The 71,593-nt window shown below is 45.1% G+C and overlaps 1 protein-coding gene and 1 long non-coding RNA gene across 2 annotated transcripts; both read right to left on the bottom strand.

Annotated features, from left to right (window-relative positions):
* Positions 1-14,537: 14,537 nt before the first annotated feature.
* Positions 14,538-17,017, bottom strand: LOC106559582. Its single transcript, XR_005367379.1, has 4 exons — positions 16,883-17,017; positions 15,655-15,788; positions 15,269-15,532; positions 14,538-14,878 (listed from the first exon to the last, which is right to left on the bottom strand). It is a non-coding gene; the product is annotated as an uncharacterized LOC106559582 (long non-coding RNA).
* A 23,010-nt stretch (positions 17,018-40,027) lies between these two features.
* LOC609023 (natural cytotoxicity triggering receptor 2) lies at positions 40,028-47,568 on the bottom strand. The gene is made up of 5 exons (XM_038554009.1): positions 47,025-47,568; positions 46,543-46,884; positions 41,031-41,136; positions 40,822-40,926; positions 40,028-40,188 (listed from the first exon to the last, which is right to left on the bottom strand). Coding segments are annotated over exons 1-5 (849 nt in total). The 5' UTR covers positions 47,320-47,568; the 3' UTR covers positions 40,028-40,187.
* Positions 47,569-71,593: the final 24,025 nt, after the last annotated feature.

The following is a 71,593-nucleotide window of genomic DNA, read 5'->3' as shown; positions in this document are numbered from 1 at the left end:
GGCCTGATAACTGGTCTCTCAGTTTCCATTTTTACCTCCTTATAGTCCAAAGAGCCATCTTTAAAAGACAGACCACTCTTGTTCAAATCTTTTCACACTTAAAAGATAGTACAAATCCTCCCCCAGGCTCACAAAGCTTCTGTGGTGTGAGTTTTGCTTACTTTCTGACCTCATCACACCCATCATCCAATCCACACCCCCACTGGCCTAGTTGCTATTCATTCCTGTTCTATCTGGAAAATTGTTCTCCCAGGAAACTGCACCCTTTCCCTTGATGCAGATACCTACTGAAATGTTACCTTCTCAGAGGAACTTCATTGATAGCTCCATCTAAAACAGTACCTCTTAGGGCACCTGGGTGGCTTAGTTAAGCATATGCCTTCAGCTCAGGTCATGATCTTAGGGTCCTGGGATGGAGCCCCTCATGGAGGGGGGGGGCGGTCCCTGCTCAGCAGGGAGTCTGCTTCTCCCTCTGGCCCTCCCTCTCTCCCTCTCATGCTCTCTCTCTCTTCTCAAATAAATAAATAAAATCTAAAAAAATAAAATAAGGGCGGCCCCAGTGGCATAGCGGTTTAGCTCCACCTGCAGTCCGGAGTGTGATCCTGGAGACCCGGGATCGAGTCCCACGGGCTTCCTGCATGGATCCTGCTTCTCCCTCTGCCTGTGTCTATGCATCTCTCTCTCTCTCTCTCTGTCCCTCATGAATAAATAAATAAAATCTTTAAAAAAATAAAATAATGAAATAAAACAGTACCTATCATCATTCTCTATTCCCTTACCTGGCTTTATCTATTCATATAATTATCTATTCATGTAATTGGCCACACATATCATTTGCGAATTTGTTAATTAATTAATTTGTCTTTTCCAGTAGAACATAAGCCTCATAAAGGTAGGAGTTTCGCCTTACTCACTAAGTATTTGTTGAATACAAACATATTTTTTGAGTCGATATGTTTCAAGAAATATGCAGTAATCCTCACCACTGGGTAAGAAACACAAGGCAACTTAATCTCAACAGAGGTGTGTTTGGATTCAAAGAAGCTTTGGGTGACTATGGGACGGCAGGAGGAAAGAAAGGGAAATCTGGCAGTGTCTTCCTCTGTGGGGTTGGAGTCATCTCTGATATTCTAAGGGGCTGGTTTAGGTGTCTCCCTCTCTAGGACTCAAGAAAGTAGTCACCTATGCATAGATCATATGTGGTTTACCTGTCCCTTTTCCTATTAGGAACACATACAGAGTAGAGACTATTTCTTATTTATCCTTATTTTCCTAGAGTCTAGGAGGATATTTGGCACATAGAAGTACTCAATAAATGCAAATTGATAATGAATGAATAAAGCAATTCCAAAACCACAAATGGCACCAAGAGCAGAAGAAACCTGTGAGGGGGAGGTTAAAAACTTGTTTAGAATTCTCTTTTGAAAAAAAAAATAATTCTCTTATGGATAGGGCTGAGTGACATGACTCTGTGAGTCCCTTCAACATTCAACATGACAGCAGAAACAGTCTAGATCCTTGTGTTTATAAATTCATATTGTCAGTTGGTGGCAGACAGTGCAATGAGAAGGGAGGTAGAAGATGAGGTCAGAGGCTCCTGTAGTTGGTAACAATGGGTGGTAGCTTGGATTAGGATGGTAGGGGTGGAGGTCATGAGAAGTGATTGAACTTTTGAAATAGTTTTAAATTAGAACCAGCGTAATTTGCTGATGAATTTCATCTGGGGTATAGAGAAAGAGAGGAACTAAGGATACCTCCAGAGTTTTTGGGTTGGGTAACTGGTTGCCAAGTAGTGCCATATACAGAGAAAGAGGAAACCCAAGGGTGTGGAGCAAGAGTTCATTCAGAAAACAGTAGGTCCTAAGTGATGGTTAGGCATGTTCGTTGAAGGGTGGAGAGGGCAGGAGATACAACACAGGAAAATAGAAACCAAGTGTGGGTTGGAATATGCACTAGGGAGTCGGTAATGTGTAGATCATATTCAAAACTATGAGACCATATGAGACCATTGTACTGGATTGAATAACATCCTTTTAAAATTTATGTTAATTATGAACTATAGATGTGACTTTATTTGGAAATAGGGTTTTTGCAGGTTTAATCAACTTAAGATCAGATCATTTTGCATTAGGATGGGCCCTAATCCAATGACTGGTATCCTTTTAGGAAGAAGAAGGTTTGGATACAGATACGCACAGAGGAAGATGGCCGTGTGAACATGGAGGCAGAGATAGAAGTTACACTGCTCAAATCAAGGATGGCAGGCAATCACCTGAGGCTAGGAGAAGCAAGGAAAGATTCTTTTCTCAAACCTTTGGTGGGATCATGCACCCTGACTTCAGGCTTCTGGCCTCCAGAACTGCTAAAAAATACTACATTTCTGTTGTTTGAAGCTCCCCCCTCCCAGTTTGTGGTACTCTGTCACAATAGTTCCGGGAAACTACTACAATCACCAAGGGTGTGAACGTAGATAGTGGGCAGAGGCATCCCCAAGGATGGAGCCTTGGGAAATTGACTCTAAAATAAGTCAAGAAGAGGAAGAAGATCCTGCAAGAGATACTAGAATGGCATGGCCAAGGAGGTAGGAGAAAGACCAGGAGAGTGAGAGGTCCCAGAGCTAACTTGAAGGGAGTATTTCAAGAAGATTGAAATCCTGAGGTGTTCCAGATAAGGTGCTCCAGATAATGAAGACTGAGAACTGGTCATTGGGCTTGGCTATGTGGAGGTCACTCTTGACCTTAACTGGCCTCATTTTGGTGGAATGATTGATTTAAAATTAGAGAATGGGAGATGAGGAGGTGCAGACAGCAAGTGGACAATAACTCCCATTGTCCTTGATTTTATCGTTGGCAATGAGAATTATCTCATCTCATCCTTACAGCGATGTCTATGAGGGCATCATTATTTACAGGAAGGAAAACTGAGGCTCAGAGGTATTTGAGAATTTGTCTAAGTCCCCTGACAGAAAAGAAGAGTCAGAAACAAAAGTTGAGGGCTTCCTAGGAAATATTTCCATTTAAAGAAGCCCTTTCACCAGGCCTTCCCCTGACCCATACTCTCACCTGGCCGTTCCCAATGTTTAGGGACTCATTGCCCTTCCCTGCTGCCCCAGATGATTCTGCCCTATGTTGGGTGAGGGGATGCACAGGGCTGGGGAACTTCATCCTAAAGGCTAGCTTGTTTTCTTTCCCCACTCTATGTCTTCAAATAGAGGTGGAACACTCAAGTGCCTCCAGGAGCTGGGCAGGTAATAGACATGAGTTAAGTATGTCCTGAATGGAACAATGGGAGATGAATGAGGCTGAGGGCAAAGCTGAGCATGAAGGCCCTGCCTAAAAGTGTTCAAATTCAAGTTTCAAAAACTGTGAGTCTACTAACAAATGTGACTGTGATGAAATTTGATCCCAGGCCAGTGTGTAGACTCAGATGTTTTCAGTCACTCCACTATGCCTCCTTTCCCAGGGGCTGGGGCCCATACCCCTGAGACTCCCTGTTTTGACACAAAAAGGTGCCTGGGTAGCTCAGTCTGTTAAACTTCTGCCTTCAGCTCAGGTCATGATCCCAGGGTTCTGGGATCAAGTCCCGAATTGGGCTCCCTGCTCAGTGGGGAGTCTGCTTCTCCCTCTGCCCTGATTGTGATCTCTTTCTCTCTCTCTTTCTTAAAAAAAAAAAAAAAGTTAAAACAAACAAAGACAAATGGGTACCTAAAGCTCAACCACATGACTGATGTCTAAGGAAGACCAGAGGTGAGGGCTAAGGAGACATTGTCAACCCACAGTCCCGGTCCAGACCTTTAACCCTTCCTGGGTCTTTACCTGCTTCTTCTCAATGTGGCTTGCCAACTGTCAACCCCTTGCTGGCATTATTTCACATATTGGCCATCTTCCACCTGCCTCTCCAGACTTTGCTTGAAAGGAGAATTTTTGCACATGTAACTAGTCAAGATGAGGGCATATTGATTTGGGGTAGCCCTAACTCCACTGACTGGTGTCTTTTTTTTTTTTAAGATTTTATTTATTTATTTATTCATGAGAGGCACACACACACAGAGAAAGAGAGAGAGAGAGAGAGAGAGAGAGAGAGAGAGGCAGAGACACAGGCAGAGGGAGAAGCAGGCTCCATGCAGGGAACCCAACTGGGACTTGATCCTGGGACTCCAGGATCACACCCTGGGCCAAAGGCAAGCGCTAAACCACTGAGCTACCCAGGGATCCCTACTGGTGTCCTTATAAGAAGGCCATGTGAAGATACACAAGGAAGAAGGCCATATGGAGATGGAGGCAGAGATTGGAACAATTCGACTACAAGCCAGGGAGCATCAAGGATTGTAGGCAACCACCAGAAGCTAGGAGGGAGACATGGGACAGTTTTCTCTCAAAGCTTCCAGAAGGAACTAACCTTGTCAACACCTTGATTTCAGACTTCTGTCTTGCAGAACTGGGAGAGAAGTAAATTTGTGGTAATTTGTTACAGAAGCCCTAGGAAACTTAATCCGCCATCAAATTTTCTTTCAATTCTTCAAACTTGTGTGTGCCATCTGTTTCCTGTGGGGACCCTGGCCTATAATTCTCTAGCTCATCCCCAGGGGCTTTCCATTGCCCTCAGTAAGCCCTAAATCCTTACCTTGTAACCTAAGATCCTCCCACTAGGGTTCCACATTGCTCTTCTGGCCCTCTTTTTGCCTGGTTCCCACAAGTGTGAATGCCTTGCCCCAGCCAACCTGGACACTTGTCCCCTGATTCTGCTTTGCATTTGTTCCAGCTGCTCATTTCTGGTTCCTCTACCCAAATCCCATCCATTCTTAAACTCAATTCTGCCCTTCTTCCCCCAGCAGAAAGCTTTCTGGATACCCCAGCCTGCAGATATCGACCTTGGTGTCAACACACTCAATCCAGTGGGGGATTTATACACCAGTGGTATTCACACCATGTCCTGTGTATGCTTCTCCCCAACTAGACTGCAAGCTCCATGAGATCAGGAAAAGTGCCATGTTCCCCATGTCAGGTCCCACAGTGCTGGGCACATGGGAATGAGAGTGAAGAAAAGTCTGACATATTTCTGGAACTGTTGCTGTTAGTGTACTACCAGGGAAAGAGACAGAACCTTCTAGGTTCCAAGAAGAACCTGGGGTCCACAGCTCAGTGACTCAACATCAGGGTCTTTGGAACTGACTAGCTGCAACCATCGGTGACATTGTAGTTGGGACAGAGGCCTTCAGTCCACTGGAATCCCATGGATTCAAAGAGACACTGCAAGAGGTGGAAAAGAGAATTCCTCCTTCTCTTTCGATTACATCTTTCCCTCATCCCCTCTCACATCTCAGTTTCCAGCCCCAACTGTGTAAAAGAATGAGTCTGACTGATTTCCCTACTAGAGGTGTGTGTTGGGAGAGAGGGTGTGTGGGAGGTTCTGATCCTCCAGCCTGAAGGAATCAGACTTCCTCTTGTCCTTCACCCTTCTCTCCCCTGAAAACTCTGACTCACTGATATTTCTAGTCACCAGTTCCTTCCTGCCCCAGCTTTTATTTTCTCTGTTCCTCTTCTTTATTAGAGAAAATGAAGAGATACTGTAGAATCCTTCTCTAAGTCCTCACTCCTGGAGGAAGACAACTGCCTTCGGAAAGAGGCAGAGCGAGTATTGTCCGGACAGGGAGGCTCTGTTTTTGCGTTTTCTTATTTCTCTTTTCAATTGATCTGAATTTCCCCCTTCTAGGAAAGCCAGGGATCAGGATGGGAAGCAGAGGGAAGCCTAAGTCCTCTCACTCATTGGGGAATAAGCTCTGCTTCTCTGTGGCCCATGTTCCTGAGCCCTGTCTCTGTGGGTGTAGCCTGGGAACCAAAGCAGTGCTGCACCCTCGACCCCCTCCAGTTTCTCACCCAGCCTTTCAGATGCTTCCTAACTTGTCAGCAGGGAGGAAGCAGCTGTCTCCTCCAGTGATTATCTTCAGGGCTCAATTCTCTCAGAGTTCTCCAAAGCCCAAGGCCAAGGCCAAGTCCCAGCTGCTGTCACGATAGGTTAAAAACTTCCTGCAATGTCTTGCCACTATGCAAGCTGGTACCCAAGGGAGTGTGACCTCAGGGACTTCTTGATCCACTCCCCTAGTTCTTGCCGGAGGAATTACTGCACACTATATTTCATTGGGAGGGAGCCATCTCCCCAGCCATGGAGCCATATCCCCAGTGATATTACTTGTGGAGGGTGACAAACTCCAGTCCTCTCTCCAATTCTTGTTTAAATAAAAATGTGTTTAGTCAATTATGGTATTTCTCTCATATCTACTGAAAGCATGGTAATTGTTGAACTGAGAATATAGTTTATCTTCTCATTCTACTCCCAATTGGATTTTCCAGGGTCCTGATCTTATAATTGAGGGTGTTAATGGTTTTTCAGTTATGGCTGCCTGGTACCTTGTGTATAGGGGATATTGTGATCCTCAGATTTTTTTCTGTAGTGTCCAGTTCCAATGGGCCATGGAGTCAGAACTATCTGAGCTCATTTTCCATAAATCCATAAACCTGGTGGAATTTTGACTGCAATTGTGTTGAGTCTATGTATCAGTCTGGTGAGAACTGACATCATTAAAATAGGAGCCTCTCCATTCCTGAACATGGTATATCACTCCATTTATTTAGGTCCTTAAATTCTTTCAGTAATATCTTGTAGTTTAAGTGTAGAGGTATTGCACATTTTTCATTACGTTTGTTCCTGGGCATTGGATGAGTTTTGCTGCTGCTGTAAATTGTATTTATAAGGATTTTTTCTAAGTACTGGTGACAGGTGTGTAGGAAGGAGAACTTCTGCAATACCTACCTTCATCTTTTTTTCTAAAAGAACAGCTTTATTGAGATATAATTCACATACCGTACAAGTCACCCATTTAGAGTATACAATTCAATGGTGGTTGGTATATTCACAGATACATGTGATTATCATCACAATCAATTTTAGAGCATTTTATCACCTTAAAAAGAAATCACATACCTTTTAGATATTACCCACCTATTTTTTCATTGCTTTTCATAATTTTATTTTCTAATTTTTGTTGCTCGTATAAAGAAATATAATTTATCTGGGTTTATCACTTGCATTCAGTGACTTGGCTAGACACACCTATTAATTCTAGTAGTTTGTAGATTGTTTTGGGTTTATGAGGTACAACTTCATGTCATGTATGAATAATAATTTTTTGACTTTGCCCTTCCCAATATTTAAGCCTTTTATTTCTTTTTCTTGTCTCATTGCCTTGGCTAGGATGTCTAATGCAATGTTGAATTGAAATGTTGAAGTGGACATCCATTATCTTATCCTGATCTAAAGGAGGAAACTCATTATTTCATCATTAAATATAATGATTGCTTTAGGGTTTTGTTTTACCTGTAAAAAGGCTTTATCAGGTTCAGGAAGTTTACTAAGTGTTTTTTTTTTTTTTTTTTTTTTATCATGAATTAGCCACCTGAGTTCAAATCTTGAATCTTCCACTTAATAGTCATTCTACTTTGGGGAAGTTGTTTACCTCCTTTGAGCCTGTTTATCCAAGCTTTGAGCCTCTAATCTTAAATTGGAGAAAGGAATTTCTATCTTAAAGTTTCTTATGAAATTGAGGATATTTATTTTATTTTATTATTATTTTTTTTATTTTTTTAGAGAGAGAGAGAGAGAGAGGCAGAGACACAGGCAGAGGGAGAAGCAGGCTCCATGCACCGGGAGCCCGACGTGGGATTCGATCCGGGGTCTCCAGGATCGCGCCCTGGGCCAAAGGCAGGCGCTAAACCGCTGCGCCACCCAGGGATCCTGAGGATATTTATAAGTAACAACCCCATAGTAGATGCTCAATTAAATGTCTGGTGTTACATTATATTCTTTCTATTTATCATTCTCCTCCCATTGTGTATATGCCCCATGAGGGTTTGCTTTGTCTCTGTTCCATGCTGTGTCCTTAGTGTTTAGAATAGTGCCTGGAATAGAGAAATTGCTTCAGGCAAGAACTTTTTTTGATCAATCAATGTCAATTTCCTCTTTTCTTGAACCCTATGACTATGAATCATGGTTCTGGGGCCTGGAATTATACTTGCCACTAGAGAATCACATAGTTCTCTTAGGCACTTCCAAAGTTCAGTGCCAACTTCCCTTTTGACTTTTAAAAAGTGTCATGTTTTCCCTTCTAGGTTGTTTATCAATATCTGCAATTCTTTCTTCCCTGACTTGCTGTATGTTAATGACAGAGCTCTAGGGTCTAGTCCCAGCCTTCCCAGATGCATTCCATGGCAATGGACAAACCCCTCCCCATGAGTCCCTTAGGCCTTAGAGATTTCCTCCAATTGTGGTTGCAGTGCAGATGTGATGCTTATGGCCTTGCAAATCTTGAAGGAATCTGCTTTGCTTTATTGAAGTCTCTCCTGAGAGCAGCAAAGAAACCAGGTCCAGGATGAGCCTTCTAAACCCCCAGCAAGTTCTGAAATCAGCGAGGTAAAGGAGGAACTTGAAGCCTGAGGGATGAACACCAGAACATGGACACCTCTGGGCACTCCCCAATGCCACCTCCCCTCAGTTCATATAGGTCTTCCAGAATACACCCTTCTCCCTCCTGAAATGCCTTTCTTTTGCCACCAAATCCTCTTTATCCTCTAGATCAAGAATTCTCAACCTTGGCATCACTGACATTTTGCACCAGATACTTCTTTCTTGTGGGGGTTACCCTGTGCATTGTAGGATGTTCAGCAGCATCCCTGACCTCTAGCTACTAGATGCTCATAGCACCACTGCACTCTGAGTTATGATAACCAAAAATGTCTTCAGACAATGCTAAATGGCCCCCAGAGGGCAAGATTGTTCCTGGTTGAGAACCACTGCTCCAGATGATCTTTCTAAGGCCCTCTTTTCATCAACCTCTCCCCAGCTCAAGTTGTTTGTTCCTCAGCCAGCCTTTCCTCTCCAACTTATACTCAATCCCTCTCTTCTGAACTCTGAGTCAGTGTGAGCCAGAGCTGCCACCATGACAGGTAACAATTGTGCCCAACATTCACAGAGCACCTACCCCATGCTGTTGCACAAATTATCTGACGGAATCCTTACAACAGCCTTGTGAGTAAGTAGATGTATGGTCCTCTCCATATTTCAAATACTACCCAGAGAGTTGAAATCACTTGTCTAAGGTCACACAGTTGGTAAGTGGTAGATTGAGAATTCAAAACTAGGCTGTCTGGCTCACAGGATCATAAACTACCCACTCTGTCCCACTGGATATCTCCTCAATTGTTTCCCTTATGTTCATCTACTTGCAGACCAAAAACACTCTGAGGGCATTTGTGGATGCTCCACAGTGCTGAGCACAGGGCAGGAGGGTCCAGTATGACATTAGTGACTGACATCCTGCTATTGTGGGCTTTGAGGCATTAGAACAGGAGTGTGTGTGGGTGAAACTAATGATTGAAGGGAAGAAAAATCTCACTTTGAGGCTTAAACATATATTCACAAAATGCATTTAGCATAGGTGCATATCTCAATGAACTTTCACAAACTGAACACACCTGTATAACCTGATCAAGAATCAGGTCACCAAGAGGGCCTGGGTGGCTCAGTCAGTTAAATGTCTGCCTTCAGTTCAGATCATGATCCCAGGATCATGATCAAGCCCCACATCTCATCAGGCTCCCTGCTCAGCGGAGAGTCTGTTTCTCCCCCTCTCTGTGTTTTCTCACTCTCTCTCAAAATAAATAAAATAAAATAAAATAAAATAAAATAAAATAAAATAAAATAAAATAAAATAAAATAAAATAAAATAAAATAAAAAATCAGATCACCATTAGCCCAGAAGCTTCCCTCATACTCCCTTCCCCTCATCCTCTCTTAAAGTAACTACCATCTTTCCTTCTGATAGCATAGATTCCTTCTGCCTCTTCTTGAACTCTTAATAAATGGAAACGTGGAATATGTACTCCTTTGTGTCTAGTTTCTTTTGTCTGATATTGTCTGTGAGAATCATCCATGTTGTTGCACATAACAATAATTTGTTCTTTTTCTTTTCTCTGTAATATTCTGTTGTGTGCTAGCTGACTTCCTCATTCTATTGATAATGGACTTGGTAGTTTCCAGTTTGGAGCTATGGTGAAGAGTACTGCTGTAAACATTATTGTGTATGTCCCTTGGTGAACACAGTATGCATTTCTGTTGGGACAATACCCACCTATGGGGCAATGTCTACCTATGGCTCATAGGTATGCATGCTTCAGCTTTAGTAGACACTGAGATTTTCCCAAAGTTTTTGTATTTGGAGACTTTTAGAGCCATAGTGGACTCCCCTCACGTCCCCCGGCTGCTTTTCTGAAAAGATGAGAGGAGAGGAGTGGCATAGCCTCTCTAGAATCTTCTAGATGGCCACTGTACCAAGAACTGTCTTTATAGGAAAGTAATGTCAAAGATGAAGGGGACCATCCATACAGATCCCAAGTATAAGACTTTCCTATGCACAGGGAGAGACTGAGGCTCAGAAATAGGGGTTACCTTGTCCAAGGTGGGATGGTTCTAGCCTAGTCTAGAAGCCAGGTTTCTGGACTCTGGATCTCATTTTGCCTTTTGAGTACCTGAAAAGAGATGCTCATCTGGAAGATGATGAGTGGAACTAGATGCACGATAGGACCCACCAGGATTGTATGTGAAGCATGAGAGTATGTGTATGTGGGGGAGGCGGGACTGGTGAGCTGTCTTGCTCCTTACATTTTCTTTGAGCCTGGGCTGAAGCCAAGGAAAACAGAAGCCTGGCTGCTTCTCCCACCAGGGGAAGTCAAAGTGAGGGGCTTTACAATTAGAGTCTGGAAAATCTTCCACCTCACAGCCTCCTCCCCACCCCCAATCCCCCCTACCCCCCCCAGTCCAGGGAGAGGATTGGGGGGAAGGCTCTGCTGGCAGTAGGGACGGGGTTCCAGAGTCTGGAAACAAGATGGGCTCCCCCCTCGAGGGGCTCACAATCTTCGGTAAAACCAGACAGACCTTGGGCGTAGAGCAAAACCCATTTTTACAGACTGAAATTCCATCCACCAGGAACCTGGCAGGAGCCCTGAGCCAACCTGAGCGGAAACAGCTAAGCCCTTACTACTGCCAGCTCCAGTCTCCATCCTTACCTGGTGCCCCAGACCCACCCGTATTCTCGCAGCCCTCAAACTTACTTAGCCTGGCCCCTGCCCACCCGAAATTCACGGTCCATTTTCAAAGAAGCGGTTTAAGCAATCCGGAAGGGGGAGAAGACATACCCCACCTTGCGCCCACTTCCCCTTACCTCCCACTCCCTCCCCAGACCTACTGGTCCCCATCGGAGAGTGGAGACAAAAGGGAAGGATGAAAGAGAGGTTGCTTCTCTTTGCAAACTCTTCTCGTCCCACCGCCCCCCCCCCCCCTCACTTCCCTCCCCAACCATCTGCCTTCCCGCCCCGGCTCCCGCGCCGGGCTGGGGCGCCAACTAAATCTGATCAAAATGCAATTGCCAAGTGGTTAAGGTATTTGAATTTAAAAAAAAAAAAAAAAAAAAAACAACTCCCGAGAAAGAAAGTATTTGATGGCTAATAATCTCATTTCAATATAATGGGACCTTCTTCTGCAGAGAGCAAGACAGGTTAAGAGATATAATTATGACTTTGCAAACTCTCTCCCAAGCGCGGGAGACGCGCTGACAGGTCTGCGCGCGGCTGCGCCCGACTCCGCTCGCTCCGAGGGGAGACGCTTTGTCTGCAGGGCCCGTTAAAGAGACACGGTCCCTTTTCCCCCCCTCGGCCTACATTGCAATTTAACTGTCAGCCGCGTCTTCGCCCCTGGATCCGTGTCGGAATCCCACGCGAGGGTTTGGGTAGGGTGGGAGAGGGGGACCGGCCTGAGAGGAGGGGGAAAGGAGGAGAGAGCAGGGGGGCTGACCTGTCAAACGTTTTCCCAGGAACCGGGTGTTGGGCTTTCAAACCCGCTCCCTGGGGGCTCTTGAAGTCAGCGTCTGCACTGCAGGGGCCGGGAGGAGCGAGGGTTGCGGGTGCGGAGGGATTCAGGCAGCGCAGATAGACCGCCCATCCCCAAAGGGAGCCTTTTTGAAGGACCCCAAATAAACGGATTCCTTGCTGGAAGAGTCGCTCGGTTTCAGCTGGTGGAAAGGGACCGAACTAGGGGAGAGATGGAGGTGGTGAGGTTCATGTCCACTTTAGCTCCCCTGCCCCAAGCAAACTTTTCCCCTCTCTTCACTACAATGGGAGAAAAATAGCCATTAGGAGACCGGATAGGAAATCGTCAAGGAAAGGGGACTTGATTTAAGTCTCCTTCCTTCAAGAAAGTTCGAGAAAGGAAATCTGATGCGGGGTATCCATGTGTGTTTGGGGAGGCGGGTGGAGGATGCACGCGAGCGGTCCCACACTCTTTTAAAGAGTGCCGATTGCCGTTCGGGTCGAGAGATTTGGGGTAAAGTCAAGGCCAGGAGCTCCGGAGGGGTTTGAGCCCCGGCAGCCACGGAGCTGCGGGCGCAGCAGCGAGAGGGACCCAGGGCGCCTACTGGCAAGTGTGGCAAGTGAGTGCGCACGTGCGTGAGTACAGCTCCCAGGAGAGCGCTCGGCTGCAAAGGCAGTCGGTAGTCGGAGCTGAATAGCCGAGGCAGGGAAACACTAAAGACAGACGGACAGACCAACATGCCTGTCCCGAGAAAAGGAGCCGGGGCTAAACGGGGCCTCAGGGTATTGGGGTCCCGGTCCTCGCCTTGTCCCCGACTCTCGCGAAGCTGGTGAGAGCTTGACTGGGGGCCTTCCCGGCAGCTCCCTGCACCGCCCAGCTTTGCAGTGAAGGAATTCGGAGGAAGCGGGTGTGCCACGGCTCCTCCCCTACACTCCAGGCGCCAAGCTCCAGGCCCCTGGAACGGTGGCCAGCCAGCGGTGAGGCCCGGGTGATCCCTGGCCGCTCTGACCCGCGGGGTCGCCAGGCCACCGGACGTAGCGACTCCTTCTCAAGTTGATAAGGGCTACAGAGCCGGGGTCCCGGGATTTCCTCCGATCTCGGTCCCGGGGGCAGGGGGCTGTTTGCACGCACATGCAGCCGCCGCGACTCCCCAGAGTCATCCGCGCAGCAGTGGAAACGAGGTTGGCGCTGTCGCGTCCTGCGCGTACTGCACACTCACGCTCGGCTGCGTAACCTAGAAGTGGGGTTTGGACGCGAACCGGGTCATCCGCACTCGCCCGTCGGCTCCCCCTGGTGGCCCGGGACGCAGGTTTTCTCGGCCACAGAAGACCTGGGGAGGACGAGGCCTCTGGAGAGAAGCGGTGCTCACCTGGCTGGGCCGGCACCCCAGCACACTACCCTTGGGCTTCGTGGGGCCCGCGGTGGCCGCACCGCGCTGCGGCGCCCCTAGCTTCCCCGGCCGCGCACCGCAGGACGCAAGGGGACCATCTGGAAGCAGCACCGCCCCCACCCCCACCCCCACCCCCACCCCGGGCCCGGGCCCCCATCCACATCCACTCACTGGGCAGGAGTCTGCCAGGCGGGTTCCTGACACCCCTTGCCATTTTGTCTCGGTGTTTAATGATCCCAAGACTGAGGCCTGGCGCGCGGCAGCCGCAGGGGAGCGCAGCCCATAGGAGCCATGTGGCCGCGAGGGCTCGGAATGGGACGGGGCTCCCCGGGGGGCGCTCTGGGGCTGCGGGGCGGGGGGAGCTGGCCCGGTGGGGGGCGCCGGGGAAGGCGGACGCGGGCCCGGCGCGCCGCCGGCGGGGTCAGGGGCGAAGGGGCAGGCGGAGGGCAGCGCGCGGGGAGCCGGCGCGGCGGCTCGGGTTACCGCGGCCCGGCCCTCCCACCCGCGGCTCGGGCGCGGGGGCCGGGGCGGACTCGGGCGGTCCCCCGCTGTTTGCATTTCTCTGGCGGGCGGCGGGGCTTGGGTTGAAAGGAATCGCCTCCATTTGGAACGTTGTTTATTTTTCTTAACTAGCCAGCGCCGACAGAGGACCTCGAGAGCACGGCGGCCGGACTCCGCCGAGCCCTCGCCGGGAAGGGGTCAGGACCGGGGGCGGCCCGACGACAGGGCGCTGCGAGCCCCCGCCGGGGAATGCGCGCGGGTCCCCCGGCGGCCGGGGTGGGCGAAGGGTCGCGGTGGGGCGGAGAATGACTTTCCTCCGCACTTAGGAAAACACACTTTCTCCTGTCGCAGTTACCTTAGCTTTGACCTTGCGCGAGGCCGGGCGGCGAAGCGGTTAAGCTTTCCGGCTTCGGGGTCTGGCCGCCTTGGGTTTCAGTTCTGCTTTCTCCGATTTTGGGTCCTTGACCTTGGGCAGGTCGGCTTTGTGCCTCAGTTTCCTCGAGTCTCAAATGGGTACAACGTAGTGCTTAGTTCTTTGGGTGGTTGCAAGGACTGAGTGAGGTCATTCACTTATAAACCCTTAGCGCAGGGCCTGGAACTTGCCCGGAGCGCAGGCGAGGTTAGCTCCTCTTGCGGGGGTGCCGGTGTTTGTGGTGCTCTGGCCACGCGAGGGTGGGTAGGGTGGGGGCAGCCGGCGAGCGCGTGGCCCACAGGGAGCTGGAGGCCCAGACTCTCCAGCTCTGGGGAGAGGTGAGGGCTGGGGAGAGTTCTGAGCGTTTTGACATGAAATGAATAAAATGCAAATGATATTCAAAGCAAGATGCTAATGAGAATCTATTCTTTGAGCGTCCACAGCCCCGGCAGTGCCCAGAACAGTGGCGGAGCTGGTGTGAACTCAAGCATGGGCAGGGTCCAGCAGCCCGGGTCTCGTGTGTGTGTGTGTGTGTGTGTGTGTGTGTGCGCCAGTGTGAGTGTGTGAGTGTCGGCGCGCGCCTGCTCCGGAATGTGCGTAGCCGGCTCCGGGTGTGCTCGCGCCGTCATGAAAATGAGGTCAGGGAAGGTCGTTCCACTCTGCAGCATAAATCAAGGAGGAAAGGAGAATGGATGTGAGAGACAGTCCCTGGAGACCGCCCCGAGAGAGGCAGCGCGAGGGAAGAGGGAGGGGGAAAAAGTTCTGCGGAGAATAGGCGAGAAGCCGGCCCAGGCAATCTCCCTCCCCGCGCTGCTCTCCCCCGCAGGTCCCTCCGGCCGAGCAGCCGCGCCCCGAACCCCGCCGAGATCGCGCCTTTAATCCCCCATCCTCCTCCCCAGGCTCCTAGGAACCGTTTCCTGCTCCCCTCATTTAAATGTTCCTCGTCTAGGCGCTCTTTGTGTGAACACTGAAGCTCCGTGTGCACCCAGCTTCCTCAGGAGCTTGTAAGTGCCCACGTGCACACGCCGGTTGCACACAAAATTGCACACTTGTTACTCGCGCGCACGACCGCCGGGGCTCGCAGTCAGACGTTCCGGAGCCGGCTGCTCTCCGCTATCCTCTGCGGTTCCCACGCGTCCCCTCTCCACGCGCTTTGCCTCCCGGGTCTCGCCAATAGCCACGACCGCCGCGCTCCGGCCCCTTCTGCTCTTCTCTTTCCGCCCGACGCCGGGAGAGCGCGGTGCTCCAGGCCCGTGTTTTCCCGCGCGTTATCCTGCGACCCTGGCTGGGAATCTCTGGAGGCTCGGGCCACCCTGGACCGGAACCGAAGGACGAATCATCCCGGTCGACCCGGCTCTCGGCTCTCTCGGGAGAAGAGGGACGAGAGTGCAACAGTCCGGGAGGGAGGAGAGAGAGGGAGAGGGGCATCTCTTACCTCTTCCTTGCATCTCTGAGACTTCAGGGCCAGAGGTCTGAACGGGGGCAGGGGACCGTGCAGGGAACACCCGCGTCCCCTCGGAACTTCTGTATACAGTGCCCAGAGCGCTTTGCTCTCCGCGGGCACCGAGGCTGCCTCCAAGAAAGGGAAGAGAGATGAGAAGAGGATGGACTGCGCCTAGGGTCTGCACTTGGGCCCAGATCAGACTTATTTTCCACCCTATTATCTTTATGACCATGAGTAATAACGATGATGCCTACAAAAGCCTGTACAGTAGGCACAGCATAGGTGCACACTAATACATTGAATAAAATCTACAAAGAGTTGTCACCGCCATGATTCTTCCTAAGCATCCACATTTTGTAGATTAATTCATTAAGTCATGAATTTATTCAACAAATATTTAGTGAGCTCCCACTGACGGAGAGAGGATGCCAAGAGCCTGGCCCTCTGGGCACTCATATTCTCCTGGGACAGAAAGCCAGTAAATAGAGAAACTTGGACACATCGTCTGATGTTAGGCAGAGCAGCCCTCGGTGCCGGGAATGAAAGATTATGCTGGGTTGGAGAGAGCCTCCCTGGGAAGGAGGAGGTCTGAATGAAGGCAGGGAATGAGCGGTGCAGACTTCTGGAGAGACAGAGTCCCAGGCAGAGGGAACTGGAAGTGCAGTGGCACAGACTGGGAAATGCCTGGGGTACAGCCTCCCTGTCAAGGGAGGACAGAGAGAGAGGAGGGACGTGATAATGGAAGGTCAGATCTGGCTTTGTAGGTCATGGTGTGGTGTTTTGGCTTATATTGCAGGTGTGATTGCAGAGCCGCTGGAGAATTTTTAACAGGGACTGAAACAACTGGATTGGTAGTTAAAAAACAAAACAAAACAACAACAAACAACGATAAACGAAGATAATTTAACTTACTTGTCTGTGGTTTCCAGGTTTGTGAGTGTCTTAGCCCAGATCTCTAAATGTGTCCCAGTCCAAAACATCAGATAGGGAAGCTTAGGCAAGATCGCACCAGAAGGTGCCCAGGAGGCGTCCTGAAGAGTATTCTATCCCTCCCACCTCTAGTTATAGGAAGGTTCCGGAATGAGACAGTGGGTAGGGTCTCTAAATCTGCCAGCGCAGGAATCTGGGCTGTGCTCACGGGTCCCCCAGCCTGAGGATCTCTTAGCATTTTCACTTCCTGATTCCCGCCCGCCCACCTGCTGCCCTTTGCTCTGCCTACCTGAGGCTCAGAGCGAGGGCAACTCCGGCACAGGTTAAGACCTAGTTTCTCGGATGCTCCAATTCCGCCGCTTGTTCAGGCTGCGGAATTCTGTTCCCGGGAAAGCCTGGCTGTCCGCAGACCCGCACGGTGGTCCCGCACCGCCGCCCGCTGGCCAAGGAGGACACTGCAGCCGCAGTCGGTACAAGGTGCAGAACGTACCAGAGACCGCAGGGGGCGCAGGAGCAGGCTAAGTGACGGCGTGCCAGGTGCCAGGTGCCGTGAGAGGCGCTTCAGTTGCTTTATTTAACCATCAGAGTAACTCCTGGAGAGATAGCTACTATTTCCCTCACTATACAGACAAGAAGATTGGGGTCAGGAGAGGCAAAGTACTTTGTTTAAAAACACACAGCTAGTAAGCGGCAGAGTGGTTTACCCGCTTTCACGCTCTCTCTTGCCCAGAGAGAGTGTGAGAAGAGGGAAATATTGGCTTCCATCCTAGAAAGCTCTCCCTCCCTTTGGCCCTGAAGAATCATCTAGAAAATGTCTTTAGCAGGTGCCCTAAGCTTCCAAGTCCGTCTCTGGAAGTGTTTCAAGGTATTTTCCCTACTGATGAGCTCATTTCAAATAGGTCCATGGTCTGCAGCTTGATACCAGTTCGGGAGCAGCTGCACAACTCTATCCTGCATGCTGTATGACTCGGGGGTGGGTGGCAGGGGTTTCTGTCTCTTCTCTGAGATTCAGGCTGGTTGAGCAGCCCTGTCCCTGACGGTGAGGAGCAAAGTGCTCTGAGCAGGGGAGCTCCTGAACCTCAGATGGCACGAAAGACGGAGAGGCAGGGAATGATCACCCTGAGCCCTCTCTGTGCTCTTTCCCCATCTTAAATGCCAAGGCTGGGAGATCCCACCTTTGGCTTCGCATGGGGGGGGGGGTACTCCTCTTTATCAGGCCCCGGGACTGCTCAAGCTGGTTTTGCAACCTCAGCTCTCTGGGTGGTCAGAGGACCACTGGGCGGAACCTGTGCCCTTCCCAGAGATGCGGAGAGGCAGCGGGCCGCTCAGCGCGGAGCTGGGTACCGTTCTCCATCCTCTGCTGCCCCCTAGTGGGCGAGGAGATGGCTGCCACTGGCACCGGCTTCCTATCTTCTTGCCGACCTTGGACAAAGGTTCCTTCCCAGAGGCCAGACAGACCTGGAAAGGTCTGGCTGCAGAACAACCCAGAGCAGTGTCCCGGTAACACCAGGACTATTACCCTCAACAAACATTTAGTAAGGGCCTGCCACGCACTCGGCCGTGTGGGGAGTCAAGAGGAAGCCCTCCCACAGCCCACCCCTTCCCTTCTTCAAGCCTTTGGGGTGAAGGGATCACAGTGTAGTAGAGAAGACACAAAAAATGATGCCTACAATCTTTTTTTTTTTTTAAGAAACCTTTTAACTTTTAAAATAATTATAGGTTAATATAAAGTTCAAAGATAGTAAGAGAGGTCCTGGGTACACATGCCCGGCGTGTGTGGATTCTTGAAACCACCACTGCAATCAAGATACGGAAGTACTCCGGTACTACTAAGATCTCCCTGGAGCTACCCCTTTATATTTACACCCATCTCTCTCTCTCTCCCAGTATTCTTTTTTTTTTTTCTCCCAGTATTCTTAACCATTGACAACCTTTAATATTTTCCATCTCTACAATGTTGTAATTTCCAGAATTTTATGCAATGGAATCATACAGTATGTGGCCTTTTGAGACTATTTTTCTTTTCACTTAGAAAAAATATTGAGATCCATCCAAGTTGTTGCATGTATCAGAAGTTCAATTCTCTGTGATTCCTTTTTATTGCTGAATAGTCCATGGATGTTATCATGGTTAATCTGCTGAGGGGCATCTGGGTTGTTTTCAGTTTTTGGCTACCAAAAATGAAGCTGCTATGAAATCATGTACAGGTTTTTATGTAGACATAAATTTTTATTTCTCCAGGATAAATGCCTCAAGTGCAATTGCTGTTAAGTATATGTTTATTTTTTAGAAGAAATTGCGGAGCTATTTTCCAGAGTGGCTTAATGGTACATTCCTGCTGGCAATATATGAGAATCCAGTTTCTTTGCATCCTTGCCAACATTTGGTATTGTCACTATTTTTAATTTTAGCTATTCTAAGAGCTGTGTAGCAATATCTAATCATGGTTTTAATTTGCATTTCCCTAGTGACTAGTATTGTTGAACATATTTTCATGTACTTATTTGCCATTGGTGAAAATGTCTGCTCAAGTCTTTTGTCTGTTTTCTAATTGGATTGTTTATTTTTTCACTGATGAGTTTTGAGAGTTCTTGATGTATTGAGACAAGAGTCCTTTGTCAGATGCATGATTGGCAAATATTTTCTCCTAGTCTGTAGATTGTCTTAACATCGCCTTAACAGGGTCTATTGTGTAGCAAAAGTTTTTAATTTTTATGAAGTCCATTTATGGATTTTTTTCTTTTATGGATTGAAACATGCTTTTGGTGTTACATCTAAGAACTCAACTAAGCCCCAAGTCTCCAAAATTTTCTTCTATGTAATCTTCTAAATTTTTTATGGTTTTATGTCTTACATTTAAACCTGTGCTCCATTTTGAGTATATTTTTGTATAAAGTGTGAGGTTTAGATCAAATTTCTTGTTTGTCTTTTGCATATAGATATCCTATTGCTCCAGCATCATTCATCGAAAAGACCATTCTTCCTCCACTGAATTGCTTTTGTATGTTTGTAAAAAATTATTTGGCTATTTATGACAACATGGATGGATCTTGAAGACATTATACTAAGATAAGCCAGACAGAGGAAGACAAATACTGTGTATATCATTGATATGTAGAATCTGAAAAAGCCAAACTTATAAAACAGTAAAATGGTGGTTGCAGGAGCTGAGGGCTGGGGGAATAAGAGAGATGTTGTTTGGGGTGCAAACCTGGAACTGGTAGATAAGCAAGTCCTGGAAGATCTAATGTATGTAGACAACAATACTGTATTACAATCATCAAACCTCTGAAGAGACTAGATCTATTCTCACCATAAAAATGAAATGATAATTATGTGATGTGATAGAGATGCTATCACTATAATGGCAATCATATTACAATATACAAATGTATCAAATCAGTCTGTTGTACATCTTAAATTTATACAATGTTATATGTCAAATCTATTTCAATTTATAATATTTCAATTAACAATAAGCTGATAATCATATGTGAGTCTATTTCTGGGTTCTCTGTTTTCTCCTGCTGATCCCTCCACCAATACCCCCCAGTTTTATTACTGTGGCAGTATAATTTAAGTCTTGAAACTGGATAGAATGATTCTTCCCACTCTATTCCTCTTCAGAGTTGTTTTGGCTCTTCTAGTTCCTTTGCTCTCCCACATAAGTTTTGGAAGAATCTTGTCTAAGTCTTTCTGGAATTTTAATAGAAATTGCATTAAATCTCTATATCAATTTTAGGGGAACTGACATTCTTACTATATTAAGTCTTGCAATCCATGAACACTTCATTTATTTAGATATTCTTTGACTTCTTTCATTTGTAGCTCTCAGCATACAACTCTTGCACATGTTTTGTTAGATTTATATCTGAGTATTTTACCTTTCATGGCTGATTGTAAATTGTTAATCTTGTTTCATGAGTGGATTGCTAATTATGGTTTTCACACGTTTATTGCTAATAAATGGAAATACAATTAATTCTTGTATCCTGTGACTTGCTGATTTTGCTTACTAGTTCTAGATTTTTTATAGATTCCTTGGGATTTTTTAAAATATAGATCATTATGTCATCTGCAAATAGGGACATTTTCTTTCTTTCTTTCTGATATGTATGCCTTTTATTTCCTTTTCTTATCTTATTGCATTGTCTAGAACTTCCAGTACCAAATGAGTAGCAGTGGTGAGAATGGACATTGTTTTCTTGCTCCTGATTTTAGGGAGAAACACTCAGTCTTTTGCCACTTAGCATGTCAGCTGTAGGTTTTTTTGTTTGTTTGTTTTTTTAATAGATGTTCTTTATCATCTTGAGGAAGTTCCTCTCTGGTTCTAGTTTCCTAAGAGTATCATGATTGGATGTTGAATTTCAAGTGCTTTTTGTACTTCAATTTTATAATCATGTGATTTTTTTTTTTTAGCTTTTTAATATGGTGAATTCCACTGATTGATTTTAAAATATTGGGTCAGGTTTGCAACCTTAGAGTAATCTCCACTTGGTGATGGTATATAAGTATTTTTATATATTGCTGAATTCTATTTGCTAATATTTTTAACATATTTTTTGCATTTAAAAAAAGATTTTTTGCACCTATATTTATAAGGGATATCAATCTGTAGTGTTTTTTCTTTATGCTATCTTTGGTTTTTCTTTATGCTATCTTTGGTTTTTGGTATCAAGGATAAGTCTAGCTTCATTCTTTTACCTTCCAGAGAAATTATGTAGAATTAGCATTAATTCTTTAAAAGTTTGGTACAGTTCTTAAGCAGAAATATGTAAACCTGGAGATTCCTTTTTCAGGACGTTTTAGACTACATATTCAGTAACCTTAATAGTTATAGGTTTATTCACAAGATCAAATTCATATTGGGTGAGTGGCAATTTGTACTTTCTCAGGAATTGATTGATTTCATCTACCTTGTCAAACTTGCGTGTAGAATTGCACATAGTATTCCCTTATTGTCTCTTTGATGTCTGCAGGGAATGTAATAATATCCCTGTTTTGTTCCTGATGTTAAGAATTTGTGTCTTTTCTCTTTTTTTCTGTGTCAGTCCTGCTAGACATTTGTCAATTTTATTGATCTTTTCAGAGAATCATCTTGTTTCATTGATTTTCTCCGTTATTTTTTCTGTTTTCAATTCATTGATTTCTGCCATCTTATTTATTATTATCATTGTTCTATTATAAATGGGAAAGGGTAAGGTTTCTACACATAATGCAAACTGGTAAAATATCAACACAGGTTATACATACATAATGTAATACCTTGGTAAATTATATAAATGTAGTGTGATACATAGGGCAGACACTAAAAAAAGCTATGCAAAAATATACTCAAAAACTATAGACAAATCCAAATGATATTCTTTTAAAAATTATTTATTTATTTACTCATGAGAGACACACAGAGAGAGAGAGAGAGGCAGACACATAGGCAGAGGGAGAAGCAGGATCCATGCAGGAAGCCTGATGCAGGACTCAATCCCGGGACTCCAGGATCATGCCCTGAGCTTAAGGCAGATACTTAACCACTGAGCTATGCAGGCATCCCTCCAAATGATATTCTAAAACATTTGGGAACTCATAGAAAATTAGGAAAAAGAAAATACAGAAACAAAAAAATTGAGAGAACAAAGAGAAAACAAAAAATAAAATGGCCAACTTAAGCCTAACTTATCAACAATTACCTAATTGCTAAGAGAAACTTTCTAACATCTATGCATCCCAGTGTTAGTGTCTTTTGATTATCTTTTCTCATTCAGTTTGAGGTGTTTCTGGTGTTTGATGTGATGAATAAATTTTGATTGAAACATGGGCATTTTGGGTGTTACATTATAAGACTCTGGATCCTATTTAAATCTTATATTTCAGCAGGCCTTCTGTGACACTAGGTGAAGGTGGGTGCCCACTTATTACTGCCAGGTGGGTGCAGAAGTTTAGCTTCTCTTGGCCTCCTGGGCATCCTGGGCTCCACTAGCCTCTTGATATCACCTCACAGGGAGGAAGAGGGGTGCCTCAGCACTACAGGACTTTGTGATCTCCACTGACTTTACCCCCAGGAGAGGAAGATCTTAACTTCCCACCTTGGCCTTCTTTGGCTTTACCGCTGGGTGGTGGAGGTGTCTTCCTACAGCCTGGCTCCTCTTTCAGGCTTTGCTAGGATGGTGGGGTGAGGCCACAGGCTTTTCAGTGGTGTTTGGCTGGGGTAGAATGGTTAGTGTCTAAAAGTGGACTGTCCTGTCCTGTTTTCTCTGGCCAGAGGAAGCAGGCATTTTTTTTAGGGCCTTTTTTCCCCTTCTGTATCAGGTGGTGTTTCTGGGTTGCAGTTTCTCCAATATCCAGCGTGGGATGTGAGAGGTAAAAGGAACCCGGGGAAGTGTTGCTGTGCTGTTCTTCAGGTCCTGAGGCTTCCTTCCTCCACCTTACAGTCATCTTGTGTTTGTTTTATATACAACAATGCCCAGGAGTTTGTGTTCTACTTAGAGGGAAGAAGAGAGGAAAGTATATCCATTCCATCTTTCCAGACACAGAAGCTTTGTAAAATCATTTTTCAAGATTTTCATTTTGAAAAACTTTAGTGGTTCAAAAAATAGAAAAAAATGTATCTAAAAAGTGAAAAATCTCTATCCCACATTGTCCCACATCACTTGCCTTCTATCCGATGCTGAAAACCATTATTATTGTTTTCCTCAAGAGTTTTTTTTAAATGTAAGTATATCTTTAATTTCCGCCATTTTAAAGACACAAAAGCTAGCATATTATAGGCAGAATTTTGAACCTAACCAAATGCAAAGTTTCTTGCAGATCACTCTATATCGGTACATAGGGAGCTTCCACATCCTGAGAAAGTGCGGAGAATGTCATTGAATGGATGCATAATAGCTTGGACATTTAGGTGGTTGTCCATCTTTTGGAACTACAAATGGTACTGGGATAAATAGGCATCTGCATATGTCATTTCGTATATGTGTATCTGTGGGATACATTCCAGAAGTGGGATTTCTGAATCCCTGAAGTCTTGAGAGACACATTCCTGCTGAGATAGTTGCTCAAGAGGTTGACAGATGAAGCTTGTTAAGGTTGTGTCTATATCATGACAAAGCTTGGGGGCAATCTGAAAAACCATTCTCTCTTCCTGGACACATGGCCCAGTGGACCTCTTCCAATGAGAAGGTTGGGACAAGGGCATAGTGGCCAGATTGTTGGAAAGGGCATGTTTTTCATGTTTTCCCCCTAATCTCTCTCTGTTTTGTTACCTCCCGACCAGACTGCAGTTAGAAGATTCTAGAATGGTTACGGTCTGCTGTTCACCATGACAGCCCCTCTCAGTGCCTCCTGGAATAGTCTCTGAAAGCCACACAGTGAAGGAAGGTTGGGATCACAGAGAATGGATGCAATAGGGACGCTCTGTTTGCTTTGGGGGGCTCGGTTTCTCCATTTACAGAAGGAAGACATGGGGACAAACTTCTGTTGAGAGAGGGCGCTTACCCTTCTTCCTTAAGAACCACATCACTCCAACAGGTGTGTCTGTACTGTGGCACATGCAGGGTTCCATTTGTTGGGAGCTTTCTGCTGGCAAAGAATGAAGAGAAGTGGAAAAACAGAGGAATAAAGATGGGGACAGAAGGAAGGAAGGCCCCTGCTTCGATGTGTTCTATGTCTCCGTGCATAGAGTAGTCAGAGGAGGCTGAGTGAGCAGGCTTGCTGGCATGTGATGAATATCTCTGTTTTGTTTTATTTTTTAAACTGGGGCTTTGAAAAAAAATAAACTGGGGGTTTGGTTTACATACATAGTGTACAGTTCTAGGAGTTTGACAAATCATAGTCATAGAACTGTCAACACAACCTAGATATAGACAGACTTGCCCCCACCCCCAAATTCCCTCAATCAGTGATTTCTGTCCCAATAGTTTTCCCTGTTTCAGGATGTCAAATATAATGGATCATGCAGTATGCAGCCTTTTTTTTTTTTTTAATAAAATGTGTGCATTGGTAGTTTGTTCCTTTGCACTGCTGAGTAGTATTCCACTGTCTGAAAATACTTCAGGGATGCCTGGAGGGCTCATTTGGTTGAATGTCTGACTCTTGATTTTGGCTTAGGTCATGATCTCAAGGTCATTGGATTGGGTCCTGTGTCAGGATCAGCACTCAGCACAGAACCTGCTTCTCTCCCTCTTTCTCTCCTTCCCCTCTCTCAGCCCCTTCCTCCACTCATACTTTCTCTCTAAAATAAATAAATAAAATCTTTTAAAAAAAGAGGAAATACTAGTTTGTCAGTGGAAGGACTTTTGCATTGTTTCCAGTTTTTTTTTTGGCAATTATGAATAAGGACATTATAAGCATTTATGTCTGGGGCTTTGCATGAGCATAAAATACATAAAGAACACTTGCTGGTGTATAGTGAGTGAGAAATCAGAGGTGGGATATAGAGTAGGACTTTAGCTGGTTGTGTTAAACTCACTGGATGATGGAGGAGGGAACAAATGTGCAATTAGAGTGTTAGGCAACTTATGAGAACACACCCATGTGGAAGGTGGGCCTCCAGAGAGGACTTCGAGACTATCCTGTCACCAGGGGACGTGGTCAGGACAAGATACACATAGCCCTCCTCTGCCCTCCTGGGGGGAAGGGGTGGTGGTACAAATCTGCTGTGACCTCCAACATCCTTGTTATCCATTTGCTTCAACAGTCAGGAAAAAATTTCTGTCTTATCTTACATTTTATTGTAAAAATATTCAAATAATACAGAATACTCAGAAAAATTTGAAAGTTCTTCACAGCCTTGTCACATATCCCCTACCCAGACTTGACTCCTGTTAGCATGTGATCCTTGCACACATTCTTTCCTGTTTATACACACACACACCCCTCCCCCCCACATACTGTATCTATGGATATAGCTTTATCTTTGTATCTTTTTAACTTATATTAATGAGGTACTATGATATGTGTCATTCAGTAGCTTGAATTTTTTTGGACCTAAATGTGGTTTGGCAATCTGATGAATGCTTGTTGGTATACATAGATCTGCTTCATTCTTTGTAACCTGTCACACGGTACCCCATACTAGAGATGAAACATAATTTATTTTCTTCCTTTCCTGTTCATGGCCAGTTTAATTTATTTCAAAGTTTTACTGTTGCATAAAATGTTGTGACAAACAACCTTTTATATATTGCTTTGTGCACGCATGATTGTTCTCTCACACAAACCCCAGAAATGATTAACTTGTTCGTAGGAAAGGGATGCACATTTAATATTTTGATAAATCTGGGCAAATTGATTTCCTAAAAGCATGCACTAATTTATATTCCTATCAATTTTCTCACAACCTTATCACCACTGGAAGTGACCAGTCTTTGAAATTTTTATTAACTTAATGGGTGAAAAATGATCCCCCCCATTGTTTTAATTTGCATTTTCTTATTTACTGATAAAATGGATCTTGTCTCCAACATATGAATTTTCTCTGGGTCTTTCGTTGGATTGTAATTTCTACCTTTTCTGTTTCTTCTATTGAGAATTGTCCTTTTCTTATTGATTTTGTAAGTTCTTTACACATTCCAGATATTAATCTTTATATAATGTATTATTTCCTCTATCCTGTCACTTAAAAATAGTTTATAGTATCCTTTATCAGACAAATTGTTAAAAAAACGAAATTCAACTAAGTGAATTTAAAGATATTGGCTTTATTCAGTGATTCGTGAATTGGGCAGCATCCCATGTAGTAGCTGGGTGAAGTCTTGATGAGGTCTGGATGAAGTACGCCTCCGAGGAGCTGTACAAAATATACAAATGCTTTTATAGGCAGAAGGGGGCAGAAATAGGAAGTTTCTAGCAAGGAGTGTTTCAGGCAAGGTCACCTTTCTCTGGTGAAAAGCAGGGGTCTAACAAGCAGTGCTCACTATTGCTGTCCAGGTAACTCCATATTGACTGGTTCCGGGGAGGGGCAGAAGCTGCAGTTAGATTAGATATGAAGTCTTGGTTTGTTGATGTCGTGCTTAGCACAGTGACTCAGTTTTAGATCTACTATTTCTGTTTTAACAAAATTTTTTTTTTTAAAGTAGGAAATCTATCAGTGTTTTCCTCCCTGGCTTCTGTAGGGGAGAGCTGTTTGGTGGAGGAGCCAGTCCTCTGGGGAAAGAGTGGGTGGGCAGCATTCCTTCCAGAAGATTGAAGCCCAAGGAGACCCGTTTCCTTAAGCAAGATGTTCACCTGTGAAAATACCAACAGCTGCAGGGAGCACTGTGTTTCCCATTAGTGAGCCTGAACTTGCCTGTTGGAGCCTAGTTGGGTGTTGGTGAAGCCAGACATGTTGTCTTGGGCTGAGTCTTGCTTTGTGCCAGTGACTGGCAGGTCACAGAGATTTGCTGAGACTCCCTCCTTTGTTCTTCTTCTTGGGGCTGGCACCAGCCTGCCCGGAGAAACCTTTCCCATTCTCACAGGCTCTAGTCTCTTTCTCCAGCAGCCTGGAATCCAAGCCCTCAGGTCAGGAGCCCTGCAGGGCTAGGGGAGGGGAGCAGCCTGCTGTGTGCCCACAGCCAGAACATGCCTCCTGGCTGGCCTTCTGCTGCAGAGCTACTTCTCCTTGCCCTGCCTCCTCTATCTCAGACATTCTCTCCTGTCCTCTTCTCCAACCCCTCATCTCATGTCAAGGGCACAGGCAGGGCAGCTGGAAGTGGTAAAGCAGCAAAAGAGAAGGGGTCCTTCCAGCTAAGCTGCCTCTCTCCTTGAGCTCTTGGATGGGAGCAGAGGGGCTGAGGAAACGAGGTGGCCTCTTGGAAATGGGTCTGACATCAGGGCTCCCTTGCACTCTTGAGGAGGAAGAATAGAAAAGGACAAAGAAATAGTGAAAGGGAATAAAGGGGAAAGGAGAAAATGTGAGTGGGAAATATCAGAGAGGTAGACAACACGAGACTCCTAACTCTGGGAAACGAACAAGGGGTGGTAGAAAGGGAGGTGGGCGGGGGGGGGTGTGTGACTGAGCACTGAGGGGGGCACTTGATGGGATGAGCACTGGGTGTTATTCTATATGTTGGCAAATTGAACACCAATAAAAAATAAATTAAAAAAAAAAAAGAAAAGGACAAAGGCGTCCTTTGGGGAAGTTGGAAGCAGTGGGGAGTAATGGGCTCTATGGGAATAGGGGAGGAGCAAAGAGGAGCCAGGAGAACATCTCTCCTAAGGCGTATGGATGGTCTCTGGGTCCTGAGAGATGTTAGCTTCCTCCCCTTCCCCACAGGGCAGCCACAGGAAATCAAGAAGCTCCTTGCTCCCTTGGTCTCAGCTTTCAGCTCCCCATTTGGGAGGAGCAGAAGTGGTGGGTGGGCAGGGGAGGAGCTGAGAAGTCCCCGGAGGAAATTGTGGTCAATTCAGCACTGTCCCATTCTTTCTCCTGTTGTTTTATGTAAACACCATCTCTCTGCAAACTGTCATTTCCTGGGTGCTGGTTTTACCCCTCACCCCCAGAAAGATGGACTTAAAAACAGATGAGAGATTCAGAGAGTCATGTGGGTCCTGACCACAGTCCTAAGTCCTATTTGGCCCTTGCATCCAGGTCTAAGTGGTGAACCAATGATGTGTGTCCACTCTGGGAGGTTTTGTGGGCACTGGAGGGGAGAGGAGAGGGGTTGGGAGGTGCAAGGAGGGCCTCAGGCAAAGGTGGGGAGAGGAGAGCTGAAAGCAGAGGAAACAGAGTGCACTGAGCAACGGTCCTCAGAGGGGCTGGTGGGATAGGATGGGGCTAGCTCAGATGGAGGCACCACCAGTACCTTAGCTTTGACTGCAGCTTGACCTCCTGAGGCTTACATGTCACTTGGAAAAATAAGTAGATGAAAGAATCTAACAGATATTCCTTTAATGAATTTCAAGGTTTTTAGAATTAGGAAAATATTGATGTTTATACATAATTCACAAAGAAAACAGAAAGAAACCTGTAATAGTATGTGCAACTCTAGACACAGCCCTTGCAGAGATCTGCTGACTGGAATCTCAGAGCCTCAAGTTCAGGGCTTCACAGAGACCCTAGTGCATTGCTGGGACTGTGGTTTTAATGGTGGCAGCATTTGCTATCATCTGATGATACCCAGGTGACACCCACCTGGTGCATCAATCATCGAGGCTGCTCCAGAGCCATGGTGGGGCTAAGTCAGGTCCTGGAAGGGGTTGCACTTTTCTAACCAGTGAGCCTAGAAGAGTGCTTTTTTTGGTAATCTCTCCATGGAAATGGGGTCTGACGTGGGTGGGGAGGAGGCATTTGTCTAATTTCCAGAGAGGAGCAGGATGTGCCTGGGGCAGACATGGTTGTTGGAGCTCAGAGTCCAGGTACACCACTCCACTTTTTTAGTTTTAACTCACTGTATCTTTTATGATGAAGTACTTTAACATAAATTGCAGGTATCCTGACATTTTACTCTTAAATAATTCAGTATGCAGCTCTGAAAAAAAAGGGCTTCTTGCTACATAGCAAATTAACATCATCATAGCCAATGCAATTAAAAACCATTTCTTTTTTTAATAATAAATTTATTTTTTATTGGTGTTCAATTTGCCAACATACAGAATAACACCCAGTGCTCATCCCGTCAAGTGCCCCCCTCAGAGCCCGTCACCCATTCACCCCCAACCCCCGCCCTCCTCCCCTTCCACCACCCCTAGTTCATTTCCTAGAGTTAGGAGTCTTTATGTTCTGTCTCCCTTTTTTTTTTTTTTTTAAAGATCTTATACTTTAATTTTTATTTATTTATTTATTTATGATAGTCACACACAGAGAGAGAGAGAGAGAGGCAGAGACACAGGCAGAGGGAGAAGCAGGCTCCATGCACCGGGAGCCCGACGTGGGATTCGATCCCGGGTCTCCAGGATCGCGCCCTGGGCCAAAGGCAGGCGCCAAACCGCTGCGCCACCCAGGGATCCCTCTGTCTCCCTTTCTGATATTTCCCACACATTTCTTCTCCCTTCCCTTATATTCCCTTTCACTATTATTTATATTCCCCAAATGAATGAGAACATATAATGTTTGTCCTTCTCTGATTGACTCAATTCACTCAGCATAATACCCTCCAGTTCCATCCACGTTGAAGCAAATGGTGGGTATTTGTCATTTCTAATGGCTGAGTAATATTCCATTGTATACATAGACCACATCTTCTTTATCCATTCATCTTTCGATGGACACCGAGGCTCCTTCCACAGTTTGGCTATTGTGGACATTGCTGCTAGAAACATCGGGGTGCAGGTGTCCTGGCGTTTCATTGCATCTGTATCTTTGGGGTAAATCCCCAGCAGTGCAATTGCTGGGTCGTAGGGCAGGTCTATTTTTAACTCTTTGAGGAACCTCCACACAGTTTTCCAGAGTGGCTGCACCAGTTCACATTCCCACCAACAGTGTAAGAGGGTTCCCCTTTCTCCACATCCTCCCCAACATTTGTGGTTTCCTGTCTTGTTAATTTTCCCCATTCTTACTGGTGTGAGGTGGTATCTCATTGTGGTAAAAACCATTTCTTAATAGACTATACTACCCAGTTCATATTCAGGTTTCTTCAGTATATTCAGTATTTCCACTACGAACAGAAATTCTGGTCTGTGCAAATGAGACTGCTGATTTCCCTAGAATTCCCCTCCTTGGGCCTGGTGTGGAGCCTGGTCCTTAGGAGCCCAGCACGTAGGCTGAGTACTGCAAAAAAGGAGGTGGATTTCTGAGGAAAAGCCCCCAGACCTGGGAGCCCTCATTGTCCCTGGATACCAGCATGCTGCCAGACCTTTAGGGGTGAGTGGAGATGGGACAGGGGCTTCAGCCCCTTCCTGGGACTTTATGTCCTCTCTAGGGAGCACATGAAATCATGGCTACTCTAAAAACTAATGTGACTCCATAGCAAAGCAACTCATTAAGATGTGTGTGTGTGTGTGTGTGTTTTAAAGATTTTATTTATTCATGAGAGAGAGAGAGAGAGAGAGAGAGAGAGAAAGAGGCAGAAACACAGGCAGAGGGAGAAGCAGGCTCCATGCAGGGAGCCCGATGTGGGACTCGATCCCAGATCAAGGGATCAGGACCTGAGCCCAAGGCAGACGCTCAATTGCTGAGCCCTCCAGGTGTCCCAGGATGTGTTTTTTTCCCCACACCACCAAGCAATTAACTCAGTTCTTCACGGTCACTGACTGAGTGTCCCACAAACTCAGTTCTGACACTATTGACCTGGAGCTAGTGTCAGATCCCACAGGCTAAGGGCATGGTCCCACAAGACTGCTCCCTTCAGATGCCAGTCATGAGTCCTGGGTTGCTACCTGGGCTTCTGACCAACTGGCTACAAATCGGGGATTCTCACAACACCCTCCTTGGGCTTGACTAATTTGCAGAGGGGCTCACAGAACTCAGAAAACTTGTGTACTCACTAGATTACTGATTTATTACAAAGGATTACCAGTTTATTACAAAGGATATTAAAGGGTACAAGTCAATAGACAGATGAAGCAATACATAAGGCAAGTTTCCCAGAACAGAAGCTTCTGTCCCCAGTGTCCTTTGGGACCACATATTGTGGCAAGTGGAAGCATTCTGGTTCCCCAGTGTGGAAGCTCTGAAAGCCCCCTCCTTTCTTTTTTTGAAGGCTTCCTTATATAGGCACGGTTGATTGAATCATTGGCCATTGGTGATTGATTCAACTTTCAGCCCCTCTCCCCTCCTGGGAAATCAGGAGATGGAATAGAAGTTCCAACCCTCTGACCACGTTGGGCAACCAGGCCTCACCCATCCTTAGGGGATTTCCAAATGTTGGGACGTTAACATAAACTTGGAGGTGGTGGCAAGGTGCTTGTTATGAATAACAAGACACTCATGTCAACTTTATGGCTCTGAAGCCATTTTGGGCACTAAAGACAAAGACCAAATATGACAAAAGATGCTTCCATCTCAGGAGCAAAAGAGGTTTTGATTGGGGCTCCTGGGTGGTTCAGTTGGTTAAGTGTTGGACTCTTGATCTCAGTTCAGGTCTTGATCTTCAGGTCCTGAGTTCAGGCCCCATGCTCGGCTCCATGTTGGGTGTGGAGCCTACCTAAAAAAAAAAAAAAAAAAAAGGCTTCATTTGCTCAGGAAATTTCAAGGATTTTGACAGCTGTGATCAGGAACAATGGATGAAGACCATAATATACATTTTTTATAAATTGCAATATCATATTCACCCTTGCTGGGTTCCTGCTGCCACTTTCTTCTTCCCACTAGTGTCCTGCTTCTTCCATCCCCTGCCCAGCCACCTCATGTCCAACTTTGCTCTCATACCATTGCTCCTTCCCTCAGTCCAAATTAGAATCTTCCGCAGGGGTCCCTCCACCTATGGACTCTGTGTTCAAGGGCTGCTGGCTCCTTATGTCTGTTTGAATCCCATGGTGCTCTGTACCTGGTAACCCTAGCTGGGCACAGGACAGTGTTCATTTCATGCTCATTGGCTTTACCTCCTATGGATGTGAAATGGGCTTTATAACTCAACCCCATCCCCTCTGTTTTGCAGAGAAAGAAATAGAAGTTCAGAGAAGGGCAGTGACATGCCTAAGCTTACACAGGGCTGAGCTGAGACCATTAATCAGGGTCTTATTTCCAAGCCTCTCTGTCCCTGTGCCCCTGTGCCTGGGATTATGTGCAATGCTCTTCTTTGCTTAGAACAGCACCCACGGGGGTTCCTGGGTGTCCAGGGCCCAACAGGAGAACTAAGGATAAGAAGGAAAATGATGGAGAAAATAGGGCAAAATAGAGAAGTTGGTCCCCTGGAGATCAAATGTGGGAATGCAGGACAGGCAGAAGGATAAGGAGAGCAGACTCCCCACTGAGCAGGGGACCCAATGCGGACCTTGATCCCAGGACCCTGGGATCATTACCTGAGCCAAAAGCAGACACTCAACCACTCACTGAGCCACAAAGACACCCCTGGTTTTAGAATTTGAAGAAAACTTAGGGACACCTGTCTGGCTCAGTCAGAGGAGCATGTGTCTCTTGGTCTCAGGGTCATGAGTTCAAGCCCCATGTTAGGTATAGATTAAGTAAATACAACTTTAAGAAACAAAATAAAAAAAGAATTTGACAAAAACGTAGGAAACAATTTTTTATTCACATAATTTTCTAATTTGCAAGGCTTGCCCATTTGTATTATCTATTTATTATTATTAATAATTATTATTTTTAATATACATATTTTTTATTGGAGTTCAATTTGCCAACATATAGTATAACACCCAAAGCTCATCCCGTCAAGTGCCCCCCTCAGTGCCCGTCACCCAGTCACTCCATCCCCCTGCCCACCTCCCCTTCCACTATCCCTTGTTTGTTTATCTAAATCCTCACAACAGCGTGGTGGTAATATTCATCTCCCTACAGGTGAGGAAACGAGTCTGGAGAAGGTCAGTGACCTACTTAAAGTGGCAGGTGGCTTTAGGGGCATCTGGGCTCCTGAGTTCCATCAGGGTTTTCCACTGCATGTCCCACCAGCAATCAGAACAGGAGGGATCCCTGGGTGGCACAGTGGTTTGGCGCCTGCCTTTGGCCCAGGGCGCGATCCTGGAGACCCGGGATCGAATCCCATGTCGGGCTCCCGGTGCATGGAGCCTGCTTCTCCCTCTGCCTGTGTCTCTGCCTCTCTCTCTCTCATTCTCTCTGTGTGTGACTATCATAAATAAAAAAAAAAAAATTAAAAAAAAATCAGAACAGGAATGGGGCGTGGGGCTGGGTCAGGAACTGCTGCAGAATGGCACCCAGATGCAGAGGCCACCCTTTTCCCAAACCATTACACTTAGTTGGTCATCACAGCCTCCTGGCAAGGAGGAAGGCTGTCCCTGGCCACTGCTGGCCAGAAGAAGGATATCAGTAAAGTTGCATGTGTTTTGGGCCTAGGTTGGTCAGTGGCCCAGAATCCAGATTCTGTGTTCCCCTCTGCTGTCCATCAAGAAGAGGACCTGAGGGGGCAGCCTGGGTGGCTCAGCGGTTTAGCGCCACCTTCAGCCCAGGGTGTGATCCTGGGGACCCCGGATCGAGTCCCACGTCGGGCTCCCTGCATGGAGCCTGCTTCTCCCTCTGCCTTGTGTCTCTGCCTCTCTCTCTGTGTTTTTCATGAATAAATAAATAAAATCTTAAAAAAAAAAAAGAAAAGGAGCTGACTTCCTGTAGGCTGTCTGTCCCTCCAGCTGAGATCAGCTCTGAGTTGCCTCTGCTGTGTAACAGAGGAGTCCTCTTCCTACTACACCTCACTCCCTCTAAAGCACAGCATTTGTTCAGTGTCCTCCAAATGTCTGATGCTTTATGAATATATCATCCTACTTAGTCATCCACATAGCTTGGCTATATGGGTATTGTCAGTTCTCCTTTTACTGGTGAGGAGATTGGGCATAGAGACCTAAAGAACATTCTCCAAATTCACCGAGCCAGTAGAGAAGAAGGAGAAGGGATCCTTGCTGTGTAGTGGTAGAAGGTTTAGCAACATTGTCACCTGCAGTAATGAGGAAAGTAGGAAAAATACCCAATGAACTAGGTGGTATAGCTAAGATCTTGGGGGTGAAGTATTGAGGATGCTGCCTGGTTTCTTCTTGTGGCTTACTGGAGACTGTGAGAGCAGGGAGGTAAACTATAGGTAGGGCTATTCAACATGAAGGAGTGGGATCTTGATGGCTTTGAACATTCTCAGAATCTCCAGACAGTGAATGATGCTAAAATTACATCCAGGACTCTCTCAGGAAAATATAGTCTAAAGATGAAACCAAGAGTGGCTGTGGAATTCCTTGTTGAGACCCCAGAAAGATGAAGGTAATGCTTTAGACAAGACCCTCTAAGAAGCTTGAGGGTGTGTGCCTCACAGATTCTTTCAATGAAACTCAAGGGCTTCTAACGAAGGTAAAAGACATTACCCCTCAGCTTCTCGGCAGAAGCCCAAGGTATGGAAGACAACTTATATTGAGGAGATTTGTGAGTGTGGCTTTTGTTTAACTGAGTGGATTTCAAGAAGATTCATAGGAGACCCACATATTATTTTAGAGAGTGATATTCACAAAACACTATCAGCTTGGACTGAAAGGAACAGAGTATAAAATTTTAAAAAGGCCTTTGTATCCTTCCAGTTGTAGTGGAAGGAAGAAGGTTGAGAAAATTATGAAGCTGTAAATACTGGCTGCCTTTCATGGAAAGTAAAGAATACCTCAGAGGGAAGACCCAAGATCCCAGAGGGAGGGGCCAAGAGCCATGATGAATCATTCCCAGGTAGAAGTAGGGCAGCATCTGAATCAAGAAATTTCCAACATCTGTCCAGCTGAGCTCCAATTGTTCTATGAATCAGTGCTCTGTTCATCTCCCATCTACCCCTCTTTTGACCAGGGTTGTCTCTTGTGCTATTCCATATCTGTACCACCATTGAATGTTGGGTTTGTGTCTGACACATAACTTTTGTCTTCTGGCCACAGGTCTTCATATGGAGAACTGCATGCAAAGTACGATATGTAAGGGACTGCACCCAAGGAGCCTCACCCATACCTAGGCTTGATTTAAACAACAATCTTCTGGACCTGATGCTAATGCCATAATTGGGTGAGACTTGTGAAGACTTTTGGAGGGGATGTATGTATCTTTTTTCTCTCCATTTATTTATCTTTTGTTTTTACCTTTTGACTCCCTTTACTCAGGAATGTGTTTTGGATGAGTGTATCTTGAATATGGGAGAAATGTCAATATTTTATGGTCAGAGGAGGTACTGCGGTGGTTCTGTGTCTCTTCCTTCAAGAGATGGAGCTCAATCCCTCTCCGTTTGAGTGTGGGCTGGCCTCAGTGACCAGTTTCTAATGAAGTGTGTGTGACTTCAGAGATTAGATTATGAAAGGCACTGTGACTTCTTCCTTGGAGTTTCTCTTAGATTGGTTACTCTGGGGAAGTAGGCTCCCACATCATGAAGCAAGGCCCACATAGTGAGAAAATGAGACCTTGACCGTGTGGGTGAGCCATCTTGGAAGCGGTCCAGTTGCTGTCAAGCCTTCCATTGACTCCAGCTCTTGCTCACATCCCGTCTGCAACTGTGTGAGAGATACTAAATCATGAACACCAGTTAAGATATTCCCAAATTTCTGATTCCCACCCCCTCCGACCTATCTTTGAGATAATAAACACATCATTTGTTGTTTTATGCTACTAAGTTTTTGAGTAACTTACTACATAGCATCAAATGAGTTGAGAGAGAAATGACAAGATTTTTGTTGTTGTTGTAAGCCAAGGGAAAAAAGCATTTCAAGACGGGAGGAGTGGTGAGTCACATCCAATGCTGCTCATCTTTCCAATATGATGAGTTTTGAGGATTGACCTATGGATTCAGCAATGTGGAAGTCCCTGGAGACTGTGGCAAGATGTTTCAGGGTGTGGCACACACAAGGCCGACTGGAGTGAGTTCAAGAGACAACAAAAAAGAGATATATTGGGGGATGAGAGTGTATCTACTCCTTTTATGAGTTTTGTCATAAAGGGCAATAGAATGTGGAGCAGTAGGTGGAGGTGCTTTGGGGTCAAGAGAGAGTTTTTTTTTAATTTTTATTTATTTATGATAGTCACAGAGAGAGAGAGAGGCAGAGACATAGGCAGAGGGAGAAGCAGGCTCCATGCACCGGGAGCCCGACGTGGGATTCGATCCCGGGTCTCCAGGATCGTGCCCTGGGGCAAAGGCAGGCGCTAAACCACTGCGCCACACAGGGATCCCAAGAGAGAGTTTTTAATACGTCATAGTCCATTTATATTCTGATTGTCATGACACATGAGAGAGGGACAAACTTCTGGAGCAATTTTCTTGTGTAGACAAGAGACGATGGGATGGGTACTATATGGAAATGTTGGCTTGTGATGGGAATAGGGAGAAGACAGTGAACTTGGGGTATAGGAGAGGGATGATTGACTGGTGCAGTTGGACCAAACAGGACTCCTTCTTTTCAGTGAGTTAAGATACAAGGGCATCAGCTGAGGGTGAGGAGAGGGCACTGGAGTTTGAGGGGCCAAAGGGTGCTGTGAACTAGCAGTCTAGAAAGGAGACCATGTGTGTACAGAGAGATACTTTGCATGATAGGTTGCTTTTCTCCAGTCATGTTCAGCTTTAGGGCAGGATGCAGAGTGGAGCAGTGGAAAGCTGGATACAACCAGGGCTGGAGTTGTGCCAGGGGAGTTCAGTGAAAGCAGAGGGGGGAAAAGAAACTGAAACTATGTGCCAAAGAGTGATTGTAAGGATGGGCCATGGAGTCAAAGGGAAAGGAAAGCATGAGTGAAGTAAGGGAGAGGGACAAGATGGCATAACTAGTGGATCAGGGATCCCAGTGGTGTTGAAGAGTCACAGTGATCAGGTCAGTTTTCTTGAGCTAGAGAGACAGGTGGTGGCTGGAAGGGGGCTGCTCAGAGTTGAGACCAAGGAGGGAGCCACTATTCCTGTTGACCATCTGAATGGTGGCTGAGGCAGGGGAGGGGACGAGATCACTGCAGGAGAGGACATAAGGAACTGGGAGGTCAGGGATTTGGAAGGATCATCTATGAGTCCAAGTAGGCCACAGCCCATCAAGGATTATGACAGGAGCCCTGGGAGTAATAGTGAGCCAGGGGTAAAGGCCAATGAGAAGAAAGAGGGAGACTCCAGATTGTATAGGAGATGTGACAGTAATGGGGTCTATGGTATTGTCTGATGGCAGAAAATCAAATTGTGGGGCTGCTTTAGGGAGGATAAGAAGATAGGAAGTGGCACTGAGGAGTGAAGAGACACCACACCCATCTCAGGCATAGTGGTGAAGGAGAGCGAGATGCCACCCAACTACAGAGAGAGCAGTGTTCTCAGAGGAGAGGCAGATTACCCCAAAAGCAGGAAGGTGCCATTCAGAGAAGCTGAACACATGAGGGCTCACATTTCAGAGGGCAGAGCGAAAAGATTTATAGATTTGGGAAAAGGTGGGAAATGGGGCTCATTTGATGAATTCACAAGGTTTTATTACGACACGATCCTGGGTGATGTGGGAGGACTGGGGAGCCTGGGGTCTTGTGACTGGGAGGGGCAGCGAGAAAGGAAGGAAGCTGCAGGTCTGAGGTCCCAGCATTGGCTGTGGGGGGTGGGGTGGAGAAGGGATCAGGAGTCTTTACAGGAGCAAGTGGAGATCTGGGGTCTCGCTTATTCCTGCCCATGGTGTTGGGAGCTGGCAGGGCTGGTTTGATGGAAGATCTGAGTACCCCCCCTGCTCCTGCTAAGGAGATGTGGAAGCTGTGTAAGGGGGTGGCAATAAATGGATAAAAATTATAAAAATCCATCCGAAAGGATGAAGACAGAGCTCTGTAAACGTCTTAAAGCTAGGTAACAACTGGGTGACTTTGATGGACCAGAGAAAGGTGGGGGTGGGAGAAATAAAAAGCCAGTCAGTCATTTTTTACCTTAAAAACCCAGAGAACCTTAGAAATTGGAGACGTGGGTAGCTCCCGGCGCAGACTACAAGTGGGGGGCTGGGTTTGAGAAGCAGTCTGGCTCCTAGCTTCTCTGCCTCTCATGAGATACAGCAAGCGGGTCAGCTGCCCACATCCTTTCTCCTTTTACTCTTCATGCCCTGCAGACAACCTGCAGGTTAGTCTCCGACAAGGGTGAGTCACAGAGATGTCCACTTAGGGCACCAGGCTTAGGGCACCAGGTGCCACAGAAAGGGAAAGTGTATTCCACCTGGGGTCCCAGGGGGCGAAAACAGATGGTGGGCAGAGAGGCCCCTGTGCTTCGCTAAGGTTGGTGCCTCTAACCATCCCCCAAAGACAATGAAAAGAGTCTTTTTGGAGAAACTGAGCTTTCAAAGAGAAGAGAATATGCAGCCATGCTTGTCTTAGTCCACTTGGGCTGCTATAACAAAAATACCATAGACTTGATATGCAACATGTATTTCTTACAGTTCTGGAGTCCAGGAAGTCCAAGGCCAAGTTGCTGGCAGATTCTGTGTCTGGGGGAAACTTCTTGGTTCATATAGGGCTGTCTACTTGCTGTGTCCTCACAAGGTAGAAGGAGCCAGAGAACTCTCTGGGGCTGTTTTATAAAGATACCAATCCCAGTAGTGAGGGTTTCTCCGTCATAAGCTAGTCACCTCCAAGGCTCCCCTACAAATACCATCATCTGGTGGGGGGGGGCAGTTAGGATTTCAACATAGAAATGGAGGGGCAGGGGCATAAAAGTCTGTAACAACGAGACTTGCCAAATCAATGCAGTCCATAAATCTCTGTAACACACACTGAGCATCCAAGCTTTTAACTACTGACGGGCTGCCAAGAAGCAGCAGAGGTTTCCAGAAAGTTCTGAGAAATGACAGAAGTTAGTGAAAGAAGACAGAAGATACAAAAAGGTATCTGGAGGAAACAAAATACACAAGGCTTACAAAAAACCCTCAAAAGTTAAAACTTTAATATTTCCCAAGGAAAAAAAACACCCCCCCCCAAGAAACATGTATGCTATAAAGGAATATTCAGAGAACAAATGGACCATTTTAGAAATTTTAAGATGTGATAGCATAAATAATAAATCTTCGAAAAGAAGAACTGGAATGTAACTTTGAGGAACTTTCCCAGAAAGTAGGAATAAAGACAACTAGATGAGAAACAGGAGAGAAGTGAAAGAGGCTCAGTCTGGAAAGTCTGACATTGAGAGAGTGTCAGAGAGACAAGAGACCTGCAAGGGGCAGTGCCTGGGGTCAGACCAGGGTGGTCTTGGTTGTAAAGCCCCCAGCCCAGCTTGCGACGGGAAAAGCCACTCCTCTCCAGAGCCTGCAGCCATCATGGTGGCAGTAAGGGCAGCACGGGGGGTGCACAGTGACATGGTGACAAAGGGGTGGCTAAACTTGGCAGAGCAGTAATGACATTGGACTCCCCCCCGCCCCGCCATGTGTAAAAATGCCCAGAGGTGTTGTTGAGAAGGGACGATAAAGGAGAACAATCCAGGAGGTGGGGACCAAAGGCAGGATGCTGGTTAGATGATTGGCAGACTGGCCTGGGTACAAGTGCCAGGTGGTGGGGATTTGCAAAGAGGGAGGAAGAGGCGGAAACGACAGAGAAGAACAGAACAGAGTCTGGCAGAGCATGGCTGAACAAATGAGGGATAAAGAGAGAAATATTGGGGGTCATTGGGGTCTTGGCTACAGATGGGAGGGAGAGGGGGCAGGGGAGAAGGGGGTGAGAAGGATGGAAGCAGAGGGATGAGGAGGAGGGCTAGTGGAGGAGGCGGTGGAGGGAGAAGTCACAGTGGCCCACAATGCTGGCTCAGGTGGGGGACAGCTGCTGCACCGGCCTTCGGCTCCTTGGCCCGGATGCCAACTGCGTGTGAGCAACCAGTGGGCCTGACCTTGGGAGGAGAATAGGCTGGGAAATCCTCAGCACTGGAGTAAGGGGTGTAGCCAAGGGCGTTGGGTCAAGTTCTGGGGGATTTATGCCTTTTCTTTGCAGAAAGCATGGGGTTCAGAGGCCACGGAGGAGCTCTTCGGGGGCCTGGGGGAGTTTGGCCATCCTTCTTGGACCCCAAGGCCTGGTGTCTGGGCTGAGCTGGGCACATCAGAGACCTCCCTCTGTGTTGTACGTGTGGACTCCTTGAGGCTCTGAGATAGGGGTGAGGGGGGAGAAATACAGGAAGTGACTCAAATCCACTCTTTGACCCTATTGCCCTATCCCCACAACCCGTCCCTCCTCTGCTTGCTTGGTCCCTGTCTCAGGATCCTCTTGTCTCGCCCTGTCCCAGCACCTTTCCCCCAGCTCCACCCACCTTCCCCCTAGTGCATTCCCTCCTCCCCAGGGTGTGCCTCTCCCTTCTGTGCACACCCTCTCTCCCTCACCACTTGGGAAGGGGCTGTGCTCTGGGATGGTGACTCTGGGTAGGCCTTCTGGAAGGGCAGGTGGTGGGAGGGACTTTGTGGTTGTACAGGTCAGTGGTACGGGAGGAGGGATGAATCAGTGGGAGAGAGGCAGGGGAAGGGAAGGAGGAGAAGAAGAGTCAAGGAGAAAACAGACGGAAAAATGTGGACAAGACATCTAAGTTTGAAGAAGACAAAGGTGAGCCTTATAGTGAGCATGCACAATGGATGGACCCGTGAGGGGCTCCTGTGGACAGCTCTGTTGGGTATAACTTGTCCTGCCTCTGTGTTTAGTGGCTGATTCCCTGTCTGACTCTCTGTCCAGGGACAGAAGCTGTTCCCTGCCCCATTTTCCCCTAAGCCCAACCCAAACCCACTCACCAGACAAGCAGGGCCGATAGCACCAGGCTCTTGGCCACAAGGAAGGCACAGAGCACGGGCACCAGAGTGCTGGGGGCTGCAGAGTGGAGGGTGGAGTTTTGTGGCCTGGACAACAGCAGACAAAAAGGGGAGGAGGGGTTGGGGTGACAGCTGTCACCTGTGGGCCCCTGAGCCAGGGCTGTTGGGGTGAGGCCCCACCCTGAACTCACTGTGAAGGGGTGATGGTGGTAGAGGAAGCTGTGGTGGGAAAAGAGCTCTGGGTCTGTGATGAGACCAGTTCACTGGAAGCCTGGGTGGCCTGCATGGAGGTAGGAGCTGTCAGGGAAAGAGAAAGAACCCTAGTTAACTGGTGGGACAGCACTTCTGTTGTAGCTGGCAGGAAAGCTGGAGCAGGGACTTGGGCTGGACCCGGAGCAGAAGCCCATTCAACCCCAGGGGAAAAATACAATTTGTGAGGGTGGGACTAGGTTGTGAAGTCCTGTGGCTGAAGAGGAGACAGACTCGCAGCTCAGGTTCTATCCAGTTCTTTGGAGGTGTTCCTGGGTCCGGGAAGAGCACTGGAAGAGGAGTCAGGAGGCCTGGTCTTCCCTCCAAGCATTTCTACATGTCTGGGAGGGCATTGTCTACCTCTCAGGCTCCCTGAGTGTAGAAACAGTCACTGTCTGTAAGCGGCTCTTGTCTCTGGCATCCGTTCTCTTTCTCATACTTCTGGGGCTGTTAGGGGAAGGGGGTCCCTTGTGGGGAATTTTAAGGCTGCTTCTTCCAATTCTGTCCTTCCTGGTTATGCAGCAGAACCCTAGGTCCCTTTGCAGGCCCCACTGCCTCAATGGCCTGGGTAAATACCTTTTAGGGGACCCCCTCTTGATTTCGAAACATTGTGAGTTACCTGTTCCCCATCCCCACTGCCCTGCCTTCCCAGAAAGACCCCACACCTACAAATGCTACGAGCTCTTGAGGAAAGCTGGAGGAAGGTCATCTCTGGAAGGGTGATGGGGGTTATTAAGGAGAAAGAGGAAACAATGACTACTGGGGGTGGGTGAGGCCCAGGAGGGAAACAGAAGGAGGGTCAGCCCCAACGTTGAGACCCAGGGACTCTCAGTGTTCTCAGCTAGGTCTGCACACCCACCCAAGGTCCATGAGGGGAGCAGTCCCCCCCAAGCTGAGGAAAAGAGAGAGGAAGAGGCATGCAGGAGTGGGTACCTGATGCTGAGACACCCGATGGCCAGGAACTTCCCTGGAGAGAATCCTGGGCCAATGGACATATGGACATGACCCTGTCCCACAAAGGCACTCTCTGAGGCTGCCCGGAATGATGACCAGGAGCGACCCATACATCCAACTTGGAAGAGGTTGTCAGGACACTCGAGGAAAATTCTAGTCCTGAGCTACAGTGTGTGATCTATGGGCTGATGCTGGTCCACAAATTATTTATAGCATGCCTGCACAAGGTAAATATAGAAATCGGGAGTAAGGATCTTAAAATTTGTACATCACTTTGCTGTTACCTCAAGGTCCAAGCATGTGATTTGTAAACTGATCTGGTTGACACAGGATACAGACCAGTTTGGGTGTTGTTAAACTGTCACGGAGGGCTCCATATGGCACAAGCTGCATGAAAGCATCAGAACGGGACCACGATACCTGGAGATTAGTTGGTCGACTATAACCCAAAGGTGTATAAACACTTGAAAAGAATCATTTACATAATTGGTAAAAATTTCAATCTATCTTTTAAAAAAATTAGAGTTTGACATGATTGGCTAATGTAGAGTAGTGATTAGCTCATTCAAGTACTAATTATCAGCAAAACAAAAGTCACTGAGGTTTTTTGTTGGGAAAAGCCATCTCTTTTCTGAACGTAGCAGTAGTAATAAACCAAACGGCGATAGTGGAATGGATTTCAAAGATACTTTCCCTTCTGAAGTTATTAAGGGTTTGCATTGGCTTTATTTGAAAATGTAATCCTTCACCGTGGTAGGCAGAACAATGTCCCTGTCCCTGTCACAGGAACCTGTGAATGTCACCTAATATGGCCAAAGGGACTTTTAGAGAGGATTAAGGTTAAAGATCTTGAGGGGGAGAGATATTCCAGGTGGGTCCAATCTAATGATTAGTATTTAAAAGTAGAGAATGAGGGTGCCTGAGGGGCTCAGTCAGTGTAGCATCTGCCTTCAGTTTAGATCACGATCCTGGGGTCCTGGGATTGAGCCCCACGTTGCCCTCCCTGCTCAGTGGGGAGTCTGGTTCTCCCTCGGCTGCTCCCCCTACTTGTGCTCTCTCTATCAAATAAATAAAGTCTTAAAAAATAAAATAAAAGCAGAGAATATTTCCTAGCTGTAATCAGAGAGAAATGCAGCTCAGAAAGGGCTTCTGGCTTTCAGGACATAGGAAGAGGACCACAAGCCAAGGAATGTGGCGGCCTCTAGAAGCTGGGAAAGCTCTTAGTACATAGACCACAAGAAAACAGGACTTTGGTCCTACAGCTACAAGGAACGAAATTCTGCACAAGACCTGAATGAGCAAGAAGTGGATTCTAACAGCCTTCAGAAAGGAGAACAGCACCCTGCTGATGCCTTGATTTTAGCCCAGTGAGACCCATTCCAGACTTCTGATCTATAGAGCTGTAAAACTATAAATTTGCATGGCTTTAAGTCACTACATTTGTGGAGATCTGTTATGCCAGCAATGGGAAACTATGGCACTCATACATAGTATGAGTTTTATAGCTACAATTAATGGTGAAGTACTAAAACCCAGTGAGTTTGTTGTTGAGAGGTCCTGGCTAATGGAAAAATACATCATGAAAACAAGTGACATTTACACGTAAAACACAAAACCAAAAGTTCAAAATGAACTATTTTTTTTTTTAAAAAAGAGTATTGAATTACAAAGTTCTTAGAAGCAGTCAGTATTCACATACAAACTCTAGTGTTCTGTGGGCTTCTTGAAAAGTAACAGCTTTGTGTTCCTGAGACAGAATATCTATCTACAGTTGTCAAAACCTCCTTGAAAGATTGTACAAGAGGTGTTTGCCCCTCTTGTACTGAGTTAGTCTGTGGCAAAGAAGGGAGCTTAAATATCCCCTTCTATTGACACAGTAGCTCCAGGTAGTCAGGAACTGGCAAATGAGAAGGAAGACCAACTCCATAACAAATCAAGCTAGCAAAGTATTTTTTCACGGCAACTTGAGAAATGCACACATATTGCAAACATAGCTATTCCTTTCACTCTGTGTGCAATTTGAACAGGATGATAGGGAGGTATTCTTATGCCTCGTTTTGCTTCATTGTCAAAAAACACAACTAACCCTGAACTGAACAGAACCACGAAGATCAGTGGTGTGGGGTCCCAGTTCCATGTAGGAATATGTTCTGATGGCTGTGGCTGCTCCTTCCAAGCCTTGCTATGAAGAGGTACCAGCTAGACTGCACCACAGACTTACCAAAGTGATCAAAATTGTGAATTACATAAAGATGAATGTGTTGAATTTGAAATCATTCTCTTTATCGTGTGATAATGTGGAAACACTGCATGGTTGTTACTGCATGCCAAGTTACCATGATTACCCAGTGGGAGAGCTCCCTTGAGAATGTTTGATCTACAAAAAGGACTCTTAATGTTTGGCAAGATGGAAACCAAGTTATTACTAACTTTTTAAAGATGTGAATCACGGAGTCAGCCTTGTTTATATTACAGCCTTGAGGTTATCCCATGCAAGAGAAGAGCACAACATATTTTTCAATGGCAAATAAAATCTAAGGGTGAAAACAAAAGAGGCTTAGAAGAAGTTTCCATAGGTTGCATGTTCTAATTTGGTAACAGTTATCAACAAAACAGGTGATGATCTTATATTGCATATCTGCAAAAGTACTTATAGAAAAACCTTAATACTTTGATAGAATATTATGAATTTCATTTTCTGCCAAAAGAAGATATGTGATAGGAATTTCATAGATTCAGAATCCATTTTTTCATCAAAAGATATTTTAAATATAAACTACCTTTATAAGATAAATTTTGGAACTAGATGAAGGATTAAGGATGCATTTTGAAAATACAGTATCACTCACTCCCTTTTGTAGAAATTAAACCTAAAAATATTGAGCTTGTGGAAATTGATATAAAATTCCTTCTTGGATTTCTGTCAACATAACTGTGAGACCAGTTTTCTATTATAAGTGTTACTAAAACAAAGCATTAAAACAATTTTTAAGGTATTTTCTCTGAAGAGTTATGACGTCTTAATGCTATTCAGATTAGGTAAGTTAAGCAAGAAGAATGCTCACTTGTCACATTAAAATCCTTAAATGTGGATCTACAGGGTGTTTGTTCAAAGTGTGGATGGCACTTAATATGGGAAATTGATACTTTACTTCTAAGTTTCTGCTCAGTTATGATTGAGGCACTTTGGTGTTTCAGCTCTAATGGTAAGCAACTATATCCATCACCCACATGCATACTTGCAATGAACCAGAGTACTGTTTTTATAACTGAACTTTTTTCCTTATGTATGTTCTGATTGTCTTTGTTGAAATGTAATTTTATGTCTGTAAAATTGAATAAGCATTTTGGGCTAGTACTTTGTTTTGTATTTTTCTCATTTTATTTTTCTAGTAATTAATTTTTATTGTATTTTATTTTAAAAAAGTCATTGATGGATTGGAGATGTTTTGAAAAGGTCCTCCACCACTACTAGTCTGCTTGGGCTGCTATAACAAAGTGCCACAGATGGGGTGGCTTAGAAACAACAGAAATTTATTTCTTCAGTTCTGGAAGCTAGAAGTCTGAGATTAGGGTACTGTGGGGTTCTGGTGAATTCTCTACCTAGGTTGTCTTTCTGCATGATGGAAAGAAGGGGAGGGAGCTCACTGGAGATCCCTTTTGGAAGGGCACTAATTCCTCTCATAGGGGCCCCACCCTCATGACCTCATCACCTCCCTGTGGCCCCACCTCCAAATACCATCACTTTGGGGGTTAGGATTTCAAACTTGATTTTGTGGGAGACATAAACATTCAGTCCACTGTAAGCACAGATACTCGGAGAAGATCTGATTCAGACTCAGGTTGGCACACTTGTTTGTAAAGGGCCAGAGAGTGATTACTTCAGGCTTGTGGGCCATATGGCTTCTGTCAGAACTATTCAACTTTGCTCCTGTAGCATGAAAACAGTCTTAGATAATAGGTAAACAAATGAGCATGGCTCTGTTCCCAAAAAAACTTTCATTTATGGACACCGGAATTTGAATTTCCTATAATTCTCATGTCACAAAATACTATGTTTCTTTTACTTTTTCCCCACCATCTAAAAACCATCCTTGGCTCTCAGACTAGTCTGCTGATGACTGATCCAGGCCAGGAAGAATGGACAGACCAATATTCTATCAACATAGTGGGGGGTGGTTTGTGGCCAGTGGCCAGACATTTACTGAGTACCTACTACGTTCCAGGTACAGGTGCCTTCTCTAAAAATGCTGGGAAGTCTTGGACTCCCCTGTGGCCAGGTCATAGGAGCTCAGGCTGGTCAGCATGCTCAAATGATCTGTTTGAGCACCTTTAGGAAGCTTGTAAATCATCAAGATGGACTGTGAATGCGGTGGGTGCATGTGTGTGCACCTGTTTCCAACAGCCTTCCCAGGAGGACTGGATGGGGGAAGGGTGGCCTGGCTTCTATGACTAGGAAACTTGGGAGGGAGCTAGGGGACCCCATGGGAAAGGGCTTACCTGGAGACACTGCCAGATAGAATCTTACAGACTTAGAGACAGAGTTGCTGGAAGCATGGTAGATTCTACACCAGTAGTATCCCGAGTCTTCCTCCTTCAGACCAATCATGGTGACGATGAAGAGGCCGGTGCTAGGGTTGTCCCAGATTGAGAATCGAGAGGCTTGAACCAGCTTGTGGGGACTGGAGCTGCTGACTAACCTGGTGCACTTGAACGGCGACACCTCCTTACACCAGCCCTTCCTTTGGTAGGGCCAGCCTTTGGGGGTGTACCGGCATGTCACTGAAAGTGTCTGCCCTGCCACTCGATGAAGATGCTGAGCCTCTGGTAGTGCCCATGAACCTGAAGAGAGGGCTGCAAGTCAGGGCCACACCAGGACCAGCTCCACCAGCAGTCATAGAGCATTTGCTCCATGTCCCACTGTCCCATAGTCCCTATAGCACACTCTCCTTTCCACCCCATGCTATTCCCTTCCTCCTTACCTGGGATCAGCAGTGGCAGCAGCAGCAGTGGCAGGAGCGAGGCTTTCCAGACCATCCAGTCCTTTCCCTGTGTGCTGGCAGCAGGGGACATAGGGGACACAGGGGAAAGGGAACCGGGAGCTGGTCTGACTCTGCTCAGCTCTTCCAGCCTTCTAAGATGAACAAAATGGGAAAGGCCAAGGCCAGCCTGGGGAGTGGGAGACTTGGGGAGGGTTGGCCACGGGCAGAGGGAAGCGGGGACCTCCAGGGACAAGCGTGAGTCTGGATGTGGAGGCAACAGCCCTGCTTGGCACATAGATCCTGGGTCTTCCCTTCTGCCTTGGGGGAGGAGCTGGGATGGCCAGGAGGAAACTGTGGTCAAATAACAGGCTTCCCACCGGCCTTTCTCTCTGCACTGCCTCTTCTTTGCAGGACCCGGACTTTGCCCCCTGCTCCAGGGAAAGCCACGCTGAAGGTGAGTGTCAAGCTCAGGAGCACTTAGAGGTCTGAGCAAGAACTCCAAACCTCACTGCCCCTAGGAGTGGTCAGAAACCTCACGCTTAGTCCTGCCTCGTAAGTCAGTGACGTGTTTCCACCCTGGGAGGTTTTATGGGTGCTGGAGGAGAGAAGAAAACAGGTGGAGTTTCAGTACCAGTAAGAAAGTGCAGGGAGTGTTCCTCGCAAAGGCGGGGAAAGTGGGGCTGGTGGCAAAAAATGGGTCAATGGGAGGGTGCGGTGGGTGGAGCACAGGAGCCTGGACCACCGATCACCTCTAAATCCTCAATCCTACCACCTGTGAGCACTAGCGCTCTAGTTGCATAACTGATACATAAACACATGCAGGACTCCAGCATCTATTTAGTGAATGTTAGCACTTTAAAAAAATGATGCGACTTACAAAGATATTTTATATGAAGCAAACAAACAAATGTTAGAAAGAATGAGAGAGAGAGAGAGAGAGAGAGAGAGAGAAGAGGACTCCTGGCCTTGGGCTAACATGTAATTCACATGTGGCCACCAAGGGCTCTGACAGGCTGGCCCCTGCCCCAGGGAGTTCTGCACAGAGCTCAAGATTGAAGAGGAACTTTGAATCTATTGAGGGTATTGGTTGCAGGTCCCCTGTTGCCCCCCACCCCCCAGACTCCTGCTCCCCACTCCACCTGGGTGCAGAGCCCTGCTCCTTGCAGTGGCAATGAGCAGAGACTAGGGATAAGGGCAAAGGGACAGACAAGAAGAGGATGGGCACAGGAGGTCATGGGCTCTCTTGCCTAGGAACTAGGTGTATTCACGTATGCACTCTCCTAATGAATCCCACAGTAGGTTTGGGAGGAAGGTGTTGCTTTTTATTTTTTTTCCCCTCCCACACGGGGGAACTGAGGCCCAGATCTGTTAGTGATCTACTCAAAGTCACACGGTAACATGAAGATGTAACCAGACCAGCTTCCTGACCTCTGATGAGGCCATTCTGCCAAAGCCTGGCCCACAGACAAGGCAGGAAACCAAACTACACTGGTTTGGTTGCTGCAGAGGCGAGCTCCTAGCAGTTTGTTTCCTGGCCTTGAGCCGGACTCTGTCTGTGTTTCCTCTCCGAACCTAATTACAGACAAAATGCAGGGGGTGGGGGGCACCCTTCTGAGGGAGAGGGAAGAGACTCTGGCTCCGGCTGACATAAATGTGTGAGGGTGTGCAGCAAATGTTTCCCACGCTGATTTCCTCTTTGTCTGGTTGTTGCTGACCACTGGGAAGGGACACCTCCTCCCTGCAGCTCCGCAAGATCACTCTTGGCCCACATTCCACTATCTCTATGTCCCTCCTGCTTGGAGTTGGCTCTGAGTTGTTCTCTGCTGAGTCAAAATGGGTCTGTGGTGCCCAGGGTACAGGAAGTTTTTGAGCAAACTCCTAAACCTCTAAAAGTCTGAGTTTCCTCCTTTCTTAAATAGATAATAATGGATCATTAATATGATTATTCTGGGAATAAATGAGTAAACCCTTCCAAACATTCACAGGAGTGCCTGTTACATGGTATCTCTTCAATGAATGTCTCTCATCGTTAAGAATCAACATCCACAATATCATGTGTACTTGACTTCTAATTATATATGTAGACATGGAATAGCAGTACAGCAAACTTCTCAAAGGAAATAAAAATAGAAGTTATGTCATTTAGAGTAGAACTTTCTAATCATGGCCCTGGTGCCAGAAACTATGTAGGGAAAAATGCTCAGTCGTTTTATATACAGATTAATATTTGGGCATGATAAAAAGATATGATAAAAAAGTTTAAAAGCAAACCACAGCTGCAAATTAAGGTTTCCTTCCTATTTGGCAGTTATTCTATTTCATATAAAAAAACAAGTCTTTTAAATAATAAGAGAAAATGAATATTTCAATAGGAAAAGGGAGTGGGATTATGAACAGGTACTTTTCTACAGAAGAAATACAAATGAATAATTTTAAGGAAAACACATCCAAAGTGGATATTTTCAAAATAAATACAAAACCACTCTTCTCATCAGATTGACGAAAGTTAAGAGAAAATGATGATAACCAGGATTGGGGAGATTTTAGGGAAAGACAATCACATATTCTGCTCAGTAAACATATTGATAACTGCCTTTCTGAAAGAGTGTAGTCAGATTAATCCAAATCTGCTTTAAAAAAGCGATCACCTTTGACTCAGGAGTTCTAAATATAGGAATTGAAAAAGGGTATGGTGGCTTTTGCAGTATTATGTGTTTTAAAATTTCATCAGAATCACACATATACATATTTTCAAAACTTGTAGCTCCAAAAATTGTACGTTATAATGTCACATTAATAAAAAAGTAGCAGTTCTATGCCTCAACATTCTACACCCCAGCTCTCTTTCTCCCTAGGGAGTCACTTTTTTTTTTTTAAAGATTTACTTATTTATTTGACAGAGAGAGAGAAAGCAAGCATGTGTGGGCTTGAGGGGGGTATAGAGGTAGAGGGAGAGAATCTCAAGCAGACTCCCCACTGAGTGCAAAGCTGGCTGTGCAATCCCACTACCCTGAGCCTAAATCAAGAGTAGGATGCTCAACTGACTGAGTCAACCAGCAGCCCCTCTAGGAGGGAGTTTTTATACTTATTGTGGATTTTTTATACTTATTGTGATACCAATATTTCTCTATTAGATGTGTAGGTATTATCCATGAAATGTGCCCTATGGAAGATGAAGTTTTCTCTCTTTCCCATCATGCTCTTGCCTATCCCTTCCTCCACCTTTATTCTCCCAACAGTCAAATAGAGTTACTGATAAAATTAATTTTTAGATTTTATACTTCCTGCCATGTATATGTATTTTCCATAGTCCAGTCATGTCGTTCATAATGATTACATTTCCTTTGTGGTACAGCTTTACATTTTTCACGAAGTTATTAATTGCCTTAATTTTAAAATTTATTTTATATTCTAGGCACCATCATTAATTCATCCTTAAACTCTATCCCCAAATGTAAAATTCACCTTAGTATGTTTGAACCTATCAGTTCATCAGCTGGCTTTGTTCCTCTAGCCCATCCCCAGATGGTCTAATGTCTTCCTGCCCCAGTCTGGACTAGCTTCCCCCTAGGCTTTTAGCACAGTTGCCTCCCTGACATATCCCTTGGCCTTTTCCTTGGGAATGCCCTTGGGAATGCCCTTGGCCCCATCCAGTGTTGAAAGTGCTCTCTCTTTCTCAGCCCCATGTCTAATTCTTTCTTTGTTTGCTCTCTTTTTTTAGGGTAAAGTTTGGCAAACTACAGCCTTTGAGTGAAATCTAACTCATCACCTGAATTTGTAAGTAAAGTAAATGCAGACATGCCCCTTCATCTATGTGTTATCTAGGGAACCTGTCATGCTGTAATGACAGCTGACGAATTATGACAGAAATCCTCTGGTCCATAAGTACAGGATATTTACAATGTGGCCCTCAACAGCAAATGTTTGCTGACTTGAGAGATGGAAGATGACAAAGAATGGAGAAGCAGCCACTGGGGAAATGGTGTCTCTGAAGGAGAGGCCAGAAGAATGAGAACACAAGGAATAAATGTAGGCTTAGTGGGAGAATTTCTTAAGTGCTGGATAACAAATGTGATTCTCTGTTAATAATTGCTAGAAGAGGTACAAACTATCTTACAGCATGGGCCAGATTTTGCTGGAGTAAGAAACAACCCCAGTTCAGTGGGTTCACACAAAAAATGTTTTTCCTTGCTCCTGTGAAGCCCATGTGCCCAGATGACTGTCCAGGGTGGGAGTCCGTTGTGAGTTGGTTCAGCATCTGAGGTACATTGACTTTGTGGATGTGCACATCAACATGTGCTGCTCTGGTCATCAAGACAGGGAAGAGAGTGGTGGAAAGTGGAGTTCTAGCTCTTCAATGGCTCTGCGGGAAGTGAGACACATCACTTCCACACATTGCACTAGCCAGACAGGTTGCCAAGGAGCTGCAAAATGTGAACCTTCCATTTCTCAAGGGGGAAACCAAATACTGGTCAGCAATCAGATGCCTGTCATATTTCTGTAAGAAAAATCCTGCAAGCTTCAGAGCTAGAAGGAAGAGAAAGTTACTTCCGGAGGAATGAAAAACTAGTTTCATTGATTTCAGAGCTTCCTGTTGCAACACCAGATGTCAGAAGACAAGGAATTGGTTTCTGTTGAGAACAAAGGGAAGCTTTGTCACTCATGACTTTTATGTCTCTCCTGACTGTGTGGGGAAAACCAGACGGTGTTACACATGGTGATAACCAACATCCTTCTTGTAAAAAAGTGATTTGAATATTGGCTTCAGGTCACTGATAGTTAATTTTTAAAAAAGAGCCAACAAATGGTGGTGGGAAGCACTGAGACAAATCCAAAGAAAGAAAGGTTTAAATAATTATGGCATCCTGGTGATAAAGCTGACCAAAAATGATGTCATTGTAAAATCATATTTTGTAATCGCTTGTTTTTTGTGAATATACGTGCAATTAATTTTTGTATGTAGATCTTACATCTAGCTAAGTTAATAATTTATTATTTCTAATTATTTGATTTACATCAGTGTAATTAAGTGTAAATTTAAAATATGCATATCGCATTAAATATTTTTTAAGAATATATTTACATTTAAGTGTGTGTGTGTATATATATATGCATATATACATATATATATATATAAAACAGAACATAAGCACATAGTGAAAAACAAGACTGTCTATCCAGAAAGGTGAAAAAATTTAAATATGATGAAATGAATAAATATGCTTTTGGAAAAAGATTTTTAAAAGGAAATACTTCTATGTGCCTTAGCAATGACAAACTAGTTGAAGTCACTAATATGAAATGTGCTGGGGTTCCTGACTGGCTCAGTTGGTGGAGCATGTGCAACTCTGGATCTCGGGATCATGAGTTTGAGTCCCATGTTGGGTGTAGAGATTACTTAAAAATAAATCTTTAAAAAAAAACTTAAAAAACACCAGATATTAAATCTATTAGAAAACATATGAATGAACGAATGAATGAATGAATGAATGCAATTCTATAATCACAAAAAGTAAAAATCCTGATTGGAGGACATACTAGTTTCCTAGGGCTACTGTTGTGAATCACCACAAACTGGTTACTTAAGGGAAATGGAGACAGGAAGTCTGACATCAAGGTGTTGTTAGGGCCACATTCCCTCCAGAGGTTTTAGGGAAGGATCCTTCCTTGTTTCTTTCAGCTGCTGCTGGCTGTTGGCATTCTTCCACAGGTGGTTCCATCATTCCCATCTCTGCCTCCATAGTCACATTGCTTGCTCTGTGTGAAACCCTATCTAATTGCCTCGGCCTCTCTCTCCTATAAGGAGGCAGGTGGTTGCATTCAAGACCCACAAGAGAATCCAAGATAAAAGCCATTTCTCAAGATCTTTAATTATCACATATTTTGCAATATAGAAGGGCAATACTCATAGGTTCTAAGGGATGAGGAAGGGGGCCATCTCTTCTGCCTTCCAGAAATAAATTTCTTTTTCTTTTTCTTTTTTTTTTTTTAGAGGAAAGTGTAAGTTAGAACTAGGTCAAGATTTGAAATCATCAGCTGGACAGCTAACCATGGACAATACTTGACTGGGTGTTTAAAAATCTACCTAGGAATCAGCCTAGGTGCTGATTTAGGTGTGAGTCCCAACATATTTGCAAGAGACGAATGGTGCTCATCAAATCTGAGCTATTACAAAGGAGCAAAAAAGTGAAATGCTTCCTGGCAGGTTATAACAAGATAAAGAGAAAGCTTAAATTCTTGTTAAAGCTTGACCAAAAAAAAAAAAAAAAAAAAAGGGTTAAAATAAAAAGATGTGTATAGCAAATTAGAAGAGTATATGGAAAGAATAATATATCATGACTAAATCACTTGTATTATGTGAATACAAATGTGTTTGGCTATCAAAGTTAGGTCAATGCTTGATTCTATTTGGTAAATCAAAGGAGAAAATTATATGAAGATATTGATCAATTGCAGAAAGGCATTTGATAAAATTCAACATCCATTCTAGACAAAAATTTTCCTGTTCTATAAATAGGAAATTGCTTTTCTAATAAAGAAATGACTTATTGAATTAATCAGCTAACATCACACTAGTGAGGAATCATGTTAAATGCTGGGATCAAGATAAAAATGCTCAATGACAAAAGTATTGTCGAAGTGTTTATGCACCAGCAAATGTAATTGCCCAGGAAAATAAAATTGGACGCATAAACTTTAAATAATAGGTCAAATTACTATGATTTTCTGGTTGTGTAGTTATGTACTTGAAAAACTCAAGGATACTAGCTGAAAAACCCATACAAACAAAAGGAGAGTTGTCAAAGAGAAACCAGAGCCTGGCAGTAGTTTAAGTGATAAAAAGATTTTTATTTAGGAACTACTGCAGTAAGGGGAAGAGAGACCTCAGTACAGAAGTGGGCTCAATTCGGAATATAGCACGGACCAGTGGGAATTTACGGCCAGGGAGCAGGTGGGGGTCAGTGGATGCAAAATTATTGAGAAGAAGTATCGGGATTAAGGAGCGCAAGGGCTGTTCTGGCTAAACCCACTCGACTTAACAGGATTTTTGATGAGGACTGGCCGGGGTGGCCAGACATCACTTAGAGGTGGCGGAGGATAAGGAACTCTGTCATATACTAATATTGAGGATATCCATGTCTTCACCTGATGGTGGGCTGCATCTCCTACACCTGAGCCCTGGGAGGACACAGAATTCATGCTGAGCTTTATAAGGAGCGTAGAACAGTATAAAGAGGAGGGTTCTTGCCAAAAACTGTACTTTACAAGGAAGTCCATCGATGGGCCTAGGAGAAGGTTCAGGAGCTTGACCAACATTTGATCAAGCAAAGACTATTTTCTCAGGGTTTGTTCATTCATTCACATGTACATGAGCCTACCATTCCAGTTGCAGGGAGTAGATTGAGACAGCATGCAGTCATGCAGCTTATACTCAGAGGAGAGTGTTTGGCGGGATGGAGAAAGTGGAGGGGAGAGAGAAAATTAATATACAAGTAAATAAATAGAAATAAAGTTATAGTAAGAGTAAGCACCATGCTGAAAATCATAAGATAGCCGATATTTAATTAAACATTTAAAATAATTAGCAATCTCTTACAACATCAGTAACCATTTTAGACACAGAAACATTTGGTAGAATTTGCCAGTGAGAGCATCTGGGTGTCTAGCTTCAAGAGAGGCTGAGAAATGGGTATTTAGTAAGACAAAATGCCACAAATATTTAAGAAAGAAACAATAAGTAAATAAATTTAAACTCTTTAAGAAAATAGACAACACATCCCAACTCATTTTATAAGGCCAGAGTTACTTTGATACAAAAAACAGAGAAGGAAATTAGAAGACAGAAAAATGACCAACCAGTCATTTTTCTGACCACGTGTATCCTGAGCAAAATATTAGCATACTGCGCTCGACAATATCTACAAAGGATAACATGCCCGGGTTTTGTGGCGCAGTGGCCTGGTGGTGTCTTGGGGGTGGCGGGGCTGGATGACAGCAGGTGGGGCACTGGCCCCTTGTGCAGGGACCAGAGGGGACCTCACACCTGAACAGATGGCAGCCTTAGGGGGCAAAGGAGGAAGAGAGAAAGGGAAAGCCCGACCTGGTAGGAAGCTAAACACGCCAGAGTGTCAGTCTCTTATTCTTCCAGCACCAGACTTGTCTTAATGGTTTCACTGACAAGGGATACATGCGCTTGTAATAAGGGCATGTTCATTTCTTTAAATGTCTGATCAAGGTGCCCCGCCCCCCCCACATATTTTTAAACCATTATTGTGGTCAAGAAGGGAAAAAATAGAAAAATCCTTTTTTTTAAAAGATTTAATTTATTTATTCATGAGGGACACACAGAGAGAAGCAGAGACACAGGCAGAGGGAGAAGCAGGCCCCATGCAGGGAGCCCGATGTAGGACTCAATCCCAGACCCCATGATCACGCCCTGTGCCAAAGGCAGACACTCAACCATTGAGCCACCCAGGCATCCCTCTTTTTTTTTTTTTTAAGATTTTATTTATTTATTCATGAGAGACAGAGAGAGGTAGAGACACAGGCAGAGGGAGAAGCAGGCTCCCTGTGGGGAGCTTGTTGAGGGACTTGATCCCAGGACCCTAGGCTCATGACCTGAGCCAAAGGCAGACACTCAACCACTGAGCCACTTAGGCGTCCCTAGAAAGTTTCTATAATTAAGAAAAAACCCTCAAAGTACTTGTACTTTCCTCTCTTGTAGAATATTGTAAAACTTTGATAAATATGACATTTGAATCAATGGAGTGAGAGTCTCATGTCTGTCCCAAATTTGTGCCAGACTGGAGTTATAAAAGGTTTTCAGACACATGATTTCCTTTGTTACCAAACCCTTCAGGCCTTTTGCTGTTTCTTCTCCTACTAGAAGACAAGAGTCATCCACCAGCCTCCCCTCATGTGGCATTTTCACCCGCAGGGTAGGCTGTACACCCTGTACCTGGCCCCTGGAGGAGATAGAATTAAAGCAGGGCTTTCAAAAATGTGGAGGAGTGATTGGTCTGATCCTGAGTGTGTATGCATGTGTGTGTGTGTGTGTGTGTGTGTGTGTGTGTGTGTTTGGAGGCCAGGAGTGGTCAGAGCGGTTGGGAAAGAAATAGCTCAGATCCACTCAACTCTCAGACATCTGGCCCCAAACCTATGCAGGGGACCCAGACCAGAGAGCCCCAGGCAGGAAGACCCAGGGAAAGTGCACCTCAGGGAAGGCCATTAGAGGGGACTCATGGGTGGCTCAGTGGTTGAGCGTCTGCCTTTGGCTCAGGGCATGATCCCAGGGTCCTGGGATTGAGTCCCACTCTGGGCTCTCTGCAGGGAGCCTGCTTCTCCCTCCCCTTCTCCCTCTGCTTCTGTCTCTGCCTTTCGTGTCTCTCATGAACAAATAAATAAAATCTTTTAAAAAAAAGTGAACTAGAGTTATTGACCTTATGGGTTCAATGGGAGAAAAGGTATAATTTCCTATTTTATGGTCAGGGAAACGGAGTCCCCTCTGTCCCCACAGCTATGCTGATGAGAGGGAGGAGGAGGCAGGTAGAGCTGCCCTTCCTTACCCCTCCTGGGGCTACTGTGGTTTGAGCTTCTCCCAGTTTCTTCTCATGTCTTGAATCCTGGTTTGGAGGAAGAAGGCAGGTACTCCCTACATGGTCAACAGAGTGGGATTCCAGAGGTACCAGGGACCACCCACAGCTATTTCCTTTACTAGGGCCACAGATGGTGCCATTCCCTGACGATGAACCCTAGTCCACACTTCCTGGCCTATCTCCCAGAGCCCGGTTCCCTTGGAGCCCTGTGACCCAGGCTTCTCTTGGGAGAGCCAAACCTCTGAAGAGGCGACCCTTCTCAGGACTGGGGACCAGAGACTGATTTTGGGTTCCAGCGTCTGCAGTTTCCATTCCTGGGGATGCCACTGAGCTCCGGCAGGTCTGAAGGCCCAGGTGCTGGGCACTGCCTGCACCTTTGGGGAGCCCAAGACCCCCAGCTCTGCTCGAGGGTGTTCACCCCACAGACACTTGTAGGGAGCCCACAGTGCAGGGAAAAGGCGACTCCACCCGCCAAGTGCTCCCTGTCTGCTGCGAAGGGAGGAACTCTGTCACACAGCAAAAAGCAGGTTAGAAGGACTGAGGACCAGAGGGAGGACAGTGTAAGAAGGAAAAAGGTGACCTTGGGAAGACTCGCGGAGAACGTCACACGGTAATGACGCTCTCCTGCCAGCAGGGGGCAGGGCAGTCCGTCCGTCCCAGGAGCGCTCTCCAGCCGACTGCAGTGGCATCAGGGGACAGGGCCTCGGTGCCCAGCCAGGCGACAACAGCCCACCTCCTGCTCCGCTCCCTGTCCTGCCCGAGGGCGGCACCGGCTGCAGAAGGAGCTCCGCGTGCCACCAATTCACCATTCACTGGGGAACCTTAAGGGAATCACCAAGGCTTCTCGTGCCTCAGTTTCTCCATGGTGAAATAGGGTTAGTGACCACTGCTTCACAAGGATTTTGTGGAAATTAAATGAGACCAGTGGTCCCCAGACCTGTCTGCACGCTGGGATCACATGGGGAGCGTCACCAGTACTGATGTCACACCACATCACTCTGGGCGAGGTTCTTCAGTCTGGGTGGTGGCTTAGGCCTTGATATATATATATATTTTTCACAAGCCCCAGGTGATTCTAAGGTGCAGACAAGCTTGGGAATTCCAGAGTTCAATACTCTTGTGACCAGGCTTTGTAAAGTCTCAGTTGCAAACCTGTGTTTGCTCTTTTCCTGAAAGTCCCTTTCCTTCCTACTTCATTTCCAGAAAATTGAAATGACATCCCCTCTCTCCTTGTACCTCCCGCGTAACCTCTCAAAATGGAAAACACAGATTTCCCTCACAATCTGAACCCGAGCTACTCAAACATTCCCTCTTACCACCTGTGCAAAATTTGTCCACGATGCACTAATTACAAACCCAGTTGTGACAAACCTCCTGTACCAAGGGAGATGGTCAGGGTGCTGTGAGTCTAGGAGGGAGTCGGGGGTCCCAGTGGTGTCTCCACTGTTCCCCCAAACGGAATCACCGCCAGAGGTGGATGGTTCAGGTGCCTGCGGGGCCCAACCAGCCCAGGTCCAACTTAGCTAGAATCCTTAGTAGCTGTAGCCCATTGTTGCATGTTTATTTACACCTTGTCTTCAATGTTCATGACAGTGCAGGAGGGAACTGTACTTTGTATCCAATATTGTGTGGAGCCCTAGTAACCTTCACACAAACCCACTCCCTATAGAGACCACTACAGGGGAAATAATGTGGGATTTGGCATTCAGGTGTTGAATACTGAGCTACACTTCTTGGAGCTGATGATAGGGGTGTGTGAAAGGGTGCAGGCACAACTGGGAGCTTACCTTGGGGTTGGACAGCCCTGATGCATTATCCTATGGTTCCTATTTGTTGTAATGGGTCCAGGCTCATAGTGTACATCTTGAGGGAGAAGGGGGAAGCTATGAGAGTACATGTGATAGATGTGCCTGTGTCATTTCAACCATGTGCCTTCCAGGCCAGGGGCTCTCTGCTATCCCTGGGGATCACGGGTACTTAAAGGCTGGTCAGGCCTCAGAGTCCCTCCCTGCCTTGGGCCAGTTCTTCCCTGGCTTGTTGGAGGTGGGCAAAAAAAAAAAAAAAAAAAAAAAAAAAAAAAAAAGCCAGGCCTCTGAGAGGATGAAGTGAAAGGAACTGAGGTTGAGAGAAGTAGGGTAGCCTCTTATTTCCACCTAGCTTCCCCCCATAAGTGCTGGGTGGGGGGTGGGGTGGGCAGGGGGAGCCAAGGGCAATCACAGTGCCTGGACCATCTGGCTGAGCAGGATTGAAGCAGGGATGCCCCCAGCAGCTGGAGGTTCCCCTGGGGGGCCCCACCTTCCCACTGCCCACAGAATCCATGCTGCAGACCTCACACTTACTCAATCAAGTCCTTTCTTTTCTCCATCTTGCACTCGATGTGCTGGGGCATCTGGGCAGAGTTGGGCTTAGCTCCCGGGTCTCTCCATCCTATAACCACCCTGTATCCCTCACTCCAGGCACCCTCACACTGGCAGAGGGCAGTATGACCCAGGAGTCCCTCTACCTGCTGCTGGTCCTGCTGCTGCTGGCCTTGGATAAGGGGCAAGGGGAGGAGAGTGGCTCCAGGGAAACAGGGAAAGGGAGGGAGGGAGTTTGGAGGTGAGGTTGGGTGGGGGTGCAGTACACTATGGGATGGTGGGCCAGGGAGGGCTGGGGGGGTTTGGGGTCACGCTCCGAGTGTGGCATCTCCCGTTCCTTAGCCTGACCTGAGGACTTGTTTTCTGGGTCCTGGGAACAAACCCAGGAGAATGAGCCTGTGTGGGCAGCACAGGGCCAGGTAGTCTCTGTGAAATGCCCATCTGCTTCCCTGGCATGTGAGTATAAGAACAAAACCTGGTATAAGGAAACAAAACCAGGTTATTGTTTGAAGTTAGTCACCAGCACCAGATCCCAGGTAACGGCGCAAAGCCCTCCATATTTATCTGGGACAACCCTTCTGCTGGCTTCTTCATTGTCATCATAACAGAAATCAAGAAGATAAGTTCTGGAATCTACTGGTGTAGAATAGACAGAGGAGGGGAGCATCTATATTCTCAAAAATATCAGCCTGGTGGTGACTTCAAGTGAGTTCTTTGCAGAGGGAAGGGGCCCTCCTGGGTGTCTGGGGAAATGAAGCCACTTGCCTCCCTCCCTAACCTCCTTCACCCAATCCCACTACCTCCTTGCTTGCTCCCACACTGATGTGGGCAGTTAGATCCTGAGTTCTCATATTTGGGTCATCACCTCTATCCTTGAGTTTCCTATCCCTAAATGTATAAGCTAATTTGGGACCCAATGGGGGTAAATACCCAGTCCACATGATGGCTTAGACCCAACCTCATCCACTGACCCCCAGAACTGTCCACCCCATGTAGGGTATAGGGTGTCTGTGTGGGGCCCTGTGGCTGAGGTCACCCCCAGACTGAGCACGCAGGTTGTTCAGAACCTGGGTCTGAGGCAAGACCAGAAAGATCTCGAGACTTTGAAGGTGAAAGGGCCAGACTTTTGGGACAAGTAGTCTGTGCCTTCTCCACAGGAGCACTGCTGACTCTCCCTGCCCTTGAGGATTTAGGGACCTAGTATCAGGCTTCTTTCTCACTCCAAGCCTCCCCCAGCCCCTGATTTTCTCTTCCTATCAGCTCTGGGAAGCTCCCTGCCTTGGACTCCAGTCAGTCCTGGCCTGAGGGACCCTGAGGCTGACCCTGGCCCCTCCCCCTCTTCCTCTCAGGCTTTGGGGGCTGGCCTCTCTCCCTCTGGGGAGTCTAGCCTGCCACTGCCTTCTCTGTTGTCATCAATCACACTTGCTTTTCCAGTGATAACCAGTTCAACCTTCATCAGTAGCTCTAAGCACTGGTAGGTCTGGGGTGTCGCCTAAAGAGGGGGGCTGGGAAGCTGCTGACTTGTGTGGGCTCTGGTTCAGGAGACCAGGGAGACAGAGATGTCTGAAAGGGGCCCTAAGGTCTCAGCTCAGTGCTGGACTAGGTTGGCAAGGGTGAAAGAGGGGCTCTCCCCCTCCCTCATCATGGAGCAGAAATAGTTATCAGGAATGCAAAAACTTCTATGAGTGCTGATTCACAGGCCAGAGAGATGAGATCTGTCCAGAGTCACTCAGCTACTTCAGGGCAGCAGTGGACTAGGATCCAGGCCTTATGTCTCTGGGTTTACTGCTCCTCTGGGGCTCAGACATTCTCCAGGGGCACCTCTGGGTAGTCCCGGCCCAGGTTTGCCTATTACAAACCTGGGGCGGGGGGTCTCTCCCTCTGCTTTTCTTCTGCTCCTATCCACTGGAGCTGTGGCCAGCCCTGAGAGTTGTGACCACACAAATGACAACTCTGATCATTTCTTTATTTTTCCCCTGGCCAACCTCTCCCTCCACCCCAGCTTCTTGGGTTCTCATGATTTTGTTCCGGATGGTCCCTGTGGCTGACCTCAGTGAGTTCAGGGTAGGTCTGGCCCATAAACAGACTCCAGCCCCATGCTGCGCTCAGGGGGTGCTCTTCCAGGCCTGGATCCTCCCCTCCTTTTTCCTGCTTTTCCCACAGTCTGCCAGACAGCGCTTTCATGATGCTGTTGTGTGCATTCCTTGAGACCAAGATCCTGGCTTTGACAGCCCTCCTCCTGTTTCTGACCTATAGAACGCAGGTGAGTGAGTGAAGGCCTGGAGTTACTTGGGGACCAAGGGAGCAGGGGAAAGTTTCTCTCCTGGGAGAGAGGCACTGCAGGACAGAAGCAGCCAGGAGTCACACAGGTGGCATTGTATCAATTATAACTAATCCCAATTTAAATATTCTTTACTTCGCCTGTTTCTGCACATGCATTTGGTGGATTTAAGCCAACATCTTCTTTGACATTCAAATTCATGTCCTTGGGTCATGTCCACCCACAGTAGCTGGGTTGTCCAGGTTTGAGGCCAGCCTCAGGTGTCCTCCCTTAACCCTCAGGTGTGCACACAGAGGTACGAGACACACGTGTGCATACACATTGGCATTCATTCCTTCTATCAGAGACCAGATCTACCTACCCTAAAGTCCCCTCTAAGGGTCCACCTAACCCTTGAGTGCTTAGCTCACACTCCAGAGCTCCCACTTCAGGACTTGGGGAGAAGGTGAGGACCTGATGAAGAGAGACTTCAGGAATGGAAAGGGGATGGGGCCGGAAGTGGGTCAGATGAAAGAGGTGTGGAACAGCCAATGAGTCTGCTTCTGAATCTCCTTCCCCACTTCTCAGGTCTCCACCAGTACAATGGGAGGAGCAGCAAAGACTGCCCCCAGCCCTAAGACCCCAGGGCCCTTGGGCATTCCCTGCTGAGCCTGGAGTCCCCCCATCTCCTCCTGCTCCTTCAGGACCACTGCGATCTGGGGCCTCCGAGAAAAGGTGTTCTTGTGCCTCTCTGGAAGACACTTCCCAGCACCTGAATCTACCGCGGTGGTGGCACCTCTCATCCCAGAGCTAAGGACCACCATGTTGCCTTCCCTGATGCCATATCCAAAAAGTGGGGACCCACCACATGGGAACTCTCTCTGTGCATCCAGGCCACCCCTCTCCTACCCTGTGGACCAAACCCAACTGGTAGGCATCCTCCCCCTACTCTGTGCCTCTCCTTTCATTCTCCAGGGTTTCCTGTTTCTCTTTGAAGCTCACAATTCAGCTGGTCTCCCAGTCACCAATACCCATTGCAGTTAGCTTTGGTTCCTCTTCCTCCCCATAAGGGAAATATCCTTTGTTCATACCATCTACAAATGTGATATTTGATATTTCCAAAAATGACACAAATTTTAAAAGTATGTGACAATGAAGGAAAATATTTCCATTCTATATGCCAGATAAAAGAGTTAACAGCTTTAGGACTAAAATCTTTTTCTCTTAAATAAATAAGTATCAGACAAATGTTTCCATTTTAAAAAGGGCTAAGGATAGGAACAAGTCAATTGTTACAGAAAAAAGAACAAATAATACATATGAACCTATGTCTGAAATGGCTGATGATCAGAGAGATGAGAAATGAAGTGAGACCCCACGCTTTCCCTATCAGTTCAAAGAAGATTAAAATAAATGGTAATCATATTCTGTGCTGGAGAGGTGTAGGGAAAAGGGAATTCTCATGAATTGTTGGAAGTACATAATTGATAGCCTCTTCCTGGAGGGGCAATGTGGTGATGAATTAAAAGGCAGAAAAAGTAATTTATTCATCCATTCCACTGTTCATGAATGTTTGGGTTCTTTCTCCTTTTGGCTTTTGTGAATACAGCTGCTATGAACAGTCAAAAAAAAAAAAGGCAGAAAAAGGAAAACAAAAGAAACACTGGCTTGTGAAGCAGCAGTTCTAAACAATTTTCTAAGTACTTTGACATGTGTAGTGATTGCTATTGTTTAAAAAGGAAAATAGTGGTGTGTCCACTATATGCTGGTTTTATTTTTTTATTTTTATTTATTTATTTTTATTTATTTATGATAGTCACAGAGAGAGAGAGAGAGAGAGAGAGGCAGAGACACAGGCCGAGGGAGAAGCAGGCTCCATGCACCGGGAGCCTGATGTGGGATTCGATCCCGGGTCTCCAGGATCGCGCCCTGGGCCAAAGGCAGGCGCCAAACCTCTGCGCCACCCAGGGATCCCTATATGCTGGTTTTAAAAAGTATGCCAACAATACCTGAGTTAAAAAAATAACAAAAATAAAAAGGCAAGTAATTGTACAAGACTCAAAAATCCAAAGCAGTCTTGTGCTCTACCACTCTCTGTCCCAGCTCCCATTCTTTTGAAGGAATCCACATCTTTTATCTACCAATTCTTATATTTACTTCTATATTTGTGGAAGTGAAGAAACAAAGCTTATACTGCTCTTCGTTCATTTTCCAGTTTTTTTTTCATTTTCCAGTTTTTGATATTAGCTGCTAATCTCCACTAATGAGGATGAAAATTGGATCACTTAACCCATCACTTTCCTACCCACCCCCATATGCTCTCTCCCCAAACCACAATATAGTCAAATCACAACTGTCCATAAGAAGGATATTCAGATTTCACATTTTGGAACCCTGTAGATACTTGTTTTTTAGCTTAGCCATGGAATGAATGTATTATGATTATGTTTTCTTTTAAGTATAATTTTTTTAAAAAGATTTTATTTATTTACTCATGAGAGACACAGAGAGAGGCAGAGACATAGGCAGAGGGAGAAGCAGTCTCCCGCAGAGAGCCCGACACAGGATTGGGTCCCCGGACCGGGATCACGCCCTGAGCTGAAAGGCAGCCCCACAGCTGCTGAGCCACCCAGGCGTCCCTCTTTTCAGTGTCATTTTTATCACCCCCCAGCTTACCTTATTTTCATTTGTTTTCTTTCCTACCTATTCACCGTTAATTCATTTGTAAACTCTCTATCAAGAATGTAGATTTCATCTGAGAAGTTCAAACACATGAAGTCACACGTTAGATTAGTTCCCTTGAGATGCCCCTGACCTACTGGTTGTCCTCCTGCTGCACTGGCTTCCTGTAAGCCCGGACCCACAACCTCCTGTGATTTCTACTCACCATCTTCTTGAGCACTCTCTTGGCTTGCTCTCCTGAATTTCCTATCTTTCTGTTTCTGAGTTTAATTGGAACATTCCTTCCAATATCTTCCCTTTCTTTTGAGAAGCCCAATGCCATTTACATTTCTAATCCACTAATGAGGATTTTTTTTTCTCTTTTTCTCTGATGCTTTTAGGATCATTTCTCCTCCTTCCTCTCATCCTTTACCACATTCTAAAATTCCATGCTGATGTGTATTAATGCAGATCTTTTACCATTTATTTTACTGAGCACCAGTGGGCCTCTTCAGTCTGGAAAAATCATATCCTTAATTTTGAGGTGCATTTTCTTCATTTCTTTTATAATCTTTCTTCCATTTTCTGTTGTTTTTTTCTCCCTTTTTATGAAACTTCTATTACACAAATGTTAGCTTTTATAGGCATATTCTCCAAATCTCTCATTATTTTGCCCTTTTACTTTTCGTCTTTCTTGTTTACATTTTTTATTGAGGTTGACATTTAAACATTTTTTTTTAAGTTTTATTCATTCATTTGACAGAGAGAGCACACAAGCAGGGGGAGCGGCAGGTAGAGGGAGAGGGAGAAGCCGGCCTCTCCCCTGAGCAGGAAGCTGAATGTGGGGCTTGAGCCCAGGGCCCTGGGATCATGACCTGAGCCAAAGGCAGACACTCAACAGACTGAGCCACACAAGAGCCCTGAGGTTGACATTATTAATTACAATTTTATGTACAGTGAAATGCACGAATCTGAAGTGTATAATTTGATGAGTTTTGACAATTGCATGGGACCCGCTTCCATATCAATATATAGAACATATTCATCATCACTGCCAGAGGCAAGCATCACTCTGATTTCTTTCACGTAGATAACCTTTGTCTCTTCTAGAGTTCCTTATAAGCAAAATAATAGAGTATGTACTCTTTTGTGTCTGGCATTTTCACTCACTACAGTCTTGCTGAGGTTCATCCATGTTACTGCATCCATGTTACTGCACATTAATTTCTTTCTGTTCGTAAATCATAAGAATGTAGAATAGACTGCCTTTGTTTATCTACTTACCTGTTGACATTTGAGTTACTTGGCTATTATGAATCACACTGCTGTGGTCATTCTTGAACAAGTCTTTTTATGGACATCCATTGTAATAGTTTGCAGGGCTACCAGAATGTTCCCTAACAACAAATTGTTTTCTCACAGTTCTGGAAGCTAGAAGTCTGAGGTCAGGGTATGCGTAGGGTTGGTTTCTTGAGGACTCTCTCCTTGGTTTGTAAATAGCTGTCTTCTTCAGCCTGTGTCTTCACATGGTTCTTCATCTGCACTTATCTGGGTCCTCATCTCTTCTTATAAGGACACCAGTCATATTAGATTATGGTCCATCCTAATGACCTCAATTTACTTGCTTCTTTAAATATCCTAACTCCAAATACAGTTATATTCTGAAGTACAAGGGGTTAGAATTCAAACATGAGTTTGGGGGGACTCAATTCAGCCATGACATGTATTTTCCTTTCTTTAGGTTAAATACATAGACATGGAATTGCTGGGTGATAGAGTAAGAGTATGTTTGACTTTATGAGGAACTGCCAGACAAATTTCCAAGTTACCATTTTTATACCAAACAATATGTGAAAGTTTCTTGTTCCTTTATGTCCTTGCCAACATTTGATATTGACAGTCTTTTTAATTCTCCCTATTCTAATAGATGCATAGAGAAGTCTCATTGTAGTTTGACTTTGCATTTCCCTGATGAGTGATGATGATGAGTATGTCCCCTGTACTTACCAGCCACTACCATATCCTCAGGAAGTGCTTATTCCAGCTTCTGCCTATTTTTTTTTGGATCATTTTTCTTTCTAGTATTGGGTTCTAGGAATCCTTAAATATTTTGGATATAAATCTTTTTCCGATCTTTGAATTACACATATTTTGTCTCAGTCTGTAGCTAGCCTATTTATTTTCCTAATGGTGTCTTGGAGGAACATTTTTAATTTTGATGAAGTCCAATTTCTTTCTTTCTTTCTTTCTTTTCTTTCTTTCTTTCTTTCTTTCTTTCTTTCTTTCTTTCTTTCTTCCTTCCTTCCTTCCTTCCTTCCTTCCTTCCTTCCTTTCTTTCTTTCTTTCTTTCTTTCTTTCTTTCTTTCTTTCTTTTCTTTCTTTTTTTAATGTTGAATGTTTTCTAAGTCCTAAGAATCTTTGACCACTCTAGTGTTATAACAGCATTTGTAAATGTTTTTCTTCTAGAAGCTTTACAGCTTTAGCCTTTATTTTTAGATATATAATCAATGGCTACTTAATTTTTGTGTATTGAGGTTCATTTATTTCCATGTGGTTATCCAGTTGTTTCAGCATATTTGTTGAAAAGATTTTCTTTCTCCACTGAGTTACTTTACCACCTTCATAAAATATCACCTAAATATATAAAGTAGATCTGTTTCTAAACTGTCAATTCCATTCCACAGATCTATTTATTTATTTTTTGGCTAATATGATATTCTTTTAATTACTGTTGCTTTATAGTAAGTTTTAGAATCAAGTAGTGCAAGTCCTTCAAGTTTTTCTTTTCACTATTTTTTTCCTGGTTATTCTAAGTCCTTTACTTTTCCATAGAATTTTAGAATCAGCTTATCAATTTCTATAGGAAAATTCTTTTTCAGGCATTGTGTTGAACTTATAGATCAATATTAGGAGAATGGGCTCCTTAACAGCATTGTGTCCTCCAATCCATGAATATAGTATGTCTCTTCATTTATTTGGTTTCTTGGGTTAGTGCTTCATATTTCTCTGTTAATTTTCATCTTTTTTTGTTCTTTGGTTCTTTCCCAAGCATTTTGTCAGTATTATCTGCCAATTCTATTGAAATATTCTTATTTCTATTAGATGTCTAATTGCAAAAGATACTATTTTTGTTCTTAGAAGAGCCTCTTTGTCTAGTATTCTGTTCTAGTTTCATGGATGTCTTCTCTTTTCTTTCTAAAGATATGAGTGAAGACTTTTAAATTGCTTAATTTAAGCCCCTGTGTTATCTATTTTCCTCATGTTCCTTTGTATATGTTTACATTTTTGTGCTATATATTAGAGGATTTCTTTATTTCTACTTATTATTTATATTTTTCTGTACATTTGCAAATTTTTAAAGATGAAAAGTTAGAGAGGAAAGACTGCAGCATAAAAGTGGTAAGGAATTCTGTGTGTGCGTGGTTTTCTGAATGTTGGATTATACTCTGGAATAGAGTTTCTCAGCTTTGGCATGATCAACATTTTGGGCCAGATAATTCTTTGTTCAGGAGGCTTTCCTATGCATTGTAGGATATTTAGCAGCATCACTGGATTTTCCCAGTAGATGTATGTAGCACCTTCTCTTCAGTTATGAAACCAACCACTTCTCTAAACATTGACAAATTTTTCCTGGAGGGATGAAATCACCTACAGTTGAGAATCACTGACTTAGATTAATCAGGCAAAAGCCTCTGTACTTTTTGAAGGATATCTCGTTCTCAGTATCTCTAATACTTTTCTCATAAACTGGTCATCTCCCTTTACAAACGAGTCCCTCTAATACTTCTATGTGAGTTAGGGAGAGTGTGGAACCTCAGGTGCCAATATTCTTGGATCATAGTTGCTGCTATGATTAAGTGATCATGATATAAAATACAGATATTCCTTGACTTAGGACAAGATTATGCTCCAATAAGCATATTGTAAGTAAAAAAATGAATTTAATACACCTAACCTACAGAACATCATAGCTTAGCACTATCTTAAAAGTGCTCAGAACACTAACATTAGCCTACCAGTGGGCAAAGTCACCTAAGATGTAGAAGAAATTTGAAGTGAAATAAACCGTGTGTGCTAATCAAAAGGAAAAAAAATCAATGAAGAGATCTGTATCTTATGGTTAGGATAGACTCCTTCATGCTGGAGTAATAAATAACCTTCAGGGGCTCCCACAGCCAAAGATTATTTCTCTCCTGTGCAATGTCTCCTGAGGGTCCAGGCACACTTTCACACTTTCACACACTTTCACACTTTTCAATTCTGTCCTCCAAGTTTAGCTACTTCAATCTTACAGCCCCTCAAAATCAAATGCTTCTACAGTGGGAGAAAAACTGCCAGAAAGATACACAATTCAGTGCTCCTATCTGGAAGTGACATTACATTTACATTTCTTTGGGTGAAAAAAGTAATATTGCCTTATCCAATTCCAAGGGGACTGAGAAATATGATTCTCCCAAGTGTCTAGAAATAAATGTAAACTGAATACTGCTGAATGGTAGTAATGCCAAGCATATACCTCTTGGCATATCTAGCAAAAACGTTTTTTTCTATGATAACTAAGAAAAATCTATAAGCATTAACATTGGAAGGAGAAAAGGGTTAGCACTAAAGGACTTAATAACGACCTTGGTTTCAGAGTTTTCTGCCACTGCACTAAATGCTAGAAGTCAACAAATTATCCTTTCTTGAGAATAGGGGGAAATATTATGAACCAGCGATTTTCTGCCTCATTAAATTGTCCTAATTTTGTAAAGACAATCTAAAGAGTTTTCATACGAAAGAACCTAAGGTACCTTTCTTTAAAAACATAGATTGAAGATTTGCTTCTATTTACTGAGGTAAAAAGTAAAAAAGGAAATGAAAAATGAGGCAGCAGTGTTTAAAAGTCCAGAATGAATCAGAAAGCAGTCAGACTATAAATGTGAGCTCAAGTAGCTGCTATAATTCTGTGTTAAAAATAAATAAAACTTACATTTGTAATTGTTGCTAGTGTACAGAAACATAATTGAGTTTTATATTTTGATCTTGTGTTTGGTGACTTGATAATCTCTGTTATTATTTCTTTTTTTTAAAGATTTTATTTATTCATAGAGACAGAGGGAGAGAGGCAGAGACACAGGCAGAGGAAGGAGAAGCAGGCATCAAACAGAGAGACTGACGTGGGACTCCATCCAGGGTCTCCAGGATCACGCCCTGGGCTGCAGGCGGTGCTAAACCGCTGTGCCACCTGGGCTGCCCTCTGTTATTATTTCTAATGATTTATTGTATGTATTTTTGGAAGTTCTTTAAAATTTTTTAAAATTTAAATTCAATTAATTGACATCTAATGTATTATTGGTTTCAGAGGTAGAGGTCAGTAATTCATCAGTCTTATATAACACCCAGTGCTCATTCCATCATGTGCCCTCCTTAATGCCCATCACCCAGTTATCCCATCCCCCCCCCCCCCGGCCCCTCCAGTAACCCTCGGTTTGTTTCCTATGATTAAGAGTCTCATGGTTCGTCTCCCTCTCTGATTTTGTCTTGTTTTATTTTTCCCTCCCTTCTCTCTGTTTTGTTTCTTAAATTCCACATATGAGTGAGATCATATGATAATTGTCTTTCTCTGATTGACTTATTTTGCTTAGCATAATACCCTCTAGTTCCATCCATATCATTGCAAATGGCAAGATTTATTTTTTATTATTATTTTTCTGAGAGCTGAGTGTAGCTCATTGTGTATATATATATACCACATCTTCTTTACCCATTCATCTGTTGATAAACATCTAGGCTCTTTCCATAGTCTGGCTATTGTGGATATTGCTGCACAAACATTGGGTGCAGGTGCCCCTGCGGATCACTACATTTGTATCTTTGGGGTAAATATCTAGTAGCGCAATTGCTGGGTCATAGGGTAGCGCTATTTTCAACTTTTTGAGGAACCTTATTTTTGGAACTTCTACATAGATAATCATATCACTTGCAAACATTGTGAGTTTTATCACCTGACTTAGATCCTATGACTTCTGGGTTTCTTTACTTTTTTTTTTTTTTTTTAAGAGAGAGAGAGACAGAGAGAAAGAGAGAGAGAGAGAAGGAAAGAGGGAGCCAAGCCATTCAGGGAGCCAGGCTTTCTCCATCTCATGGCTCTGCTATCCTAAGTGTTCAGTGTCCTGTGCTTCCAGCGGTGGATAGCAAAGAGGAAGTGTGGCTCATGGGAGAGTCTATAGCCAGGTCTGGAACAAATCTGGACCAGCACACATCACTTCTGCCTCCATTTTCTGGGCAAAAATGGGGTCTACCTGAGGATCCAGGAAGAGAAGAAAATAAGTTTCTGTGAGCACAGAGTAGCTCTACCTCTCTGCCTTTACCTTTGTCATTTCCTTCCTTCTTACTGTTTGGTGTTTGCCGAAAGATAGTGCCAGTTACATTCCCCACCTCCACTCCCATCCCAGGAACCAACGAGAGTGGCCTTTCCTTCAGTGTCCTCACAGTGTCTGTCATTCCTTTTTTTTGTCAATCTGGTGGTAAAATAAATATATCCCCTAGTCATTTTAATTTGCATTTCTTTGGTTGTTAGCTATGTTGAACAATTTCACATTTCCTTTTTGTCCATTTGTGTTTCTTCTTTCATGAATTTATCACTGACATTTTACATCCCTCTTCTATAGATAGGATTATAAATAACTTTCTGGTTGATTTCAAAGACTTCTTACATATTACATGCAACAATGTTTTGAATATATGTTCATATATAGATCTTTTTTCTTAGTTTGTCTTTTTACTTTGTGTTGTTTTATTTTATGTTATAATTTTTTATATTGTCAGATTTTTCAGTCTTTCTTGTATGGTTTCTGCTATCAGGTCATGCTAAAAGTGTTCTATTTTATTACCAGCTTAAATACATATTTCATATAATTTGCTTCTAGAACTTTTCTAACTAGTATCCTTCTAGGAAAAAGATAGAGTTAAAAATCAAGCCAATTAATGGAGCTATCCTACACCTTTCTCTTATTCTCTCATGGCTAATCCATGAGCAAACCCCATAGTTTCTCCCTATCAAGTTTATCTGGTCAGTTATCACCATCTCTACTAGGCCCCCCCCCATCATTTCTCACGCAGATTTTTGCAATAGCTTCCCAGCTAACTTCTCTGCATCTATCCTTGCTTCCCTACAGTGCATTGTCCATATAATAGGAATAACCCTTTAAATCTGTAGATAGGCTCCAAACCTTTCAATGGCTTCCCTCCCCACAGTAAAAGACAAATTCATAAAATGGTCCATACGGTGCCCTGAGATCCAGTTCATCCCTCTCCCTGACCCCCACCCCTAAGACTCTTCTTTTCTAACTTTCCTCTGACTATACTCAACTCCTTGCTGTTTACTGACCATACTCTCACCTCCAGATCTGTGTATGTTTTATCCCTCTGCTTGAGTGTTCTTCCTCCAGAGCACTAGATGACTTGTTCCTTCCCTTCTTTTATGCTTTTGCTTAAATGTCTCCCTATCAGTGAAGCCTTCTCATTCCCCTGTAGGAAACAGCAGCTCACTACTCCCAGATAGATGTCACCTTCCGATCAGTCAGGGTGTGTTTGGGAAAGTGGATCACAAATCATTCAGGATTATGGGAATTATAGGGTGCAGACCCTACACATTGGTGAAATCTGGGGAATAAATCTGTCAGGTGGACTTGACAGCTGGGCCTGGGCCTA

The sequence above is a fragment of the Canis lupus genome, chromosome 12 (assembly GCF_011100685.1).
Source record: "Canis lupus familiaris isolate Mischka breed German Shepherd chromosome 12, alternate assembly UU_Cfam_GSD_1.0, whole genome shotgun sequence".
Taxonomy (NCBI): Eukaryota; Metazoa; Chordata; class Mammalia; order Carnivora; family Canidae; genus Canis; species Canis lupus.
This window is presented reverse-complemented; position numbering and strand designations above follow the sequence as displayed.

Excerpts from the sequence above, each read along its gene's own strand:
- LOC609023 (XM_038554009.1), bottom strand. The coding sequence starts at position 47,319 with ATGTGCCAAGCAGGGCTGTTGCCTCCACATCCAGACTCACGCTTGTCC. Across the intron at positions 46,885-47,024 it reads GCTGCCACTGCTGATCCCAG|GTTCATGGGCACTACCAGAG; the intron begins GTAAGGAGGAAG and ends CCCTCTCTTCAG. Across the intron at positions 41,137-46,542 it reads CTATCTGGCAGTGTCTCCAG|CTCCTACCTCCATGCAGGCC; the intron begins GTAAGCCCTTTC and ends TTTCCCTGACAG.